The 72089-nt window shown below is 46.1% G+C and overlaps 1 protein-coding gene across 4 annotated transcripts; it reads right to left on the reverse strand.

The window, feature by feature from the left end:
* Positions 1 to 19075: 19075 nt before the first annotated feature.
* Positions 19076 to 57513, reverse strand: fgfr2 (fibroblast growth factor receptor 2). Of its 4 annotated transcripts, none has more exons than XM_068568695.1 (18): positions 56864 to 57513; positions 54415 to 54671; positions 46814 to 47071; positions 46456 to 46530; positions 42069 to 42238; positions 40293 to 40416; positions 36100 to 36290; positions 34772 to 34916; positions 32941 to 33134; positions 32063 to 32202; positions 29763 to 29884; positions 28802 to 28912; positions 27916 to 28106; positions 27061 to 27183; positions 25926 to 25996; positions 23169 to 23306; positions 22435 to 22540; positions 19076 to 21009 (listed from the first exon to the last, which is right to left on the reverse strand). In XM_068568695.1, exons 2-18 carry the CDS (start codon positions 54593 to 54595, stop codon positions 20845 to 20847), a joined length of 2505 nt encoding a protein of 834 aa, XP_068424796.1. In that variant the 5' UTR covers positions 54596 to 54671; positions 56864 to 57513; the 3' UTR covers positions 19076 to 20844. The 4 variants fall into 4 exon arrangements, with proteins under 4 accessions (XP_068424796.1, XP_068424794.1, XP_068424795.1 ...); XM_068568693.1 differs by having other exon boundaries at positions 27916 to 28127; XM_068568694.1 differs by having other exon boundaries at positions 32063 to 32201; positions 32934 to 33134.
* Between the last annotated feature and the right edge of the window lie 14576 nt (positions 57514 to 72089).

Here is a 72089-nt window from a genome sequence, read left to right on the forward strand (position 1 = left end):
TGCAACAGCCTAGTTTCTAGGATTTTTATCCTCAACACTAGGGCACAACTGTTCACACTCCCTTGAAAACCCAAGTTGGGACACTCTGGGACGTGTTATTGTGCGTTTGTTTTTTACTGAGCGCAAAGTCAACATGTTTGCCTCAGGCCTGAAAGGACATAATACAAAGGAATTTAAAGTGAGGCCACACCATGACACACACTACTGTTTTCTGGCCAGCCCAGGGCGGTGTGCACACAGACAGCCTGCCAACACCTTGCAGAGAAACTTGTGACGGAACGCTTGGCTGATCCAAGCATGAGAGGAAATAGGAAATAGAAAGGAGCACAATTTAGTTTTCATGTTTAATCCTGAATTGATCCTGACGCCAGGAGAGAGTTTACTTCATACAGTAGATGGGTGGCAGTGGCTTCAGTGCAGGTGCGAGCATTTTAATGGCAGACTTTAAATTCAGTGTTTCGTGTGTGTGTGTGTGTGTGTGACCTCACAGCATGAGGTAACGGGTACAGAGAGGTCAAAGTCCAATTGAAACAAAAAACAGTGGAGTTAGCGAATAACTATAAAAATATACACACGTCACTTTACTTCAGGCTCATATGAAAGACAGGAATACAAATGCAAACACTGCAAAACCGTCAAGTAGGCACTGGACAGATGTCTCTGCACATATGCACTCATAGAGATAAATATATAAAGAGCATATAGTTAGAGAAATACTCTTTCCAGAGATATTTCTTTACAACATAGCTGATTTTTCTCATAGCATTCATGGCATCTCTGTCGTGACGTTTTAAAGATTTACTGGCAAAGCAGTGATTTAGACATATTAAGCATAAGAGTTGATCAAAAGAACTGGATTATGCTGTAGGAGTATTTCAAGAGGTTGCTGTAGTTGTTTTCGATTTTGGTCCCAGGAGGATACATCACACAAACGTGTGATTCCCTGACCTTTCCTCTAGCGCTACCACGAGGTTGACATTTGAGTTTTTAGTGAACAGTTTCAACAACTATCGTATGAATTGCTGTGACATTTATTCAATTTGGTCAGACACCCTCTCAGGATCAACTGCTGTTACTTTTAATCAAACGCTACCATCAGATAAAAATTGGACTTACAAAAAATTGCTTGTGAGCATCTCTGGGTTTAAGAAGCGAGAGGAAGTATTAAATTACAGTAGATTATAAACAGCTGTTAGTTAGAGACCCAGGGAATTTATACAATATGGTTGTACTAAACCCTGTTATTGAAAAATAGTTTACAGTACATCACGTTTGCAAGATTTCCTTGTTACCCTGAGTAACGTTAGTATATGTGCATTTTTTACGGGCAAAATACATTTATTTACTGTCAAGAACATTTGTATTGTGCTTTTCTCATATTGTATTGCAATAGGGCTGCACGGCGGTGTGGTGGCGAGCACTGTCGCCTCACGGCAAGGGGAACCCGGTTCTATCAAGCCGGCCCTTCTATGTTCTCCCCGGGTTCTCTGACTTCCTCCCACGGTCCAAAGACATGCAGCTTAGCTTAATTGATGACTCTAAATTGTCCGTACGTGTGATTGTGAGCATGAATAGTCGATAGTCTGGCGGCATGTCCTCCCCCTGCATGACCCTGAAAAGGATAAGTGATTACGAATAATGGATGGATGGCCGGATGGATTGCAATGGCTTGTTTAAAGTGATCATAAACCAAACAACTAATCAAGGCTGATAGATTGAGGAGTGATGATAATAGAGTAGCATACATGCCTTGAGTTCATTAGCTAATAGCTATACGTGTCCTACGCAGACTAGGTGGCTAAGAGCAGATGAAAGAACGCTCAATTCAGCCATAAGACACTTGATGATGAAACGTGTCTTGGACGGCTCAAAGACATAAGACTTGTCTTGGACTTGCAAATAATGACTCGTGTCTGTGAGCATCTCTAGCGCATAGGAAAGACCACCATTCAAGCCTTCAATTGGTGAGCATTCGACACTCAAAAGACACATTTTCAATGGTCTATTCCTTACCAGATGATCTCTTTCTCTTTTTCACTTTACAATATGAACCCAATATGTTGCATTTATTTTACTGCACGCTCTCAACTTGCGGCGTTATCATCGCTGAGGGTCGTCACTCAACAGATGTTTGGTACCACGACTCTAGCTCGTCTCGCTCCGCAGCTACATATCAATATGCCAGCGAGGCTGCCAGCTCTGAACAGGTGTTCTTGCTCACGCCTGTGAGATCATGCCTGGAGAGGAGAGACATTATAGCAAAGATGGTGTCTTTCTTCTATGCTTCTCCTCCTTCCTGCATCCTTCATCCCTCGCGTTCTCCATCTGGAGTGCTATCTGTAACCCATCTTCTATCCATTACCACATCATCCATCAGCAATAGTGCCAAACTGTGTCTGTATTTTTTTCCTTGCAGTCGAAACCTAGAAATACTACTGCTCAGACTTCCTTGCTACACACACACACACACACACACACACACAGAAACACACACATTGACTTAATCACTGTCAAATCCAAATCCATCAACCAAGTTATTTTCATGTTAATCACAGAGCCTTTATTGCCTCTGCCGCCCTGCTCGCCCTGCTCGCCCTGCCCACTCACCTCGCTGCCCGCTCTGAAAAGCTCTGATTGTCTCTTCTTTCTCGGGTGCCCGTGGGTGACTCTCGGACTGCATTGTTTACCCTCGGCTTGCGAGACGGGATCCCTCGAGCCACCCAGTCAGGTGCTTATCTGATGCAATGGACCATTGATCACCTTCTACCCCTTTCAATGAATCAACTCTCTGTTAGTTGCACGGACAATCATCCACTTGGTAACCTGAAACTAACCTCATATATTGCCGCTTCGGGGTTCACTGGACCTCCGCTTGTTTGTGGATCAGGTTCAGCTGAGAATAAAATGGAATGTTGCATTTCCATTTGGTTTGCGTTGATGCATGTCTATGCGAAATGTAACAGCATACACTGTATGGCAGCACTTTGGATGATCATCCCACTAAAGCCATGAAGACACGATGATGTCACCATATACAGAGAAGATAAAACAATGACAGCTTCGTCTAGATGGACTCTGTAAACCACTCTGTTTAAAAAAATCCCACCAACTGTCCCGATGAATGACTTTCTATCTGAGCTGTAAATATTTATCTATTGCGCAAATCCAAATTCCATTAGTGGAGTAAACATAAACATATTTCCCTCTTTCTTAAGCAGGCATATATGAAATTAAACAATGTACTGCTGACAAAGAGTTCAACTAAGTGCCACCATATGGTCAGTGGTGCTTCTCAGAGCAGCATTGTTAGTTGTGAGCGCAGTCTGTTTCTGACAACAGCTTGGCTCTCATCAGCCCTTCATCTCCAAACACACGGCATGTGGCGCTCCGACCGACGCGGCCCGACGAAACCCCAAACACGGGAACGGTTTGTAATTTGTCACGACTGTGTCAGAAATGAACTGATGTGTTTGGGGTTGTGGAAAGAACCCATTGAAGAGGGGGAGATGATGAGGGAACTGGTTTGTTGTGGGTGTCAATGATACAACAAATGGCACACACGCTTGTATGACGTCCACATCCCTTTGTAATGGGGTTTATGTTAGCTCTGACAACCGCAGGCCCGAGCAGTGCCAAGAAGTGGTAGAGCGGATGATAGGGACTTTTTTTATTGGCATTTGGCACGCAAATTATTTTCATATAAATAGATGTCAATTTTGCAATTCAATGACCAATTTATGTTGCACAGCTGCGACTCAAGCTTTACTCTTTCCGTGGAAGTTTGACGGTGTCCGTTTTGCTTCTCAGAGCTTCGTCCGGTGAGTAGGAAGGGATTTGTTATGTTTACGCAGCAATAACAAGAAAAGAGGATAAAACCTCCCAAAGAAGAAGATGCCACAGCACTACCCACGCAGTTTGAGACTCGTCATGTCACGCAACGCAAAATACTCCATGAATTACAGTGTTAGAACAATTATAATACTTCAATAAGAAAGAGATTGTGCATCTTGAGTGCCGATTGCTGCATCATGTAAAAATAATCCCAGAGTGATCTTCCGTGAGCTCTGCAGAAGAGGCACGGGGACGTGGCCCCACACCACGGGCTCCCATTTGTGTGTAATCCCGCTCATTAACCACCACTAGGCCCATTACTGGTTCCGGGCCCCGTGGCACCAAGCTGTCTGCACCCATAGCTTCTACATGTTCTGTGCTCCCCTGAGCCATGAGCAGATAGCATCACGCCAAGTGCAGCAGCAGTTAGACCCTGAAACCTAACCGCCAGCTCCCCCTCCCCTCTCCCCCGGCCTTAATTAGGCCATAATTTTACTGTATGCCACAGTGTGGAGATATCTGCCGTGTGGGAAGAGGGAGGTGGGGTGAACAGGGGTTTACCAGTGGTTCCAGAAGTCCCATTAAAGGATTTCAGCAGCTTTCCTGGGCTCAAATTGTCATTCCCTCGCCCACAAATGTTTTGTTTCAGTGCAGGTCAGCGTTCCTCAATGCGATCGGCCGGTTTTAGATCGATACCTGCCAGAAAGCAGCGCCCCAACGACAGCGGCTCGTAAATTGCAAGTATGGTTTTGCTATCAGCTTTGAGAAAGTGCTTCATGGCTTCTCCCCACTTAGGTGAGCCCAAGCGCTTCAAGAATGGGGAAAATGGGGTAAATAGATTACCATCTCGTCCTTCATGCTATTTTCACTGGAGCCCGTCCAGTTGGCTTCTTGCTGAAAGCAACGATGTGTTCGGTGTGCAAGCATTACCTCGTCAAAGTTTGGGCAACAGGGTGATAAATGTTTGCACACACGTATACGCCTCACACTTTCACCCGTCAGACAACATTAGAGCCATCTATTCACACTCACAAATGAGAATTCGCACGCACCTTGACAACGCTGACGTTTGGTTGCATCTCGTCGGTGTTGCGCAGCAGTTTATTTCTCCAACTGGTCCTCGAACTGGCAACCAGTGGAAGAACCAACAACCTGACGCCTTAAAGAGGAATGCCTATCTGACCAATGGAAAACAAGCCATTTTGCACAATAACTCTTTCAGACATTGCTAAAACCGCACTCAAGCACACATGAGTCCCAATTTTGGTCTAAATGGTGTATAGTAATGCAGCCAGATAATTAACAAGGTAGTAAATTATAGCACAGTAAATTGGCCAGCCTGTTAGACAACCTCTACATTTAATTGCCTTTATGCTCTTTGCATTCTTTCATGGAAGGAATGTAACAGGGTGTGAATACAGCGCCAAGAAATACATAGACTCCTCATACCTCTCTCTGCCTCACCTCTGTCCGTACTGTGCAGTATTCTCTCTCCTCCTCCCTCATCGCACGTCTGAGTCAATCAGCCTTTGTCCTCGACTTTGTGGTTCACTGCATGCACGTGTGTGGGTCTGTGTGTGCATACAGTCGTTGCATTACTAGTTGCGCTGTTGAAACACAACATGCTGGTGTCTTTTATTGCTTTTACTTTTCCTGCCCTGGAGCTAGAGGAAGACCAAACATCCTCCATCGTAAATTTTCTCCTTGAGCACAACCTGGAGAGTCTGCCACACAGGAAACCATAGACACACACACACACACACACACACACACACACACACACACACACACACACACACACACACACACACACACACACACACACACACACACACACACACACACACAGAGGGTGGGATGGAAAAGGAGAGACAGAGCATCATATATCACACGCACATATAAAGATTTCCATTTCAATGAAGAATTGTGTTTTTGACAACCTACTTTTTGAATATTTCTTTTAGCAAACTATTTATTCCAAGTGTTGTACTTTGTTACATTTCCAGTTGCATCATTACCCTAGTTAAATCTAAATCCATCCGGTACCACAAGTACAATTTTTCGACAATAACAAGATCGCATATGGGTTATAATCAGCATTATTGTACCTCTGCTTGGTTAAAACAATTTTCTATCTTTGTCTTATTTCATTACAGACTTACATGCACCACCTGCTGAGCACACCCACGATGTTTGTCAAGCGTATGCTAATTGCTAATGTGCTAAATACTGCTCGATAAGCCAATTGTGAATTCTGCGTTCACTGAGGAACCATGAGGGAGGCGAGGAGGACCCTCTGCCAGATGGATTGGTCCTACTGGGACAGAGAGGCCCGGTGGACTGGTTTACGCTTCAAGAATAAACAGTAGACGTCACGGTGTCGCTCAGACCAGTGCAACAACACTGCTGAACTCAGTTAAATCATCTACTGAAGCCACTCTGGAGTTTGTATTGCTTTATAGACCTCCACGGTGTGTGCTTTGGTGAGGTTTTTATTCTACTGTTGAAGGTTCAGGTCCTCGTCTTCATTATATACGTTTTGTTCAATTCAGTTTTTTTTCTCTTTTCTTGTTATTTCTTCTGCACTGAGGAAGGCAGTTGTATATCAATATCATAATACATTTGATCAGAATGGTCTTGCCTCTTCCAGTCATTCCACTTGTGTATACATTTACATTTACAACAATCTACTTTAAATGTGTTCTTTATTTCAACACTATCATCATATGTCATGATGCATTTTAACTAACCTACTTTGTATTTTTAATGAGGGACATTTTTTACACAAGTACTTTTACATGAAGTACACTATTCTAGTACTTTCTGTGGGTTTTTGTGACTGCCCCTATTCACTTCAACAAGCTAATGGGAAATCAAATCTGGGGAACGTCTTTAGCTCGTCGCTCATCTTCAGGACGCCTGCCCAATTATAAATGGATTCAATTCATCAGACGTGATTCATCCCCAACACAAACTCATATTTACCTCAACTGTGATAGATGAGGATCATTATGATGATTAAATTGGGTTGAAACGTGTTCGTGTGACAGGCCTCACAAAGGGTCTCTGTCTCTCCCTCTGTGGGTCTGCACTGTGAATTAGTTCACATGTCTATGTGTGGATGAGGACAACAAGTGGGAGTTATTAATTGTGTGTGCGCGCGTGCGTGTGCGTGTGTGTGTGTGTGTGTGTTTGCCATTCAGGAAATGGATTCTCTTGCGGCATTTTCCGTGGGATGCATGTTTCCTGGTTTGGGTTTTGGACTGGAGGTACGGCCGACAACTGGACACTGTCAGCAATTTGTGGTCAGCTCTTTTGCTGTACACATTCAAATCTTCGGAGCATTCTCACACCAGGACCTCTGTGATGAGCCGGGAGAGCGTGTGTTTGTGTTGTCCATTGTTTATCTGGTTTTTGAATGTGTATATAGATGTCCATGATGTGCAATGGATTTCCACACTTAACTTTTCTGACCACATTCATGTCGGGAAAGGCAGTGTAAGTAATGGAGTCATGGTTCACTGTTCAGTAAATTAATTTAGCTTGTTTATTTGTGCTGAGAATCGGCGTAATGCGTGTGATGCGACATGAAATCAGATTTTCAGAGTGTTTTTATGGTTGCATTCCTGTTAAAGGGTCGTCTCCCCACGGCCATGTATAAGCTAAAGACGTGCTGTTTCCAGAAAAGTATAAATCCCCCGACTGAGCACTAATTGCATGATTTAGAGCATAGCTGTTGAACACCTCGGAGAGGCCCCACGTTGCCTGTGTGGACATTATACAGGCAGACCTGCGTAGGGACCGGAAGATAGGAAGTGTGTGTGTGGGGAGGAGAGGAGAGGAGATGGATGTATAAAGAAGTTCCCGTTGCTGATATGAGACCTCAGGGCTAATGGGTAACACCTGATTAGGTTAACATACGACTAAGGCCCCTCCTTTCTTTTTTTCCTCCTTTCTGTCATGTGGATTTCCCATTACATTTTCCTTCTAATAGTTATGTTATATAGCACGTCATATAAATGGCTGCGGTAGCACATGGTGTCCTGTGTTGTGTGACCTGCAGAGCGAGTGTAAACCACTTCAGAGCCACAGGGGAAGTCACTCTCATCCATAAGACTGCTGCCTTCCCCACTGTGCTAATAACCTAAAGTAGTCCTTTCTTTTTTTGGAGGTCATTGGTCAGTTTTAATGGGATGTTGATGATGGAGAAAGTGTATCATGTATCTTTTTGGACTCTATGATCCGATAGCTCTACTTTGCATTCTTTTACTTTGATTCTGTAAGTGTATGCTGAGAAAGAGTAAAAAAAAAAAAAAAAGAAGAAGAAGAAAAAGACAAATCAGTCATTGGAGAGGAAGTCAGATTAAAGAGTTTCCCGGTTTGCAAGCTAAAGCTCTCTGGAGATACTCTCCTGTCACTCGCACTAAGTGCTGTTCCTGGAGGAGTTCTAAAGCTTCGACAATCCACCTCACCACACTCGAAGCCATGAGGCCTGGGAAGACCATAAAGCCTTTTTACAAGGTGAGATGACATAAAAGCGAAGGGAAGGGGGTAATATCATGGGGGCACGGGGACGAAAACCTTTCTCATTTTCTCTCTTTCGTTCTCTATTATTTGGGCTTGTGCTCTCTCATCGTGTGTGTGCGCGTGTGTGTGTGTGTGTGTGTTTGAAAGAGAATGAATGCGTGCGTTCACGTGTGTGCTTTTCCGTGTGTTTGAAGCTGCGGCCCTGGCTCGAATGGGTGGGCTGGTGAGCCGTTCGTTGTCTGCCATCACCCATGTCCACTTACACACACTCTGGGCCTCAGTGGGAATGAAGAGGGGATTATGGCTCCGACTGATCCTGGAGGGGCACGCACTTAACACTACTGTAAACAACAGGGCCATTTGAGTGGTTCACACCAGGCTGAACTTTAGAGGTGAAAGCTGGGGGGCACTCGGCTGCATATGGGGAGAATAAATAGAAAAGCCGCGGCGTTGAGGAGGACGAGTGTCTCTTTTTTCTCCTTAATTTTGCTTTAAAGGATAAAAGTGGTTTAACGTTGAGATAATTGGTCTGATTCCTCACCTTGTAAGTTCCCGCGAGAATCTCCCAAACTCTGATGGATACTTACAATGTACAGTTACATTTTCCTGTCCAACTTAGTATTCTCTTCCAAATACACTTGGCTATCCACTATCTGATCTTCTCACTGCTGGTGTTTTTTGCTCTGTAATTGACTTGTCGTGCACAACAAAATTCATTTTTATAGTAGTGATGGTTATAACTACAAAAAACAACGACCTGGTTAAAAAAGAAACTGTCATTTTCCTTTAATTAATTGCTTGTATGAGCGACCAAAGGATGAGAGGATACATTTCTTGAACCCCATGATGGTTCCAGCTGTGATTGGTGGGAGGTTTGTGACTCGACTCCAAAGCCTCAGAGGGGAGATGATGAGTTTTTGGATATGTTGATCAATCATTGGACTATTATTGTCCCCGCCAATCGCTGTGACTTGCTTGTTTTGTTGCCCTGCATCAAACTCTCTGAAGTGGTCTCTGCAGGGTCTGGGCTTCTGCTCTTTTGTTTGTGTTCTCTCCCTTTCGATTAGGGAGAGGCCTCCAGGATTCAATATAATGGCTTTGCTCTGAGGAATTGGAGAAAACAGGGCCCGTTCCAGCCAAAGGAGAGCTAGAGATGGGGCTTAGTGGTGTTTTTTTGCGTGACAGAGGTCCATATGAAAAGATTTCGGATCATAATTTGCTTGGCTTGGGCCAGCCCCAGAAAGGCAGAGGAATTTTACTCTGCTGCAGGAGTTGGGGGATGGGGGAGAACAGAAACCTGCCCTGCTGAAACGCCCGACACAATATGGTTCACATTTTTCTACCTCATACTAAATGTACCATGAACTATCTCGCTTTCCAGTTGAGAGGGAAAACTTTGATTTCAACTCATGTGTGGCAGTGTGGCTGAAACGCAGCACTGAGCTCGACAGTATATGCACTCCACAGACCAGATCTGAGTCTATATGAGTCCGACTGCCTGGCAGCTCCCTCTGCTATTCACTTCTCACCCTGTCTCCAGACGTGCATACACACTCCACTTCTATAGGTCTAGAGCCGAATCGTAAACAAACCCCCTTAAAGAACTGGGTGAGTCAGGAGTCTGCCTGTCTCTGCCGCTCTACTTAATTGTGTTTGCAGCACCATGTAGTGCGCTGATCATTCCCACTTGCCTCTGCTGATGACAGCCAGGGCACAGACTCTCTCTAAACATAATAAATCACTTTTGATGATAGTGACTCATCTAACACCAAATGCTCTTCTTTTTCTTCCCACTCTTTCTTTTCATCAATTGTCAAGGCCTTCTATACCGTGGCCAGCCAAATGCAACCTGAGCGGATTCCTTGGTGCAATTCAAGCATCATTATCATTATCCATTAGAATCAGCAACAAGCAGGTCACATTCAGAGGTCCGTGCAGTAAGGTTACGACGGCAGAGTAGCGTTGTCCTGTCCTCTGCTGCTCAGTGTGAGACCACTCTGCTGCTCTCCCATGGGAATGATCCTTAGCAGTTAAGGTTTCAGAGCCAAGGAATTTCAATGGTTTATTTTTGCAGCCCTCTGTAGCGCGCCTCAGCCTGGACGGAGCATGCTCAGCCCAGCCTGGCTCTGTGCAGCTCACGGAGCCGTTCAGGAAGGCCCCGTCACTCCAGATGGTAGTTCAGTCTCTGCCAGCGAGAGGGTCTGAAGGCCTGGCTGCAGGCCTAGAACCACAACCTCTGACAGGCTAAAGCCTCAGGCTCTTCTAAACCAGCACAAAGCACCTTTTCAGGGGCCCGCTCTCCTTTGCTCCCCCCATCCCTCTCACTGCTCAGCCAGGGGGGCAGCCGCCTCATGGAGCCCAGGAGGGAGTGTATTCACAGCAGAAATGGGCTGAGGTTCAACCGACCAAACGGGACAGATGGAGAATACCTGACTTCAATCAGTTTACAGACCATGTATACATGCAGAATATGGACATGTTTAGTGTGCAGAGGAGGTAAAAGCGCAGCAGCAATGTGCTATTGATCAGCACGCTATTAAGTCAGGACTTAAACCCAGTTGAGAACCCAAACTCTTTCCTGGAAAATGTGAGAAATGGACAAATGTGTCAAGGCTAGAGGATGGATGCTAACCTGCGAGTGAACCCAACACGCACAGTGTGTGTGTGTGTGTGTGTGTGTGTGTGTGTGTGAGCTTAAGCCTGCAGCACACCTTGAACCGCTTGCCCCTCGCTGTGCATGCACAAACTACCTCAACCGCAACACTCAGCCAACACCCATCATTGTACACGAATGAAAAGAAAGTAACAACCCCTGATGTTGCAATGCTTTACTATAGGCAGGTGGTGGGCAAATCTAAAAAGGGATAGAGAGGCACAGAGGCAAGACGCTGGAGAAGCAAAAGGCTTTGAGGTAGGTGATTAAGTCGGGAGCTATAATTATCCCATCTTGCCTGGGCAGGACAGAGCGGGCTCTTGTTGTTTCTCTGAAGGCAGGCCGGTATAGAGGCACGTCACTCACTGCACACTTTTATTTAACGACCTCCTTCACTGTACAGAATGAGAACGAGAGAGAGACGTTTCCCTTCACCTGCCCCCAAACTTTCAGCAGCACACAATCACAGACATTCAAGTCAGAGACGGGTGAGAGGGAGGGGTTGATTGACCAGGGGAAGAAAAAAAAAAAGAGTGGGAGGGTGGGAGACGCAAACACAGGCAGAGAAAGAACCAACAAAACGTTGAAAGCATATTTGAAATTGACAAATTGAGTAGAGGGAGGGGAGAAGGGAAATGAGCTGTGTTGGCATTCAGAGAAACAGTGAGCTTCTTGTTAGCTGGAAAGAGTGATGCAGGTGAAAACGGGGGGAGGAGGGTCCCGCTGGTGATTTATTTCTCGTGTGATTTATATCCCGCCTGTCACCATGGCATTGTCAAGGCGATTGTTCGTCATTCAGGTTGTGAAAACATACCACCTGACCGATGATAGGCGCCAACCTTTGCGGCAGAGTATGCATAAACTTTCACTCCCGGTTGGGAACATTTGATCCAGTTCTTGAAGCTTCGCTTCAGCCTCAAAATGTTGGCAGAACATCGCGTTGTTGAACATGACCGGGTAAATTATTCAACATATTTAGAATGACCAGGACTTAAATATTTAAGTGTGAATAACACCTAACTAAAGAAGCATTTGTCAATTCTCTCTTCCGCGTTCCCTTTTGGTGACCAAGATAATATTAACCTCCCTTTTTCCACGTCCTGATCTTCCTCCTCCTGCTCTTCTTCCCCAGTGTGTATGTGTGTGGACTCCTGGGTGCCATAGCGCTGACTAACTGCCCTCCTGCACAGTTTCAATTATACATCATTTATGGGCACTTTTTTTTTTTTTTTTTTTTACAAGCATTTTCTTTTTTTATTGGCCTGGGCCTGTGTTTACTCATGACAGTAACAGTGCTGGAGTGGTTAACTGTCCGTGTGTACAATGCCATATATCTCCATCCAGTCTGTCTCCTGACACGGAGGCCAGAAGAGGCAACAGACTCCTTACTGTCACCTCTCTGTCCTCCTGCCAGGAATATACTGCTTTCAGTTCACCCAAACCTGGGAGAGGGAAAACAAGCATATTGTCTCCTAACTTGCCCTCTGATTCAGTTGTTTGCTAATACCCCCGGCCCCCCACCAACTGCCCAACACGTTTATAATTGAGTCCAAAGTACCATAATTCGAAGAAATATGATCATGTAAATAAGCTGACTCTCCGCTGTGCCTCTGACTTTGTCAGGTGTCCCTTCAAACAAAGTTGTCACCAAAATAAAAAATATAAATAAATGAAACACAATAAATAAAACTCTTCTAACATGAGATGAAATCATCTTTTTGTCTTTAAGGTATACAGAAATGACCTCATTATAAAACCACGAACATATGAATAGAAATCCTGACTTTAACAAACATGTTTTTTTAATTATCCTGTGAAAACAGCTATATAATCATCTCTGTGGCTCTGAGTGAGCTTTCTAAAGTCTGATAAATTAACTCAAGTGACTTCATGTGTGTGTCTTGGTCGTTGATTGTGGCGAGTACAGATTTGTAATGGAAAGCTGTGTGTTACAAAATGTGGAAGGCAAGGGCGTGGGTTTGGTCTTAGAGTTGGTAGAGACCCCCGCCATGTAAACGTAGTTCATATTACGTCGAACAGGCCAACTTTATTAAAAAATATATTAGCATTTGTGTAACCTGGAACTGATTTAAACATAATAACAGTAATGCAACCTTAGTTTAAATACAAAACAGTATTCTGCACCAAATAAATGCTAATAATAAATAGTTAAATACATTATATATATATATATATATATATATATATATATATATATATATATATATATATATATATATATATATATATATATATATATATAACTTTTCCCAGTTGTGGAGTGAAAAAAGACTAACTAAATTAAAAGATGTCAAATAAATCTATTCTGCAGCACTTAATATGTTAATATGCTATACATAAAGTGCTTTCCTTCTTTATGCAATTATTAGCGAATTGTATTTACTTTTCTTTTGATGTCTTATTTAAATACACCAAAAAGATACCTTCGTCTATCATTCACAGAAATTAACTCTTGGCCTAGATCTTTCAGATCAATCTTGTCCAGAGCAAACGTAACGTCTTGAGCTGCACTTGGATGAATTTGGGATCAGGCTGGTATTGTTCTCTCCCCGTGCCAGGACTCTGCTGCACTTCCTTGTCGCTCAAACTGACTGTTGCTGCTGCTTCCTCAACCCGCACGACATCTGCACTGGAGTTTCCTGAACGCATTTCAAAATAATGCCTTAATTAATAAACGTAGACCTTATGAGTAGGGTTAGGTATATGCATTCATTTTGTGAGCCATTTAGAACATTTAGGTGATAGTGTTAGATTTTACGGCACAGCTTTGTTTTCTATTTAACATTACATAATTCACAATCCAAACGTGCTGGTATAGCGTTCATAAACATGTTATTTCATTTTTTTTTACTGATTTAATACAACTGTGTCCATTTCTAATATTTTACTGTAAATGTGTGTTTAAGTTCATTCACAAGTTGTTATTCCAATGTTTGAGAACATTGATGACCTGCACACATCCTGACTGAAGGGAAGACAGTATTGTCCTCACCCTGGAGAAGAGAGCGCTCTCTCTCTCTCTCTCTCTCTCTCTCTCTCTCTCTCTCTCTCTCTCTCTCTCTCTCTCTCTCTCTCTCTCTCTCTCGTCACTAATTAGAGCAGGAAGACGTGCATTATGCAGGCTGGAGACCAAAACCTGTGCAAAACCAGTTTGTTTTCTAAAGTTCAACCTGTGACTTGTTTTAATGAAAGTTGCAAACCGAAGAAGGACGTGTTTGTGGACAGTTCGTTTTAAGGGTGCAACACTGACATAAGGTCAGATTCCCCAAATGTCCTTCAATTCAGCGCTAATGCAAGATAATTCTTAGCAAAATGCCATGAGTAGGATCTCACCTGACGCCCTGCTGGTCCAGCTGGTCCAACCTGCACTGCATAGTCACTGGATTTCTGAGTTTCCTGAATGCATTTCAAAATAATGTGTGGGTAGTTAGCCTACTACTAGCTAGCTAACAAACAACCTGGCTTCTTGATAGCTACGTGCGTGGTGAAAAAATGTCAGATATGTCTTTTCTTTTTTGGTGGCATTGTCTTATCTGCAAAGCACAAAAGGGTCAACAATATCAATGCTGAGACCAAACAAAATACTAATATGAGACTGCGTTTTGGGTGTTTACCCATATTTCTCTTTTCATAAGCTCTTTTGAGCTTGGTTTCCATATAAAACACATCTTTGCTTCAGTCACACACTCGGTTGTGAGCCTAAATAAATCTATACGAAATGAGGCATTTTGTTTGTGCGGCGCATAAAAAACACTTCTTGCCATTGGAAAACCTTGTTTGCCACCTTGGCAGGACACCATTAACATGCGTCAGGGTTTATGGCCTTCGATGTCACCAGTGACATCATCGCTGCGAGACAAGACGCGGGGGGATTAGGGCTGACCGACGGGGTGAGTGTTGTGATTGGCATAACTGGGCAGGGAACATTATGACTAAGCTGGTTTATAGAACACACCCAGAGCTGTAAAACATGCCACGTTAGCCCAATGTTAAAAAACCTCACCAGTTATAGAGTGTAACTTGAAATAATGTGTGCATAGATCCACACCAGCTCTATTTCCTAGTGTGTGCAATATTTAACCTCCTTAAATCTGACTAAAGACTACTAAGTGGGGCACTTTACTCCCTGTCTCCTGCCTGGTCGACAAACAAAAACCAGTCTAAACCTCTTTTTAAAGATGTTAGTTCTTGATTTCTGGCACTTCTACCCTGCTATCTCCCTCTGAACAATTTAGCGTCAGCTCGTTGTTTTCCACTGATTACACTCCAAGAGCTGTAACCTCAGACGCTCAGACATAGCAAAGTCAGCATATAAACTAACTGGGAGTGAATTACAATTGCTCAGACACAATTGCGCCATTAGCAAATGTTTAGAGGATCCCAGGGGGCAGCAAACCACACACATCGTTGCAACAGTCCCACGCACAAACACACACTCAACTTGTTTATGCGTCCATGCAGAACCAGACACGGTGCCTTGCAAGCCCTTAATCAAACACAAGTAGACCCCTCCCTCTCATGAGCACTGACCTGGCGATGAACCATTCATTATCTGCTAGTCAATGCAAATGGTAGGTTGAGGAGCGCTGCCTTGACGGATACATGCTCTCACCCCATTGGTCAATGGTAAAGAGTTGAGACAAATATCTGCTTCAAAAGCGGGAAATCAAATAATACGATTAACATGGGGAGGTAGATGTCTTCACACAGCAATGAGGTCTTCTGTTCCCTGTTAGGCAGAGCTGGAGTTTGGGGAGGGGAAAGCAGTCCATGCAGGATTAAGCCGCGGGTATATCGGTCACTTGGCAGCTTTGTTAAACTTTAAGTCACCCTCTAACTACCCCTCCGCCAGCCTCCCACCCCCTGACCCCTCCTCCTCTCCCTGGGTTGGTGGGGTCTTATCTCCAGTGGATGTGGTCTCCTCTGGCTTCACACAAAGCTTTGTGTTGACATTCCAGAGGACCAAGCCTTGTGCAAACACACCAGGCCCCACCAGATGGCTAGGCGAGGGAGGACAGGGCTAGGACCAAGGACGCAGTGGAGGACTAGGAAGGACAGAAAGAAACAGCAGGATCAGAATGAAAATTGCCTTTCCCAGCCAAAAATGTCAGGCTACCCTAGCAGGCCATAAGTCTGTCCAGATGTCCCTCGAGCCTCTGACGAACATTTCTGAAGCAAAAAGGCAGATATCTGTCCCGTCACATTCGATTCAATACAAACGGTACTGAACAAATAGTGTTGGTCTGGTGTCCTCCAGCTACTAACCCGTCTCCTTCAATTCAGGGAAAGCTAATATTTGAGGGTCACCGGGTTAATCTTGAGGGCATTAGGGAAACCGTGGAGTAAAAACCCCTCCAAATGAAAAAGTCATTGAGAGCTTTGACTGAGCGTGGTGGGTCGTGTTTGTAAGACGGGTCACCGCTCCATCTGTCCTCGGGAGGGCATTTGTGTGGCGGGCAAAACAACATCAAACTGCATTCACATTGCCGCAAATGTATGAAAGCAAACCTGCGCTGCAACATTCGTTTTTTATTTTGGCAGTTAAAAGTTAGGCGGAACTACGCAAGGACGTGTGTAATCACACATTTAATGATGCGTGTTTAATCGATGAGAGAGCTGTGCGGCATATAAAGAAGTCGACTTTATCGGGCAATTTCAATGTTCATGATCTAAATTCATACGAAATGAAAAAAAAACATGTAACATGAACACCAAAAATGAAGGCTGTTAGTTGGCTTCAAATGGTGACTGACTCATGACTGAGGTCAGAGGTAACCGGTCTATTTATTTACCTTTACATCATTATCAATAACAGAACTGATGATGTGCCTCTTGAAGGAGCCAGCATTACGATCCGTTGCATCACACTACTAATGTCAGATAAAGTGTATTTGTCTCACATAAAAGCAATGGCAGCTCAGAGGGCATTTAGTCAAGATGGAACAAACTAATCCTCTATTTGGTCTCCCAGGAGTTTCCCCCTCCAAGCTCCCTGCTTCCCTCTGCGTGTGTACGTGCGTGTGTGTGTGTGTGTGTGTGTGTGTGCCAGCCACCGGACGACAGCACAATAGACAAGTGTTCTGATAAAAGTGTGCAATAGCCAGTGTGGATATCCGGCTGCCTTTCTCTCCGCGCTCCCCTTTAATGACGGTGTTTGGTGCTGTGGTTTATCCTGCCACTCTTTTTTTCCAATCCTCCAGGGCTGTAGATGCTTTATGCCCCCATCCCTCCCTCCCTCCCACACACACACACACACACACACACACAAGCACACACACACACACCCACGCCTCATCTCACCCCCCAAACACTATGGAATTTTCTGACTGACTTTTCCCTCCAATCCCTTCTTTTGGTTCCGGAGACATGAGGGGACACGTCTATTGGAGGAAGACTTAAGTGTGTGTGTGTGTGTGTGTGTGTGTGTGTGTGTGTGTGTGTGTGTGTGTGTGTGTGTGTGTGTGTGTGTGTGTGTGAGGGGGGGGCTTCTTTATGGGCAATGCGTGTTGAAAAATGGGCTAAATGAATTATGCCATATGTAATCTCCGCTGCCAAAAGGCAAAAGGGGGGCGTGGGGTTCAGAACAAGTTCAAACATGGTAATAGAAGGAATCAAGTTTTATGTTAAAGGCATTTTCTATTTATATTCTTATTTCACTTACTCTTTGACAAGAACTGTTGTGGCTCTCTTTCCTACTGGGTTGGGTGTATATTCGACAAGCATAAATGTTTGCCTTCCAAAGTATTATCCTTTCAGCTAATATTTCACAGCAATCTGTCATCTTCAGTTTATTTATTGTTGGCTTGTCTGTTGGTTTGTCCACCACTATGGTCCAAATTTAAATATCCCAAAACTATATTGGATTTATTGTACAAACATTCTTGGTGCCCAGAGCATGAACCCTGTTTACTCTGTGGATCCCCTGATGTTTTAATCTAGCGTCACCAGCATGTGAAATGTCTCACTTAGCTCTATCTCCTCATCAACCTCATACACTGCCACAACATTTTGACTTTCCTGGTTCCCGGATGTCATGACATCTGTTGGACGGATTGCCAAGAAATTTCATGTGGACATCCACGTTTCCCACAGAATGAGTTGCAATAACTTTGGTGATACCTCAAAATGTTATGCAGATCATTTGTTTCTGACCAAATACCTTCAAGATCAATGCGACCATGGAGTAGCTTGTTTATTGCCTAACATTAACCTTTTTTTGCTGATTGTATTCATGCACCTAAAACCATAAAAGCTGTGTTTACTTGTCAAGATTATCTGGCTGGAGAAAACCTTAAAGTATTAAAAACATCTGTTTGCCACGGAGCACACTTACTGCAATTTTCGCCGTGTGATGCTAGCTACAAAATGCGTCGTAGCCGCAGCACTCTTTTGGGCGACTCTCCGTCGTGTTCGGGGAACATTCTTGCTACATAGTTGATAAGCAATCCCCCTTTACTGCATACGTCCACGTCCACGGCTGCCACGATCAATTGTCTTTGCCCATCGATCAACTTTGATTAACTTACATCAAATCGGATAAATCAACTGCCCTATATGTTGAATTGATTCTGTTCGGTTAAGAGAAAGAAGGGAAATCAATCAACTAATCAGAGCACCTATTAGTCTAACAAAGACTCTTTGTCTGATCAAAGTCTGACAGATCTGGACACAGAGACACACTATCATGACAATGACGCGTTCTCCGTTCATTAACAAAATGGCTTTGGCCAGGAGCATGCATTCAGGATCTAAACTGATCCCATTTATTCTGCGTTTCTGCTTTGCTTGGCAGTTTTTCATAAAGCCTTGGCCTGTATGAAAAACTTGAGTGTGAGTGTTTTTAGGTAAAAAGGTATCAGTCATATAAGAGTAAACTAGTCTGAGATACGGAATAAAAGGCGTTGTGAGCCCCAACAATCCTCCAGTTTTTCTCCCAAAGTAAAGAATCAGAGCATACCAAAAAATACTTTCTCAGAAAAAGTATGTACTTAGTAATGTCAGCAAAATCATCTCTGCCCAGACACAAAGAAAAATAAATGTAGCTCAGAGGAATGTGTACTTTAATGATAACACATTCTTCCAGCTTAGACAAACAAAGTGAGCTTTATCTTTTGATTATCTCTGCCATTCACTGCCACTCGCTAACTCACTCCAAAAACTGAACACACCGAAAAAAATCAGAGATTACGACAATAATCTAATTTTTTCATCTTTTATTTCGCAAATGTGGCGTGAACACTTGCAAAACAACATCTTAAAGTTGGTCCAGTAGAAAAAGACAAAAAACACTTGAATGATTTAATACTTTGTTTTTCAGCTTTCAATTCTGTCAAGTCAATTTGGAGTCTATGTTTTGTCTAAGCGAGGGAGCGGATTGCTAATCGGCATTTCCAAAAACCTTTTCTGTCAATCATATATAAATATCCAGGAATCAATCTTGTTTCCTAAAGCCAAGTTTAGAAAGAGTAAAATGACTGGATAAAAATGTCATCAACAGCTACATAAGAAAGGTATTAGCTGACTATAAAATGTACAGTTGTTTTAAATTTAACTTAATATTCACATTCATATATATAAAACTTACAAAACCTGGATCTTTCAACCCCACTAAAAATAGCTTTTTTTTCTGTTACTGCTGAAAGATCATTTTAAATTACCATAAATTTAATGAATTATTTGTGTATTATCAGCATCATTAATGCCATCATTTCTGCCATGTTGTTTTTGTTCTTTTTTTTTTCCTCCAGACTTTTTTGATTCATTTAAAAAAAAAAAAAAAACATAAGTCAATAAATTAACATGCTACCTCAGTCCCTGAAAGCCAATACTCAACTGTGTTACTGAGTGAGAGTAAAACAGGTGTTTGTGTACATTAAAGTGTGTATCCATGTCTGTGTGTGTGAGTTTGTGTGTGAAGAGAAATAAAGGACACATAACCTGTTAGAATACCTGCCTCAGACTCAAAATATGGTGGAGAGGGTTGGGGTTATTTCGGAGTCCATACAAAAAATAATTCATTGTAAATATATAATATATATTTATACATTTTTGAATATATTTACAAATATACCCAGCACTATACAATATACTGTGTATTTTCTTTCTCTCCAGAATAATTGGGAAGGTTTTATCAAGAGAACTGAAAAAGAAATGCATCAATATTACAAAATAAACAGAAGAGCAATTTCTATATGTGCTCTTCTTCTATTCCTCGGGTTTGTTAGTTGAAGCTCAGTCCTTTTCCTATTTGTCTTCCTCTTCTAGTTCCTTGTGTGTGTGTGTGTGTGTTTTTTTGAGTCCACATCGGTCCATACATTCCTCCAGGAGCAAATAACAGTCTTGGAATGCCAGCCGCTGGAATGGGATCACCCAATGAGTAACGTTGTCGATTGTAACAACAACAAAAAGGAAACCTATAACATGAGAACCAAAACTCAAAAGTCTGTGTTTTTATGAAGGCAGAGTTGGAAGAGGAGGAGGAGGAGGAGGAGGAGGAGGGTCCCGTGGGAACGTCAATTCATTCAGTCAGTACAACAACAAAAAAACAGTTTCTGAAGGGTCCCTGTCCTCTCCTGTAAGACCTCGCGTGAGCACAGAGTAGTAGTGTGTAGTGTGTGTGTGTGTGTGCATGGCAGTATGAGTGTGTGACAGTAGCGCTGCTACCAACCCTGTCCCATCTGGGTCCATTAGTCCACCGGGAGCCAGAGGAGTGATGGGGGTGGCTGGGAGGACCTGTGCTACGTGTGTTTCGGGACGTGGCGGGGTAAGACCGGGGCGAGTCCAGCTGGGGCAGAGAGGGGTTGGCTGGGGGCTCATGTTTTCACGTTGCCGTTGATGTGCTGGTACTTGGGGAGGCAGGGCTCGTCCGGTAAGGGGTCGTGGGAAAACACAGAGTCGTCACCGGAGGAGCAGGAGCTGCGAGTGTCGGGGAAGCTGGGAGAATACTGTTCTGCCGGGGCGCACAGGTCCAAGTACTCCTGGAGACACAGACACAGGAAAGGAGAGGCTTGGGTGAGATCATTTACACTCGGACACAAGCGCCTATCTTTCAAAAAGGAAAAGACGCTTTGGAGGCAAGAGGAGAGGCAAAAGACCGAGAGCAAAAGCAGTGAACATAAAAATAGTGCTGAAACCCAGTCAGCAAGGCCAGGGACTTTCCAGAGGAGTGTGAGAGAGTATCACCTTCATCATGATATTTATTTAAACCATGCCAAATCACCCTGGAAGGGTTTATGAAACGGATCAGAAGAAATAATCCTAAACTGGATACTGTATGAAAATATTTGCATGAATAATAGGGAGTAAATTAAATGTGGGAGCATGAAGACAGCAGGGTCGGCCGAGTCTGGGTTTTGGTCCACTACCAGGTGGTTTAATGTGGCGGGGTGGTTGGGGGAAAAGGATGCGAGGAGACCAGGAAACTTTACGGCATCCCTCCACATCAGTTCAGTCCAAACAAATCTGACATGTGAAACATCCAACATAAACACTGAAAGATGGCTAGAAAAAAAATCAAGAAGCTGACAGAACACAATGCCCCCCCCCCACACACACACACACACATATCCTGAAATTAATTTTTGATTCGGCCCAGTGTTGTGAGGTTGTTTCATGTCTTTTCATTTCCCTCCTGCTTGTGTTTCATGGATGTTATTGGTACTAGTTGTGAGGAGGAAGAGTTCTTAGGGTTTTCTAGAAAATGAGCGCTGGCTTCCATTTTCCCAGCTCAACACGAGAAGTCTCACATTACTAAAGACCTCCACATCTGCCAGCGGTTTGGGGCAGAGGGAAAGGAGGAGGGAGGAAACCAAAAAAAAAAAGGCAAGAAAAGGGCGCTTTATTACATTTCAAAAGTTCAAACTCAAACTTGGGCTTTTTTTTTGGCATGAATTCATGAAGCTCCAGCTCCAAGAGCAGACGAGTCTTGACAGCTTTCCATCGACGAGCTCTTTTCAGGTCTGCACTCGGATATCACACGAGACAGGAAGGGGGATGGAAAGAACCGCCGGCCGGTCTAAGGAGTGAGGCATGAATGTGATGATTGGGCAACTCTACTGGGCCGTAGCAGCCATGTTGGGCCTGGATCAAATCATCCGGCCATTTTTTCGGTCACCATGAAGGCTTTTTGTCAGCGAGGTGACTGCTAATGCTCCAAAAAGGCTTCCAGCAACACTCTGCTGAACCCTGCATGCACTGGCACGAGCAGGATTTAGTTTGGACTGAGGAACATGTTATTGTGTGCTGGAATGTATCATATTTTTCAGCTTCATTGTTATAAAATACCGGACTCCTACTTGCCAGGAAAAATGAAGGTTTGTGTAGCATGATTCCCGACCACCCTGAATCCAGGAACTTTATGGAATAAGAACGCCCGCGAGGATCAATGAGAGAGCTGCACTCACTTCGTTGGTGTTAAGGGAAAGGATGCGATCCAGATCCTCCACTAGCTGCTTGAAGGTAGGTCTGTGGGATGAGATGGCATGCCAGCAGTCTTTCATCATCATGTACCTGAAAGAGAAGAAAACAAATTGTCCCAGTTTACTCAAAGAGACGAACGGATTAACGGTACAAGAACCGAGTCATTCAGGGAGGTGTTGCAGACATTATTTCGCCCGTCCAAATTCAAGCTGTGCCACTCCTTATCTACCTCGTATTCAAGTTTCAACACTTGCTGGCTGAATGATTTATGCCTCTGGGCAAAACCGCCTGTGTTCCCTCAAAGCCAACTTATTTTTAAATGTATTTTGGTCTGCCATAATAACACGGACATATTGATGTCCCGCTGCTGATCACAAACATGCCTCGCAGGGTTTCGGGATTTGTCTGAATACTATAATGTGTGTGTCTCTTTCACTGCCATTGTGTCTGTACTTTGTTCTCATCCACTCTCGCAGTGTGGCACCATGGCAGAGCGGTGCCATTGTCCGCTGACCGCCGAGGACTAATTGTGAATGAGGACACTGATGGCAGCCAGTCACAGCTGTGCAGAGGCCCGACAGAGTGGACACAGAGGCCCGGAGTCATGGATCTGATGGAGACCGGGGGTGGCATTAGAGTCTGGGTGGGAGGGCAAGTGTGTGTTTGGGTGACGGTGTGGTCAGTGGGGATGTAAATTTCAGGAGGGAACGACTCTTACAGCTCGTTGGTGCAGTTGCCAGGCATGTCCATGCGATGTCCCTCTTTGAGCAACTTGAAGAGCTCTTCAACAGGAATGCCAGGGTAAGGGGAGCCCCCGAGGGTGAAGATCTCCCACATCAGCACCCCAAATGACCAGCTGAGGAGACAGTGAAAACACACAACATACCTTAAGAACATAATACAACAATAAGCTCCCTGTCACTTTAAATAACATTAGGCTACATGAGTCACTTTCATTTAACCTCCAGATGATTTACATAGAGTCACTTGGCCAAAGATTGGAAACAAACTTGGACAGTGTGAAAGCGGTGGTGTCAATGCCTTCTTTCTGCCATCCGGTGGCTTTTGGCGCGAACCCGCTCCCAGTGCCACTCTGGCACTGATCTCAATGATGGCTTTTGTGCCCGGCTGGCCGGTCACACAGGCTGGCATTGTCCAGTCACACCACACCAAAACAAACAGCGGACCACCCACGGCCGACAAAACAGGAGATGGCCAGTAACTCTTATTAACTACTTCCTCATCCTCGGTGTCCTGGTTGTTAAATATCAGCGAGTGCTCCATGTATAATAGACAGTGTGGATCCATAGCTTTTTTTTTTTTTTAGATGAATCATTCCTGCACTGACAGCATGCTGGACTCATGTCCACACAAAGGCCGTATTATCACACAGTCACAAGCGCTAATCTGCACATTCTACGCATCCAGCCAGCCACAGGACACGTCAGTGGTCCAACCAGGCCAAGTGGGCATGGACAGCAGATCGGGGCGTTTATCAGCTCCTTCATCTGTTTACACAACCAGCCCTGGGTCTGTTCGCTCCTTTATCACGGTGTTGTATCTCTTCACTTGTTGACACACTCATCTCTCCTTTCTGTGCTACTTTGTAACCGTCTGTCGGTGCTTGTCAAGCTGTTGCTCTGTGCAGGTGGTCCGCAACCAACCTTGACTAGGCAAAGAGACACGCAGAGCCGACGTGCTCCGGGTCACTTTAACTGACCTGGCATCTGGCTTTACGAGAGAGAACTTGTGTATTTCAGCCGACGAGATGCATAAACTACCGATCGGTATGAAAGTGACTCTGTAATCCAGAGGCGTATTCAAATCTCATTACATTCACATCTCAAGCACTTCGGTTGTACGTTCGCGATATCGAAAGAAAGCAACATGAATACAAATGCCAGAAAACCCATCAATACATGATGTACATGCATCAGAGGATCTGAGCCTGATATGAAGATTCAAGGCTCGTAATCACGGCGTAGGAGCAAGAGTTATAAACAAATGCATTTGCACGGCTCTGCTTTCTTTGAAGAGCGGCTGTCTCCACCAGGCCTGGCCATGAGTCTTTCTTTCTGGGCTCGAGCCACGGCTCTTTCCCTCTACCTCAGCCAGCAGAGCCGAGTCCCCTGGGCCCATTTGTCAAAACTGTAAGCGGCAACTTTCATTGGGATTCATGTATTCATTTAATCTGATGTCATGTATGGATCGCCCACGCTTCTGGTGACGTTTGAGGGCGAGCCCACCGCCCTCCACCTCCCTGACGTCTCTCCTCCTCCTCCTCCCTCCTGCCTTTATGCGCTACGTGAAAAAGCCAATTACTAAAAGTGAGTGATGAAACGTAATTAGCAGCGAGCTGATAGAAAGGACCACAGTCGGCAGTTCATGTCTGCCCAAACCCCACTCGGCTCCCTGTACTCCCCCAGGTTATTGATTGATGCCGCGCCGTCGAACATGAAGGGCATGATGTGCACGTGCGCACACAAACATGGAGCGAGATCCTCTATCCCGAGTGCTTAACTGGATGAGCGCTAAGTTTAGTGTGCTACTGCTGTATGACTCATAGACACACACACACACACACATAATCGTCTTCAACAGGGGTCAGCATGCAAGGCATTTATCTAATTGCCACATACGCTTTCTGCCGCCTGTGTCTGAAGCAGAAACTTCAAACAACGCTGTCAGGACGCATGAGACTCAAACACCAAAAAGAGAGGGACGCTCTCCCTTTGTTCTGTTTTTAGAATGAGTGCTCTTGACTTGAAAAAAGAGAGAGAGACAGAGACGGGTCAACAATTCACATACCAGATGAATGAAAATAAGAACGGCAGGGAGAAAGTAGGAGCGGGGAGGGGGAGGAGGGGGGGATTATTTTGATCATGGAAGGGCTCCAAAACGATGAGCCACATGTTCAAAGTGTTGAACAGAATGAGTGCAGGAGCGTGAGGAGGGGACGGCAGGGGGTTAAAGGAGGAGGACGTCGGGAGGATGAGGCCCGCAATGGAGGGCTGCGGCATTGTTGCGCTTAGACATGTGCGGAGGCCCAACGGGGAGGGGAGACTTCCGAGCCCAGCCGGAGGAGCGAGGGGTGAGTTGGCGGGGGAGGAGGCTCTGGTGGGCTCGGGGCTCCTTGCAGGGCCCTTTGAAGCCGGTCAGATTAGTAACACGGCATTGGCTACAAGTCTAGCGTGAAATCCTCACTTTTGCCACAGACCAGCCAGTGCTGGCCCCCTATAGGCAACCCCCACCCCCAAACTAATATCCACCGGTGCTGCGGCAAAACACCTCACCCACCCCCAGAGACCCCGAGTCTGACTGCAGGCCTCAGCCAAACTCGATGAAATCTTGAAAACAGCAGTGTGCTTTACCGTATGAGAAAGTTTTTTTTTGCATCAGCGGTGTGTGTAAATGGATTTTCTATCATGTAATTGTGGTTGCGGGCCACACAAACACACTATACTTAAAGACTTACACGTCACTCTGGTGTGTGTAGACCCGGTCGAACAGCGCTTCTGGAGCCATCCATTTCACTGGGAGGCGACCCTGAGGACGCAAACAGATGGAAGGTCAAACAAAAGTCGACACACAACCCAGCCCCCGGATTTCTGCATTTCTTGCCCGATACTTGAATTAATTTGCTGATGGCATTACTCCTGGAAAGGCCGGTACGTGAAAGCAGCCGGGGGAATAAGGCACTAGATGGCTGTCTGGGGGGAGGATTTCCCAGAGGAACGTTTACATTGTTACAGCAATAGAGCTGATAAACAGGGTCACAGATAAAGGAGAGTTTATCTCTGTGTGCCATTAAAACACTGGCTGGGAAGCTAAGCGTTGCTATCAGGGCGACCTTGGTCAATATCTATGTGATAGGCTAACGGCAAGAATAATCTCATCAGACACTAAATTATACCTAAATAAATCCTCCTAGCTCCAAAATACTAAGCTTACTACAACAGAAATATGCCGGAAAAATTGTCAGAAACTAAAATATATAATAAAAAATATGTATAATCTAGGTCCTTCATTCTTTACATGAAGACAGGACTAAAGAAACAGAAATAAAACTAACGTGTCACGACAATGGCGGCTCTGTCTAGATTAGTTGAACGCAAGTAATCGTCATTGCCGCTGCTGTCATTGTCCTAATCATCATTACCATCGGCATCATCGCATATTGTTGTTGTTGTTGTTGCTGTCAGCTAGTTCTCTGCATGCGATGAAAAGCCACCCATGCATACTAAATGAGGATGTGCAGGCAATGCTGCTCCGCGGTGGGAAAGAAAGACACCACTGGGCCACTATGGAAATGTCAATTATGTTTAAGCCGCTCCCCTCTCCCTCTCGCTCGGTCTCTCTTTTTCTGGCTAATTGTATAAGTGTCTATGGAACTAAAGGAACAAGAGACTGAGGGATAAACAAGGCAGAGTCTCCAAAAGCACTACATTCACAGGCTGCCTGGGAACCTGCAGCTTCTGCCAAGACACTAGCTGAGGGTAAGAGTGGAATAGAAAGATGAGGGAATCAGAGAAAACACAACGAGCAGTGGAGTGATCTCACACTGCGGCTCTATTCCCTCAACGGGTGTATCGCGCAGGTCGAGGACTCACGTTGGTCGTCTTTTTGTAGTAGTCGATGTTGTGGACGTCCCTGGCCAGGCCGAAGTCAGCGATCTTCATGAAGTTGCTCTCCGTGACCAGGACGTTCCTGGCCGCCAGGTCTCTGTGTATACACTGGAATGGAGAGAGTGAGACATGAGAGGGGGAGGTCACGGAGTGGAACAAGTGAGAGAAGAGAGGAATAGGACAGTTGCCTCCATCCATTGATAAATCAACTGTGTGAAACAGGTGTAGACTTCATTTGGAACGCTGTTCAGATGTTTGCGGTGCATGTAATCGCCCAGAGATCTCGTGCACAGAGGTAGCACTTGACTGCATAACGTGACGCCACAATGACTGCACCGGCATGAGCGTGTCTGGATAAGTACGGATTCCTCGCATACTTAAGCACATATATGGTCGAAGTCGTTGCTGTGCGTCAACACGCATGTGCAAGCCTGCACGTGTGTGTGTGTGTGGCTTGTTAGTGAGTGTGTGTGTGTGTGTGTGTGAGACAGTACGCTCTGTCACATTCCAACAGTGAGAGGGAGCGTGAGGCTGCGTTTGGCCAACATGGCCGTACCCCCATTGTGAGAAACCTCGCAGTTCTTCTACACAGAGGGGCTTTTGTGGTTGAATGAGAGACAATGCAGGGATTTGGGCAGGGGGTCAGAAACGTGTTTTTAGGAGACAACATTCCCACAGTGACAGACATGCAGGCTCCCTACGTAAAAACCTGCAGGATACAGCGCATCAAATGCTCCGTGTGCTGGCACTGAAGTCTGTCAGGCAGCCCGCAGTGGATCGATGTGAGAACAGGATATTTTGTGTGTTTGTTTGTGTGTGTGTGTGTCCGTCCGGCCTTACCTTCTGTGATGCTAGGTACTCCATGCCCCGTGCCACCTGATAAGTGCAGGAGACCAGATCCTTGAACGTAAGCTGTTCATCTGAGACGCGGGTGATGTCATAGGAGTACTCCATGCCGGGGGGCCGGCGGGCTCTAAGGTACTCCCTCAGGTTGCCTTTGGAGGCGTACTCCACTATCACATAGAGGGGGCCTGCAGCGGAGAAACGACCAACTGAGCATACAGGTTTCCTATCAATGAGGGAAAGTGACACTTAACCAAATTCAAAGATCATTTCTTGATGATTAGTCAGTAAATGAAGAAGAGGCACTTGAATGTTAAGACTTTACATTTTATGCTATAAGGACATTTCTGTGAAAAAACATAAAGAATAAAAAACACCTTCCAAATGGCCAAACTGTCCAACGTTGCAATCCAGCATTTACGCAATTTTTGTTTTCTAAAACAAAATCAAACCAACTAAATAATTAAACTGATTTCCTTTTTCCTTCTACAAAGTGCATCATTTATGTAATTTGAGGTAACATTAATTTTTACTAAAGTACAATATTCTAGTCGTCTTTCCAGGGGCATAAGTTGCAAGTGGGAAGCATATTTTTTATTTTCATTTTTCACGCCATCGTGGCTCCACTGATTCTTAGATCACTCCTCATCATCTACTCTTTACAGCCAGTCTCTCTTACCAGATGACATACACTACGGCTTCTAGCTGCAGTCACCTTCATCCTTCTCTGGTGTGGTCTGATGAAATGTTTTTTAAGTGTGCGGCAACCTGAAGTGCAGCATTGTAACAAAGTGAACAAGGCTAGACTAGCATTCCAACAACATTTACAATACTCCAAGTGCACCCCCTTCTTGAGGCATATGTTACGTCGAGTCCTACTCACCGTCTTGTGTACAGGCCCCCAAAAGATTAATGATGTTCTTATGTTTGCCGATCATCTTCATCATTTCCATCTCTGACACCAGGTCAGACAGGTCTTTCTCAGTGGCGTCATCTAAGACCAGAAGAAGTAGGATGGAAGGTTGTCAGGGAAAAGTTCAACAAAACAAACACAGCGTGCTCCCGTCTTCCCTCTAACCCGTTAACCCTGTGACCCGGTATCTGCCCCGTGAGACAACACCTTGTTTTGTATAGGTGCGTCTGATTAAGTGCAGCTGACAGACAATGTGGGCTTAAGTTACTGCAGCGAGGGAAGCTCCTCACACAGACCACAGAGGCATCCTTTCAGTGCCAGCGGCAAGGAGGAGAAAGAGGAATTAAAGACGCTCAATCACGATTCATTATCTGCTGCTCGGGCTCCTTTTTCATGGGGCCGACTGAGCCAGTACAGGCATCCAGACGGTCAGAATGGCATGGCCTGCATTCCTGGTCATAAAGAGCAAATTATCATTGGCGAGGTTGGTCCAATAGCCTTCTGCTGTACCTGATCTAAACCCACCCCCAACTAGAAAAAAAAAACAACCCAGTGCCCCCTCCTGCTGTTTTCATTAATCATAGCAGTGTTGCTCATGTGACTTGCCTCTTTGTGTGGGTGCTGACTGAGCTCCAGCCAGCTGCAGCTCTGGGGTCAGGTATGTGACCGCCCCTAACCCTCACCTACACAACCCGCCTCCCCCTGGCCGTCACTCAGCAACCACCAATAATGAATAATAATAACAGCCCCGGGCTCCGCCTCGCACCTTTGCTGAACCCTCACTGGAGTATAAATCGCCCATAAAATGTACTCGGGTTGCCCATAAGACATAATGAAGCAGTGTGCGTCTTATCCCTGTGCTCGGATGTGAAGCAGGACGTTTACCATAACAAGCTCACTGTGATTGTGCAGCGGCAAGAGACTCGCTTACCTTTCAGCATCTTGACTGCAACTGTTACAGCATCCTTGGTTTTGTCCTTGTCGATGCCCAGGGCCTCTGCCATTACAACTTGGCCGAAGCAACCTTCACCTAGGGGCTTGCCCAGGGTCAACCTGCGGCCAGCAGAAAGCCAACATTGGAGAGAGAGAGAGAGAGAGAGAGAGAGAGAGAGAGAGAGAGAGAGAGAGAGAGGTTGGACAGGAAACTGTTTAGCTGCTGAAACTAAAACTCATCAACTTGACCTGACTGGCATCTATTCACTCCCTGTGCAGAAATAAACAGGTTAGATAAAGCCAGAGAGGTAATTCAACCAGGCAACAAGCCAGTTTCTCAACCTCACCCTGTGTTTTTTTTTGTTTTTTTTTACTAGACAGCTCTCTCTGTTTCAATCAGATTGTGTCTGTGGGAGTGCTTTATTGGCGTGGTGACTGCAGCCCATGCCAGGGCAGTAGGTAGGAACCTGAAGGCAGACATGGCAACGATAATCACCCGATAAAGCCAGGGAGAGGCACTCATTTCTAAACTGTTTACCCTGCCTTGGCATGTTCCAATATACACTCTTTACAAGTCATTAGACAGGGTTTAGCCTAGCCCTGACACATTAGCCTGTGACGGATGGGATGCTGGCTTTGTGTTGCCATACTGGTGGGCCTGACTACAATACCAGATGGAAATCTAAGCACGTTTTTTATTGTAAGCCATGACACAATCGCTGGTGTGTTAAACTTTATGTCCAACTATGTGACTCGGATTCATATGGTTAGGAAATTACACTCACTCACACGCTCTTCCACAACTATCCATGAGAGGCTCAGCAGCCATCTGAACCCTGAACTAGCAGTGTACCGAGGTGCTTTTTCGTTTGATTGGCAGGTGTAGCCCCACCCCTAAAGCCTGTCCTGGTTATGTAAACACTCGCACCGCATGCCGCAAAGCCTAGAGCCTGAGGCCCGGCGCCCGGCCGTAGTAACACAATCCCCTATCTGTCCACACACTCGCCACGCTCAATGGCATCCATTCTGTCCATCCAGTCACACATAATCAATGTTATTTTTTCCTCCACGCAAACCGCAAACGTTAGCATTCCTCCGCGTTCTGCGATCCCAACATGATCCCTCAGGCACTGGCATGACAGGCGAGGAATAAAGAGCCAAACAGAGAGGCACACAGAGATCTATTCAGCCGAGATAACACATCCCGTTTGCTGCGCTCATCAATTAAAATCTTTTCGCCCAGAATGCCGTTCAGCATGCACAAGAGCGTTTATTAGAATGTTGTTTTTTTTTCACTTATGAGTGATGGTAGAGTTTAAAATTCAAGCAGTCCGTTTAACAACCATTTCAACAGAAAACAGGCCTTTGTGTTTATGGTTTGGGATTTTCCCTGTTTCATTCAAAACCAGAGGCTTCAAGTGGGTATTAAAGAACTCTAACCTTTACTGTCCTGTTAAATCTACCCTGAAGCTTATCACCGGCCGCTGCCACTGTGACAAATCGAAACCTCGGCGGTGCTAATTCCTCTGGTATGAAACCGAGCAAACACTCCTCGCCCCGAACATGCTGATGAAAGCTGCGAGTGCTAACCGGTAATTAGCACCGTTCCTTTCCTTACCATCAGAAGCATGTGTGCGACTGTGTGTGAGTGAGAGTGTGACGCGGCAGCACTTGTAAAGATGAGGCAAGATGCACGGTGCCAAGTTCAGGTCATTTTTACTACAGCGCTAACAGACGAATCAGCAGCAGACTTTATCTGAACCACCACAACCGCTATTCAGCAGTTATTCGTTATTGCCTGCTGTCTATCGGTGTTAATGGCACTCTTCACTGAGAACAGTGGTTATCTGATCATTCAGTAGCCCAGATACGATCAGACAGATGTGCTGTATGTAGTAATCTTGGAGTTATCAGCTACTGTTAGCCAAAGATAGTTGAGCTGGCATTGCGGACAACGGCTCAGGATGTAGAGCTGAAAGTTGTTTTGCAGCCTATTGCTAGTACGAAAAGCCATTTTAGATAAAAGCGGTGTTACCTAGTAGATCCACATTTCAAAGTGTTTTTAATGATTTATGCAGGTGTCAGGTTTGCATAATTTTGTGATTAGCATTTTTGTAAAATGGTAAAAACCTGTAACAGAGCTAGGTCATAATTACAATTTTCAACACATCAATCTGCAGCAGCACTGAAAACCAGCAGAATCACAATGGTCTGCCACATAGTTCCACTTGTTTCTGATGCAAAACCAGTAGACGAGGCAGCAAGCAATGTTGTGCATGCGGAACGGTCGGCCCTCACCTGTCTCGGGAAAACTCCCAGCGCGGATCCTCGGGAAGGTCATACTCAGGGATCGGGTCGTCGTGCGCAGAGCTCCGCCGCGTCGTGATGCGTACCAACGGCGTGCTGGAGTTCATGGAGGAGCTCGAGTCTGCCGACACCTAGAGGAGGGGAGAGATTGGCTGATCACCGGAGTCTGGGTTCATAGGTTCAAATAAAGCTCCAAGGCATCACTAGAGGAGTTTGAGTTGATGTGCAAATTCATGATAGACTGTGGTACTTATATTGAAATTACAAGATACATTCGGCTAATATAAATACATCTTAAATTTCCTAGGTTAACGCTTTAACATTACATTGGAATCTATCTCTAGGCCAGAGACTACATTTCAAGGATCATTAAGAAGAGAACAGTAATTTTGATGAATGCGTGTGGATCCTTCAGGCTCGCCGTTGTCCTCGGGCTTCATCTCTCCGTTCGCCTATACGCTAACCTTACCTTGGCACAGGAGTCCGGCTCTCCGCAGAATGTGATCCAATACTTTTTGCACCTTTTGGTACATACCTTTTGTTTTCCCTTGAGGGGAAAAGCATGGCTCAAACAGACAAAAAGAATCTACGGTTGCAGTGTCGGGCAGCAGTGCTAACTTGCTAAAAAAAAATGCATGCCCTCTAAGTGAGGTGGATTGTTTAAAATGCCACCACAGCAGATATTAATTGTTTACAAAATCCAAGTATTTTTACTTTTTTATCGACTATGCAACCATTATTATCTATCCATCCATGTATTTATGGAAATTATCAAGAGCTTGTAGTCTGACATAGTATTTCTGCAATGTGTGTTTTTCTCCTCTAGGGGTGTTAAATGCCTTTAGAACTCTTTATCTACTTTCTGTTACCTGGCGCCGCAGAGGGATCTGCTTGGTCAGTTTGTGGACCGCCGGTTGGCCCCCGAAGTCGGGTTTCTTTGCAGTGTTCCTCATTCGGCAAATCACCACAATGCCCACCATGCAGGCGATGAGGAAGACGCCTGCGCAGTATATTGCGATCTCCACATAGTCTGGAGAAAGGGGCCCTGGAGATTTCTCGATCGCTGAGGGTAAAATAAAGGGTGAGGAGTGAGACAGAGGTCAGGGTAAAAAGGTGAATGGAAGAGACAGACAGGTACGAACCCCATTTGAACAGACACACATGGGTATCAGACAGGCAAACACAGACACAAATGCTTTGGATATGACTCATGCATGAATGTAAACACCTCGGCAGGCATCCGAAACAGAAATGATTGTGTAACATTTTTCTCTCGCTCTTCTTCTCACGCCTAAAAGACCTGTACAGGGCTTAACAGATTATAAATCTTGACTCAGCCAGTACGACCAGGCCTGCGTATGCCTGCATTCTGTCCTAATGCTGGAGACACGCAAGTGCAAGCGCAAACACACACCCACGGACGCCGGAACTATCCACGCTTCACTTCGGACTGCAAACAAGGGAGAGCGGTGTCCTTCGTGGCTGCATGTGGCCTGAACTTCCTGTCGAGGAAATGGGCTGAGTGTGTGTGTGTGTGTGTGTGTGTGTTATCGACATGTACTGTTCCATAAGGCAAAAACCCTCCCGACCACAAATAAGACTATTGTGCGGCACAGCGACCCAAGCAGCCGGTGAAGCTACATATTCTTTACCCCGACCGAAAAAGCCCACAGCGCACAGACAGAAGCCACAGTCTCGAAGGCGCCATCAGTGCAGATAGAGCACATCAAGGGCAATAAAAAATTACATATTGCTCCCAGAGGAAACGGCTCGCCTGTGATCATTACACTGTATTGTTTACAGACGAAACTAAACTATCGTCTGCTTACGACATTAAGGGAGGGCTGATTCCGGTTGTCTGTTGCGGGCTGCAGACAGAAAACTCCTCTCATCGATCTTATTTGATGCCCACCCTACTTTCGACTACAACTTGAGCGGAGACATTTTGTCTGTTGAGCCTGGAGTGAACTTGTGCGGATGCTGACACAAACTTCTATCTATTTTAATCCTTTGGTATGCATAATTACAGGCCCGACATAAAGCAACGCACAAAAATAGGATACAATGAGTTGATAAATGAGACCACACAAATGGACAGACATTGACATGCGTGTAGAAGCCGAGAGAGGTTTGGCACTGATAATTGAGAAAGGCAAGCCAACTTGAAATGAGTGTTAAGCTTTACCTTTCGATCCTTATTCCAAAGAGAAATAAGGATCTTAAAAGAAGCCAATTATCAGAGTCGAGGCAAGTGCTGTATTTGACATGCACACTCAAAACCAAAATGTGGCACTGAAAGACTTTTCCCAAGGTGCAGGAGAGAGATGTGATGGAAAGAAAAAAAGAAGTCGGGCGGCAAACCCTCCCCTCCTTTTGGAGTCCGGAGACACTCGAGCTGCTCTGGGAGCTCCACTTCCGTCTCAGAGTTATAATAAGTTGTCTGCAAACTACGCCGTTATCTGCTCTGAGCTTTCAACAGCTCGCCAATCTCGATTATATTGTAGAAAGTATGCCCCCTGCTCTTACGTTACGTCGTCTTGGAATGTTGACTGTGAACTGTAAACTAATATTTGATCCGTGTGCCTCGAGACTCCAGGGGGAGGCCTTGCCTTCCGCAGAGGTCATTGAAATGACATATTTCAAATGTTTTAGACAAGCCTGAGAGAAAGAAAAGAGTGGACAGTAGGCGAGTGTATATACCTGGAAGCACCGTCAACCAAGCAGTGTGAAAGGAGATCCCAATAGAATTACCCGCCAAGCACGTAAACTCCCCAGCATCTTCAAATGTTACATTGGGCAAGTTGAGAACTTCTATCTCCTTATCTGTGGTGTTAACACCTGCGGTCTGGTGGGAAGGAGAAGAGGAGGAAGAGGAAAGGGGAGGGGGTGGGGGTGGAAAGCAGAAAAGAGGAGGACAGGTCACAGAGAAAGACGGGGTGGGGGGGGGACAGAGAGAGAAAAAAATGAGACCCAAAACACCAAGAGAGAAATAAGAGGAGCTGGATGGCATCTTTCGTTGAGGTCCAATCTAGAGCAAAGGATGTTGGAAGTTACCGAGGGGTGATGAGGAGGAGGAAGAGGGAGAGGGCGTTACATAAACACAGATAGAGCCCATGCCACCAACAAAACATGAGAACCAATACACCAAAAATAAAGAATAAAAACCAAAAGGTTCCCGTCACCAACAGAACCTGCTAACAGAAGCCAGTCTAATCCACTCACTGGACCGGACACATGCACCAACAAACACAGAGAGCATGGAGAGCACTGGACTGCAACACATACACCATCTCGACACAGCTTGCATGAGAGAGAAGGAGACCGAATGTCAGGGAAGGAAAAGTGAGATGCCAGCTGTGTCTCGGTATGCAGGTCCGACCAGTGCTTCCATGGCTGCGCTAGTCTCAGCAGCTGAAACACAAGGGTCAAACATTAGGGGGAGAGAAGGTCCGCGAGACCCAGGACCACCAAGAGACCACCAGCAGGACCAGCACAGCACAGCAGGTCAGGAACGAAGCCCAGGAAAGCACACCGGGGGGAGAGAGGGAGGGTAGGTCGGGGTCAGGTCTCGAGGGTTACCTGGGATGACAGTCAGCCAGCCCGACTGGCTGGCCTCGCCTATATAATTGGAGACTTTACAGATATACTCCCCAGCATCTTTTTCCGTCACGTTGGTGAGGGTGAGCATCTCCACGTCGGAGCTGTTAATGCCTGAACGCTGCAATCCACACACACACACACACACACACACACACACACTTAGAACTTTGGAAAACAAATATGTAGAATTAATCAGACAGACGAGCAAACATTGTGACTATCTGACTACGCAGGACAGAGGAGAGAGCAGGAATCACCACCAAGAGCCAGCATGGAATAGACCTATTAGATCAATAAGGGAGGGAATGTAATGATCAGTTCCTTAATGTCACACCTCGCTATCAGAAAACCAGGAGAAAGAAGAACAAAAAGAAAGAAGGACTCTAACCAAAACAATCAGCTCTAAAAGAGGAACCGCAGCAATGTACCTTCAACACTTTGACGTAAGGGTTTCCGTCGGGGCCGTAGCGACTGCCGTTGGCGCTCATGTGTTTCAGCCACTGGATATGAGGTTGGGCGTCGCTGTAGACCTTGCAGACGAAGCGGGCGTCTTCCCCAACATGGACTGTAATGTTGGCCGGTAGTCCGGCCTGGAGAATGGGCCGGTGAGGGGACCGTTCTGTTGAGAGGGAGGGAAGTATTACCGACAGGAGGCCGGTTCATTACGTTAACAAATATGTCGACCGGGTAGGGGCCTTAAAAATGAGAAACACCTTCATAGCCCCCCCCTCCCTCCCCATCTCTCGCTATCTGCATTCTTTTACAAGCAAACATTTGGCCCGTGGATCTAAACAGAGCGAGACCTGTTGAACAATGCCCCCTTTCAAAGCCTCCCCCGGCCCTCACAACCAAACTGAGGAGCCCAACAACCCCCACACTGACAGCAACCACCGCTACAACCACACACACACACACACACACACACACACACATAAAATGACATCACTAAGCCTGGGGAGCTGCATTGCCGTTCTAACACAAAGCCTCAAGGTAGGTGCAGTTTATTTGTCTTTGTCTGTGTGTGTGTGCGTGCGTGCGTGCGTGTGTGTGTGTGTGTGTGTGTGTGTGTGTGTGTATGAGGCCGGGAGTGGGTCAGCGGGGGATGGTCAGTGCTAAAAAAAGGGAGAGTGAATTAGCAGGATGAGTGAGAGAAAGGCAAGGGATCATCGGATGGAGAGTGCAGAATCCATGAGGCAGAGACTTCTTCCATGTGTCTGCCCGGCCGCCTGCTCCATCCTTCTGAAAGCTGTCAGATCAGACGATTCCCACCTCTCCCTCCTCCCGTCCCCATCTCCCTCCTCAATCCTGTACATTCCTAGGGTTCGTCTTGTTTATTGTCCCCCCCCCCCCCCCCACTCTCCATGATATGTCTATATCATGCCTGGAAGTATTCTGATTGGTCAAAAAAAACAGGCACAAAAGTAATGCAGAAAGAGTAAAAACAGCCCAAAAAAGAGTAATGCAGAAAGATGTATGTGGACATGAGCCATTCAATCTAACCGTCAGCATAGCTTTAGAGCTACATGGCCGACACCTCAGACCAGATGGATGTGTAGTGCGATAAAGCGGGCCACATCATGAATATGGAGAAACCACAAAACAATAAAAGTTTGTGGAGCAATTCTCGCTTAAATTAGAAAAGGGAATATTGTATGTGTGCATGTGTGTGGTCAGAGAAGCTCCTCTATGGCCCATCGACCTCACCCAAAAATAATAATAATATTGAAGGCTGATGAGAAAATAAATAGCAGAAGAAGGAAAGAAAGCGTAGCCGCGATGTCCTCTGTGTCTGCAGCATGGAACGAGGAACAGCTAACAGGTGGTTTCCATGTACACACAGCGGTGGAATGTATTTACATAAATACTAGTACAGCTTTTAGTGTGCTTCATACTTTACCACCACCAGATTTTAGAGAATATCTATGTACTTTGCAGTTTTTTAAATACTCAAAGTACTAAAACTAGTTCCCATCTTTTTGGTGTGTGGTGCCCCTTGACACATCGCAGATGGTTTCAATAACGTCAGTGCTCAAAGAGGTCAAGTCATCCAATTTTTCACCAAAAAGAAAATATAGAGAAAACTAAAAAAAATTCCAAAAAAAAGATGAATGTGTCAGAACTTTGTTTTTTCTTGTGTCGCCCATTAATCATCTCACGACCCCTGAGATGTATCTTGTGAACATTTGGGAGAGCCAACCACTTGGTTGGGAACCATTACACTAAAATAACTAACTGAATATGATAATATTAAGACTAGCTCCACCTCAAGCAGCTACACAAATGCCTACCTACTGATGTCATCAGCATTAACGATCACATTATGTCAGGCAGAACAAGACTCAGGACATTTTACTGCAGATTGGGTACTTTTTTCTGTCATACTTTAAGAAAGTTTGTTGATTTTGAATAAAGACTCGTAATGAAATCAATGACAGCGACGAGCCTGCTGCTGCGGTGCTTTCTCGTGTTTTGCTGTGACCCAGATGTAGTGACCCGTTTCAAAACTGAATCCATTTATCAATTAAGTCATTAGTGGAGAAATTTGATGGCAGCGGCGGTGGGATAGAGGCCGAAAGAAGCGTGAGGAGACCAACCAGGGGCATTCCATGGTGTCCCATGCGAGTCCGCTGAACTCTGGGTAACCTGGCGGCTTGGCACACAGAGCCCGAAGGGTCAGGGGGGGGGGGGGGGGGGGTAGCGGCGCAGGAAGAGAGCGCGGCGTGGCACAGGATGGCATGGGGCGACCAAACAAAGTGCCACATGGCCACTGGGGTGCCACAGTTCTGATTGAAAGAGCCGCTGTATTTTGACTGCCCGTTTGTGTCCACTCGTCGTGTGTGTCTGCTCGAGGACGTCCCACTGCGGCCCTTTGTCCAGAGGCCAGTTTGAACTGGTTCCTCGTTGTTTTAATAGCTGATCCTGCAGGTCATTTGGGGTGAAAAAAGAGGGTGATAAGAAGAGCCTTTTCTGTCTGTTTCCCCTCCTTTTCTCTGTCTCCCCCTCCGCCCCATCGCCTATATAATGCACTATAATGGAGAAAAATGAAGCAAGAGGTTGTAGGGGGGCAGCGGCTGCGGAGCCAGACGAGGAGGGGGTTTACTGCTCGGCAGTAAAACTGAACAAAAAACTGAAATGTGCAGTCTGAAGGAGAGCTTTCGCTAGCTCCAGAGGGGAGCAGAGCGGGGGGCCGCAGTTGGGGAGGACATGTGTGTGTACGTGTGCAGGCCTTCACGTATGCCTAAAGACCCTTGTAAACGTGACATGCAGCGCTGCCATGTTTGTTACTGCAGGAGGTGACAGGGAGTAAACTTGCTTGCCTTAGCAACAGAAGGGCAATGAAAACATATATGTGCACAATGTGCAAAAACCCTCAGGTAATCTGCATCTGATATCATGAAAATAATACGACTTATCATCATGGAGACGCTTATTGAAACAGAAGTGCGCCATTACCGCAGGTCTGCTCAAAAGAATGGCGGCAGTGGGGGAATAGTTCTACATGCAGACACAGACGCGTGGCACCTGAACGCTCTTTTGGGAATCAAACCGCCGCAGCTCCATGTCTGTCGGAGCTATCTGGGCTTTACTGAGCCGCTTTTAGAAGAATAACTGGTTCAGATACATTTCTGATTGTTTGTATTGTGATTTGAGTGAGATCAAAAGAAGGGTTGCCGAGCGCTCTTCCACATTGATCTATCTTTATCCCACTCCCCTCGTTGTCCCCGCTGCCTATCGATTCTGCAAACTGAGCAGAACAAAAAAAAATCTTTGCTTTCCGTGCTCCAAAGGTCGGAGCGAGGGGTTGACTGAGTTGGGTCTGAATTCGCTCTGATACAGAAGTGCGGAGTCAGCGCTCCCGTATGGTTTAATCATCACAAAGAGACACTAAACCATCACCCGCAACCGGTTGAAGACCCCATTATACCTCAGCCGGGTCAGTTCATCCAAATCACACAAGAAGTATCTCTCTTTCCACACAACTCTTGTGGTATTCAGCCATGCATAGACTTTGTTTTGTGGCGCTCCAATTATTGGAAATTGCAGAAAAAAAGCTGGACGACAACCTGTTTTTCTTCAAAGACAGTTTCCCTCTGACTCAAGACATTCCTTAAACATCACTGTCAGCAGTTTTGAAGGGAACTGTTCTTTACTAAAAAATTAGTTATAGATAGTATGTGTGTCATGTGTATGATTGAGGTGAACTGTACCTTTAAATCAACTTGAAGAAATAATGATTTAGCCTGTCCGGAGTTAAGACAAAACAACCACCACGTTGGTGTTTCAAACGGAGAAGGCCTCGTACGTCCGGATGATATAATTGGAAAATTATAGCACATAATTCCAGAATCATTGTAGAATTTGCCCAAATTCATAAATTAATATATAATATAATAACCCAAATTAAATGAACGGAAATTTGCAGCTCCCGCACACTCGACCTGCACCTGCGTTCAGTGTGCACCTGGGCCATCAAACAGCACACACACTATTCTCACCGTGAGAACTCTTTCCGCTCGCCTCCCCACACACACACACGCACACACACACACACACACACACACACACACACACTCTGCCTTCATTGGCCTCGCAGGTGCAGTCTGAGCCTGAGGGTACTGACCCACTACATCCAGGGTGTAGGTGTGGTTGATGCCTCCGAACTCATTCTCCACCAGACAGGTGTAGTTGCCCTTGTCCGACGGCACCACGCTCTCCATGATCAGGGTCCAGTGCTGGCTCCGCACCTGGAAATGAGAGGCAGGGGTTTCCAGTTACACAGACAGTCATTGATAAGCCCGCTAATAAACACGCATACGGAGGCAGTAACAGACTGAGAGAGCTGCCGCTTGGTGAGAAGGATGAAATTAGAAAATGGCCGAGGGGATTCGGTCGGAAGAGTGAAAGACGGGAGCCGGAAAACAATTTAGAGGCGAATGATTCCACCAGGTAAACTGCACCTGAAGCAGTTTCGAGCACAGAGTTGTAAAAAAAAAAAAAAAAGAACCCCGTGGAATCCACAGGTGTGAACTAACAATAGCGTTTCCGTCTAAATGCTGAGGAGAGACTGTGGCTAGTGCTTGTACAGGCCCACATTTCACACAATGGAGAGATTACGCCACAGGGCTGGGCTCAGGTACAGCTTTTGTCCAACATTTGTTGACAAAAAGAGAGCAACGAGCTGCCCGCAGTGCGTCCGACAGCCCATCCGACAGACTGTATCATTTCCGTCAAGACAAGGCTGTTATTTTGTCACTCTGTAATGAGTGTGCCGAAAGGGACGCGACATTAGCAGCTACATCAACACAATCTGCGGCTAAACTTTCCTGGCAGGGACACGCGCTTCCTCATGAGGTGTCAGTCATTAACCAGAAACCTCAGACTGGTTCAGCTTCGCTGGCTCTTCCAGTGGGTTCATTTCACAACTGTCTGATTTAGGAACAACATAACTAAACTGCAATCCAAATAGACTCCGTCATCAGGGAGGAATTCTTCACATTAAGACGAGTTGTAGCTGATTTCAGGCTACAAAGGAAATAAAACACAACCACACAAGCTTTACTTTCCTCATGACCTACAGGATCAGGTATTTTTAGCACATATAAATCTATTCAGACTGTTTATTTTCCCAAAACGAGACAAGAGCGAGAGGACATTTTACAAGGAACCACAGTAAAGAAAGTATGTTTACTGCTGACGTTATGCATGTATTATTATTATTGTGGTTCACCTTCAAAGAATCGGAAAATGCATTGAAGTTAATGCGTAGTCTTAATTTGAAGTGAGCTTGGTTCTCTTTATGTGGACTGTTTTAAACAGAGCAACACATCAAGCCCCTTCAGCGTGAACGTGAACCAGTGATAGTGTTTGTAACTCACATTTCACAACAAAAGAATCCCAATGCTCGAATCACATTCTGGTTTCCGACCAAAGCCAGTGGGACCTGTTCTCCCTGATTGAGTTACCTCAGCATTCTCAACTCAGTTCAACCCTGACGCTACCTACCATCTCTATACGTTACTGTCTGGGGGCATTTAACCCTTAAGTTCCCGGCTTAAGTTTCTAATTGTTGAGGGTAAAGAACCATTTCAAGTTACAGTGAGAGGCTCTGCAAAGTATCCTGGTGAGAGGAGGCGCACGGATGAGCAATTCCAATTTCACACCAGAAACCCTGCCCTCATTTTCCTCTGTCTCCTCTCCTCCCGTCTCTCCAGTGAAGGGTGGAAAAGGGGTGAAAGGACAGCCAGAGAACGATTGGGAGAAGGAAGAGTTGACATCCTTGTAAATACATTCGCAAAAACAGCCGGAGGTACTGGAGCACGGAAAGCAGTAAAAAGCCAGAGACGGCAGCGAGTTGACGTAGGTAATAAAAAGTATGATGTATCACTGTTTATCCTACCTTATAGCCTCCCATGCGGTCCTCTTGGCGGAAAGGCCTGCTGTTTTTAAGCCAGCGCAGCTTCGGCCGGGGGTTGCCTCCCGCAGCACAGCGGAACTTGACTGTGTTGGCAGCTGGCACCGCGTGCAGCTTCTTCTCCATCTTTGCTGACGAGGTCCAATACGGAGCGCCTACAACCAGAGAACAGTTGGCGTTCAGTCCGGGTGAGATGTCCTAATTGTCCTCAGCATTTACCGTTTGGCTTAGGGCCTTGGATTGGCTCAGGCAGATAGATATACATGGAAGCGTGACTGCAGTGGAGCCAAACCTGAGCCATTCCTAACCCCCCCCCCACCCCGCCTCCCAACCCCCCACCACCACTCTTTGGCAACGCAGACTGATCCGCTGTCTGCATAACACAACCCAGAGCTCCACACATACACAGTTACACACATTCCCTGTAGGCTCCGCAGGGTGTTGCAGAGAGGGGAAAAAAACAACCTCAGCTCTGAAGGGAGGATGCCTGGGCGTGGCCACGAGGGTAACTAGACCATCACATTCAATTTCACTCTCATTCCACTTACCAGCTCTTTTTTTTTCCTCTCCCCCCCCCCCACTTCCTCCAATTACCATAGCTCCCCTGTTTATCCGCCCGTCACTTGGCTAGATATGGACGGCAGGGCCGGAGGATGCTTATCACCCTCGGAAAACCATTTCTGCGCCATCGGGGGAGAAAGTGCATTAACGAAGTTCAACGAAGGATTCCAGACGTCTCCACTTTTCATCAGCAAACCGTTACCATTCCTCCTACTGAAATCTGTCACCCTCCTTGTGTTTTGTCCATTCTTTGGTTCCGTCTCTCAGTCAGCTGGATTTTCCTCTGAGCCCCCCCGACCCACCCTCCCCTTTCCCTCTGCACCTGGGAGTGTGATTGCCTAAGCAGATGGGGCTCAGAGGGGAAGAAAAACTCAAAGTCAAACAACAACCAAAACAGTCTTCCACAGCATCACTTCCTCTCTGTGTAGCAGGAGTACACGCAACGTAGGGAATACCCACAGATAAGACCACTAGTGACTTCAGGATGACCCTCAAATGTGAGTTAACATCCCAGGGAAAAATATTCCCTCCACTTTCAGTCCCGCCTGTCCAATCAGACACCTCCCGTCGGTTTCTCTGGCACGTGCGACCGGACAAGTCAAACATACTTGGACAGTAATGTCATAAACAGTGCTCTTCCTTTCTGAGTGAATGCATACGACGAGTCCTTAAACTATAATTAGTCCCCCCCTCCCCCTCCTTCCCCCTCTTTCTTCTTCTTCCCTCTCACTCTCACTATTTGTGCTTCTCTTCCTGCATCTTCACCTCCCAGTCCCACTTCCATTTCTCTTCACTCACTCTTCCTTTCATCACTCCGTCCGTTCAGACGGAGATACATTAGCTGGGGAGGGGGGGGGGGGGGACTGGCGCATTGCAAGGCTGACTCTCCGAAAACAACCTCTGACCCCAAACTGGCAGCCGGGGTCGGAGGATGAGGTTGGGACATGAAAGGTGAGCGGTGCGGTTTCCCATGCTCTCCGTCCGGAGGGGCAGCACTTCAAACAAGATGACCCCAGACCTCTCTCCAGATGATGCCAAACTCTCGCTGGCCCAACTGCTGTGGACTCGAGGAACCCCCGCCTGTCCCAAAGCCCCGTGCATCCGGATCCCCACTCACGGCTGTTTATCCAAAGCTGGCCTGGGGTGAGCTGAGGTTATCGAAATTCTCGATGAGTCAAGATTTTGTTTCTCTGTCAGTTCCCCCGGAGAGAAAATCCATCAGCCGGCCAAAGTAGTATTTCAATGGTGATGTGTTCTCTCAGCACACATCAACATTGAAATGTTTCTGTGACATCCTCCTCTTGAATATGTGTCTACGCCAGCTGAACAAATCAATTCAGGGCCACTGTTGGGGGAGTAACGCAGAACATTTGAGAATATGGTTTCAAAAGTATTGGTCCTGGGAAAACCATGTATCTTCACAATGGTCGCGGTTTAGGAGGAAAGAGAAAGGCCCAGTTTTCAAGATTGCTGTCAACGCATTTTTAGCGAACTAAAGCAGCTTTTAAGGAGTTTAAGAAAGTAGGAGAATTTTCGAGTATTGCAAAAGTAACTTTTTTTGTCCAATTGAGGCCCGCCCACTTCAGTGGGATTGAGCGCAGACAAAATAAGAATCACTCCCGTGAAATAGACAACACTTTGCTGCTGTTGCTCGTAGTAAAAAGCTGATTTGAGTGGGTTTAGAATGTTTTTGTCAAAACTTGGATTTGATTTTTTTTTTCAGTTTATGACTTCATCGTCATATTATTATTAAAACCGTTTTCGGGTAATAAACCTTTCTTTTCAAAAAAGCATGACTCTAGTTTGTTTTCCAAGTTTCATTCGGAGCACTGAGGCGTCATACACTGTGTGTTTATTACTTTGAACAGATGGACTTTTTCTCTTCAGTGCCCATAACAGCATATAACAGGACATCAGTGAGGATTTCATATTTATTCATTAACAGTAGAAAAAAAAAAACCTCCTCTCTCTGGGCTGCGTTTGAGAGCCTCAGCTTCGCGAAAATTATGCTGGAAGGCCGATCTGTTCTTGCATGAAAGCTCTGCCGTGGGGCTTTCGCTAAAGGGGATCCACAGTGGCAAATGAGCGACGATGTAAACAACGACGATCAAAGTCGTCAGCGAACTGAGGCTCTGAAACAACAACGTGACGCGTAAAACAAGGCTCCACGTGTGCTTTTCACCCCCCTAAACACAGCTTCCCCCGCAGATCCCTGCGGGGGCTCCTCCAGCAACACCACCCACTGCTGATTGGGGACGAGCACTTTTTGTGCTTCAATCTCCGACACGGAGTCAAATTAAAAATGCTCTGTTCGACAGTGGCTCGATGCCCAGCCCATTCTGAGTGCTCCGGGGAAGAAGGGAAAAAAAAAAAAAACAGCCAAGAAAATAAAGCTACACCCGCGCTCATTCCCTCCCACGCCTGCGTGCACCCTCCTCCCTCGCTCGAGTCCGCGGCGCCTCGGCCGAGGCTCCACGCCGCGCTCAGAGAAGCGCTGGTGCCGATTCAACGGCACGCTCCACCTCCTTCCCCCCCCCTGCCTCTTTTCCCGCTCCTCTCCTTCCCCTCTTGCTTCGAATAACAATCTTGGTTTTGAGTTTTCAGAAGCGCACACGGCGAGAAAATACGACCGTACTGCCAGAACAGCTTTCCCTTTGTTTTCAAACCGCTTATAAGCAGCGAAATGGCTGGATCTTTTCCCACTCCCCCATTTTGTTTCCCCTTCTCGCTGAGTTCCTCTCTCTCTCTCTCTCTCTCTCTCCCCCATGTTTAATGGCTTGCAGGCAATTACAGTCAGCCCGAAAGTGGAGGAGGAGGACACACGGTGAGACGCAATGCGTGTGGAGAATTTTAACAAGATGTGGAAGCCCCTGTCTTTACTTCAGAGCGTGTATGTATGTGTGTGTGAATGCATACATGTGTGCACGTGACTACATAACCACCCCCGATATTCACCAACGCGTAGGCCAACTTGAGTAAACACTCTCTCTTTCTCTCACACACACACACACACACACACACACGCCCATCAGGTGGGTAACTGGGTCCAGATGGGTTGTCTTTTATAATGGATGAGCCCAGCTGACTGGCTGACTGGCCCCATGAGGCCTGACTACCTGAGGGACACTCGCTAAAGGAATGTTAGGAATCTCTGTATTCCATGGACACACACACACACACACACACACACACACACACACACACACACACACACACACACACGCTGAATACAATGCTCAATCCAAAATCTCACACTTTGTTCTCCAGGAATGTTAAGGTATATGAAAGCAAAGCTGTGGTCTCCTGATCACAACAATATAGAAAGAGCCATCAGCTTTTCCTTCTGCCTTATTATAATCACAAAGTCCAAACTGTGCTAATCAACACAAACAAATAAGAAGATTAATTCAGTTTGGGATTTAGTCGTAAGTGTTTGGCTATCACGATCAGCATTCCAGACTTGAGTTTTGACATGCTGGATGACTAGGGATGACTCGTTGTTTTACACAGAACATGGCTTCAAACAAAGGTGTGGAAGATTCAAGCTTTAGATTAGGGAAGAAATGCTTATTGTGTGTGTGTATTTTACCTTTTTGCCATGTACCAAACGTTCATTTTTAGTGTGCCCTCCCTTTGTTTGCCTATAAGGTCCTATAAGAAAGACAGCAGGAGCTGTGAGGAGAATGAGCCCTGAGCTCATCAACGGAGAACAGGATTGTGGTCAACAGAGGGATCTGATCAGTGCAGCCACTGGCATCTCCACCGGCATCATTAACTCATTCAGCCCTCTTTTCGTTCCCCCCATACTCACTTATCTGCTCTCCGTCCGCCCCAGTGTCCTCCGATCGCTCAGTATCGTCCTCATCATCCCCCGACGAGATGGCATCTGCAGAAAGTAACCACGGTTACTTCCATCTGTTTCACATCCCCCCACGCACACGCACTATGTGTGTGTGTTGCATGCTGAAATGTTCATGCAGTCCCTCTCGCGCCAATCTTTTGAATGCTACACAGACACACGCTGAAAACCTAGAGTCGTTCAGGAAGAACTAAATCCAGGCTATTCACCCCTGATCACATCTGCTCAGTGGCCACTTCCTGGACTCGACCAAGCTCTGCAGTCCAACCCTAACCTTGTCCCATCCTGACCTGGCTCATCCCTGACTCACCTGTCACATTCACTATGAAGCAGACCGTGTCTTTGCCCACGCTGGTGCAGGTGTACAGGCCTGAATCCTTGGCCGTGGCATCACGGATCTGCAGCACCTCCTGCTCTATCAGCGTGCGATTGTTGGAGCCCAGAGAGCTGCCGTCTTTGGTCCAGGTGATGGTCCCCGACGGCGGCAGAGGGCAGCTCAGCTTCAGCAACTCCCCCGGGTGCACTGAGCACACCGTGGGCTTAGAAATTTGGTATTTGTTCGAGGCCTCTGCAGAGCGAATGGGAAGAGGGGAGGGAGAGGGGGGGGGAGAAGGCAAAGGACAGAGTGGAGAAAGAGAAGGGTGCACAAGAAGGAGGAAACAGAGGTGGGAGAGGAAGAAACAAGCCAAAGTGTAAGAAACAAAAACACCACATAACCCCCAATGGATGCACTGAAATCAACTTATGCAGAAGGAGCAATACAGAAAAGAGGAGGCCTTTTGTCTTCTTTTTTTTTCTCTATACCTTCACACCAACAATGTAACAAGCACAAATCCCATATCAGTCATTTGAAATTGGAGGCCTGAGAAAACACCACTGTTCTGTTCCCAGGTTTACAGTGTGATTGATAGATAGATGCAGAGCATGCATTTACAGCCACAGCAGCATGTGTAGCGGTAAAAAATATATATATACAATCAATGCTTTGAGAGCAGGTGAGAATTGGACATCACTGTGTTGAGAGACTGTCCCCCAACACCACCACCACCACCACCACCATTACCCCCTCCTTTTAGCATTGATGCCAAGCAGCCAGTGTGTGAGAAGACAGATCTCTGCAGCCGGAGGAAAAGGTAACTCAAGCGAGTCTGCCCATCAGAAAGAAAAGCAGCCAGAAAAGACCTGAGACGGAAGTAGTTGTCAGGCAGAGGAAGGTAGAAGGAGTGAGGCAGGGGCTGCTCTCTTATATTTTTGGGGGGTTGAGGGGGTCTTCCGTTGGTTTTGACTTTGTGCCGAAGCTTAGAAAGCCTTGACCTCGCTGCATGTAGCCCGACTCTTCTGTCTGACTCTTGTTTTCCATTTAGCTCTTTTTGGTTCTCTTTCACGTCACGGGCCAGGGAGGATCCACAACCACGGCACGGGACCTGCCCGCCAAGGCAGAGAGCAAGAAACTCCCGATGACTCCAAAGTGCATAAAACCGTCACTTCTGGGACAAAATCCAAGTCCGCCTGTGTGTGCATGTGTGTACACACCGTGTCCCCTTTCCTCGCACAACTCGGCGGAGGGAACGGGGTGAATGTCCAATACATCAAAGGGAATTTGTAGCGTCCGCAGCTGAGACTGCACTTTCACATCGGGACAGATTTCATACGTTAACTCTAAACTGTGAGTGGATGTTGAGCCGAAAGAGGGGAGGCGGGGTCGGACATGCCTGAAATCCAAGATGACTTCTGCCAAACTGTGTATACCGAAGCCTATTCCAGTCAGCTTGAGGCCCTCGCCGACTCGAACACACACGCACTATCACGCACAAACGTGTCCGTTCACTCCACTCGGGCGCAGATATCTTTGCAAGCGTTCACAGTGAGGAAAAAAAAACTGGAAGGAAATCACAACAATGGAAAACAAAAAGCCAGGGATGAGCTTATGTATGTAGTGTTTGACTGAAGGCTGATAGGTGTAATTAAAGAGGCGTGCCACTGCCTCTCCCAGCCTTTCCTGTACCTTTAATGCACCTTTTCAAGAACATTCCAGCCCCTTTATGTGCCCAACGTGTGTGTTAAATGTAGAGTGCACACACACACACACACACACACACACACACACACACACACACTCCAGCCTCGACAGGAAGGGAAAGTCATTGCGCCACAAGTCAGCGGTCGGGGCATGTGTGTAGTGTCTAAACGTTCCCTCTGGGCAAGTAGACACACACAGGTGCAGTTCCTGTATTGTCTTATTTCTCACCTCCTTCATCTCCTTCTCCACCCAGGACTGAGAGTGTGTGGTCTGATAAAGGGTGGAGCTCCAGCAGTGATGGATGGGAGCTGTCTCCGCCACCTTTTTACGACCCGGCTTTCCACACCGGGGGCCACTGCCTCCGCTTTGATATTATTACCGGCCTCAGCTTCTTACTTTGCTGTTTAATTTAGGATTTTTAGAGATGTCGTAACTGCCAGGAAACAATTGAGTGTTGGTAATCTGCCGGGAAGCGAGCAGGTATGGACAATTTCGGTGGGGCAACGCAACACTTGGAACATACACAGACGCGAACACACACACATATACACACACACACACACACACACACACACAGGCTGCACTGTCTGTCAGCACACAGAAGAGAGGGCACAGAGGTGTTTCTTCATAGAAAGATGATACTCGTACAGACGTGTGTGTGTGTGTGTGTGTGTGTGTGTGTGTGTGTGTGTGTGTGTGTGTGTGTGTGTGTGTGTGTGAGAAAGAAAGAGAGGGGAGAGGGAAAATAAGTAAAGAGGGTCCGAGAGGAATCTCTCCAAATGGTGCGTCTGGTTAAAGAAAGCATGCACGTGTTAGTTCTGCCTTCATCATTTTCTTATCTCCGCTGTGCCCATCTGTCTCCCTCCATCAACTCCTCCTCCTCCTCCTCCTCCTCCTCCTGCTGCTGCTCCCTCACTGCTCTCTTTCACCTTCCCTTCCGCTTTGCCCTCTCCTTCCCCTTTCCCACACGTCTCCCCCACCGCCACCCCGGGCTCCTGCCTCGCTGACCCCGGTGACCCGACCCCGACCCAATCCCAGATCTGTTGACACCTCCAGCATGCCCGATTGTTCATGGGAACCTATGTCACGTAAACACACACACACACACACACACGCACGCACACTGTGAATGCAGCAAAAACCTAAAGAAACCTTTTCGCATACTGAGAAAATATTCATTTGAGTTTGTGCCTTCAAAAATGCATGTTTCAGTCACGCGCAGGCCAGGAGATACCGACCCAGATACACATGCCCCCCTCACAAACACACACACACACACACACACACACACACACCTTGCTCCACTTGAAGAAAGTTTACAAGAGTCCAGGGATGCATGCTGAGCTGAAGAGTTGAAACACTTCACTGCAGATTTTTCATCTCTGCAAAGTTTCATCCCCCTCTGCACCACAGGAGGGGGCGGGTATGTGTGTGTGTGTGTGTGTGTGAGAGAGAGAGAGAGACACACACACACACACACACTTTTGCTCGACTCCTATCAAGCATCTTCCTCCCCTCCCCCTCCATCATCACGATCATTTTGCCTCCCGTCTACTCGAGCCCACCTTCATTTCAAAACCCATCTCTCTCGTCCTTCGACAGCCATTACAAGTGTGGATCGGGCGATACGTTCAGGGCGTCCACTCCTCGCCATCTCTTCGCCACAATTTGAACTGTCTCGGCTGAGAATTATTCGTGTCTGCGGCAAAAACAAAAAAAAAGCAGGCAATTCCCACCGACGGCTCCTTGACGTCTGTCGTTTTGCAGCGACGTGGCACGTGACTAGGAAAGGCTTTACGTTGACTTGTTTCTTCACATATATCATCTCATGAATCTATTCCTGCAGAGAGGCTGCAGATCTGTTCTGCCATCTCCTCCCTGTCGCGTTCTGCACATTGGGAAAGGTGGGTTTCATATAATGGCACGCACTCAGCATGCATGCAGACCAACAGGCACTCCCAAAGCACATTATCCATTCGTTTTTCCGCTCTCCTCTTTCCTCTGTATCCTCCTCACACAGTCGAATCCCAGGACTTTTCTCCCCTTTTTTTTTTTTGTCTCTCCCTCTTTTCTGATGTCAGTGTCTTTTCACATTTAAATCCCTTCCTGGCATTTTATTCTGACAAAGGAGCACCACCTCCGTGAACTGGCTCCTGCCGGCACCCATGGCAACCACCCCTCCACTTTCCCCAAGCCCCTTAACCCCCCCATCAAGGCGTTCTCTGAACCCCACCCGACCCCTTGAACCCGCTGGCTATCCACTTATCCCCAAAGATCTTCTTCGGTTGAATCTCTCGAGACCCTGAGATTTAGAGCTTCCCTCTATTTTGCGCCGGCTTCTCGAGATTAATCCACTTTCTATTTTCATCATTGATGAATCTGCCAATGACTTCTCTTCCCATGGCTCATGCTGAGAGCTGTGAATGTCTTGTTTAAATGAGTAGTGAACAGTCCAAACCCAAAAATAACATTAAAAGTATTTTTAAAAAAAGCAAAGGAAGAAAGAGAGAAGCAGCAAGTCCTCACATTGGAGAAGCCTGAACCGGACCACCAGAAATACAATTGGCATGTTTCACTACTTTGTTGGACTAATAGATGAATGGACTAATTGTTTCAGCTCTCATAAAAAACATCTACAATATAAGAGGGGCTTTTTTTTGGAAAGGTGAGCATGCAGGAGGCTCAGTGCTTTGCACAAAAACAGATCGAATGATGACGATTGCTTTTGTTTTGTTATCATTTCTGCCGAGGAGGTTATGTTGTTGGTTTGTTGGTCTGTTTGTCAGCAGGATAACAGAAAGGAAACGACTGGCCCGACGTCCATGAAGCTTGGTGAGGGAGTAGCGTGGGTCAAGGAGGAAGAGTCCATTACATTTTGGAGAGGATTGGCCTTGGCGGAGGTCTGCACTCTCCTGAGTTCCCTTCCAGTAATGATTGGTTGGAGTCAGTGTGTTTTCTTTTCCATCATCAGGCCGTCTTATCCATGCTGGCTCAGATTCCCCTCTGCCCCCCCGCTGCACACCGGACAGTCCACTGGGACCTGAGGCCCGAGCTGGCACAGGTAGCCGCTCTTCCCAGCCTCTTTATCAGCCAGGTGTGAGATCGGGGTGGAGCGACGAGGTACTTTCTGGCCCATTAGCCAAGTCAAACAACACACTCTCCCCACCACCAGCACACTCGGACCTTCAAGATTAACAGCGGCCAACGGCCGGCTATTAAAAGTCATTGTGTGAAGGCCGTATATTCAGCCTGACTGGTCACACCAGGGGCCGACACAGTGTTTCTGATTAGAGTTCAGTTCCATTGCCATCGCCACAGTCAGTCTCACACACACACACACACACACACACACACACACGGACACAAAACAGTGTGTCATTAACCTGCCAGCTGACTCTTTTATACTTTTACCACCCCTATTCTCCTGTGTGGATAGCACAGTGCGACAGACAAGTGCTAGGATCTTAATCAGCAGTCTATTATCATCGTGATCATCATCATCATCATCATCATGGCTGTTAATGAAAGGCAATTGTGACTCTGTTTAACACAAGCTGACTGCATATTGCATTAAATAAGGTACAGCATAGCAGTGGAAACTTGATTACGAGTAGAAACCATGAAGCGGATAAATACAGAAATGTGCCAAGAAAGCAATTATGTTCCTGCGGAGCCCAGAAACTCTTCTGGAAATAAAACTTGCCGTTTGTTGACAAGCATCTATCCTTTTCTTGCCGTCTGTCTGAGCATGAAAGACTTGTCCTTGTGGCCTTTACTTATTTAACCACGCAACTCTTTTGAAGAGCTCGCCTCCGTGCCGATCCGAGCCCTTTCTGACGGACAGAGTTTGGCAGGTGAGCGAGCGAAAGTACATCCAGACCGTGAGCCGACTTCTGTCAGCTGCACTCATGTTCAGCCTTCACTCTGACACATTTACTCAGCAGTTATGAAGCAAATCGGAGCCAGAACAAACCAAAGAGCCCCCACCACCACCACCACCGCCACACACACACCTGTAGTGTTTGCGTCCATTGTTGTTCAGCTCAGTCAGAGTATTATCATCACTGAGAGTGCCTGGACAAGGTAAACACTCGAGATACTGTCGTGGCTAAAGGGACAACAATAGGTCTGTTGTGGAGGCCTTAACCTCGCTCGCTCTCCTTCTAGAGTTACAGTAGCCACAGGTAAACAAACTAGCCGGGCCACCAGGGGTGCAGGCGTGTGCTCCGTAGAGACAACATTGATGTGCAACCTGATGAATCAGACCAGCCGATAGCATAAATGCTCTACAGCTGACACCGGTGCAGCCCATCACGAGCCGTGGCCGAAAGGAAAGCGCGACAAACAAGCATCCACTCAGACACACACAGCTGAGGTTAAATCTACGTCGGATATGTGCAGCGAGGAAACTGACTTGGTATCAGATAAGCAGGCCAGGTTCTCTGTGCCCCGTTGATCCCTCATCATGTGACCCCCCCCCCCCCCCCCCCAGGTCTAGCCACTTAATCTCCAGTCACATGACTTCACCGCGGCTCAGTAATCTCTCCATCTAAAGGAGAAGTCAAATATGCACAAATCCTCTTAGACTTTTCCTGGAGGATTGTATAACTCTCTGGAAAGCTCTCCCTGTGGCCGCGTAGGGTAGCGTCCGGGCCGTGCGGGGCTCTGCACCCAGCGCATCGGAGCCAACGAGTCTGCGACAGAACAACAAAAGCATCAACAGCTGAGCGGAGCTCCGCCGGCCTCTCATCAAGGTGGGTAAGGACGATACCTGACCTCGAGAGCAAAGGGCGAGGCGCGGTACAAAGTGTATAGATGTGTGTGTCGAGAGAGAGAGAGAGAGAGACACAGGGGTGAGGGAGGTGGCTTAAAAAAAAGTGATGTGTGTAGTGTCGGCCCAACTTACAATTAGCTTGCTGATTAAAGCCCGGGAACAAAAGGCTTGGGAATGTGAGTTACCATCAATCACAACAACTCTAATTAGCTCGTCTGACCAGACTGGAGACAGAAAATGGAGCCTCAAAGGAAAACATTTTTTATTTATTTTTTTATTTTAAAAGACCACAAAAGAAGTTCTCCCAAAGGAATCTCAACGAGTTTTTGCTCCGCCAAAATAAAAATTTGACTTTCAAATAGGAAAATTGACAAAGTTTGCAGAGAATGGAGAGTATTGTGAGTCGAGATAACAAAGCAAAGCCCTGAACTCTGCGTCCTTTTTTCTCCCTTTCCATCCCTCTTTGTGTTTTTTTTTCCAGGCAAGCGGGGCATGAGCGAGATGCCAGCATAAACACTGTCCCACCCTCGTCCACAGCTCTCCCTTGTCCTCCCACGCGGGGTCACAAACCTGCCTGCAACACTGAAGTATAACCCGAACTACCACAGACACCAAGAAGTAAAAGCAAACGAAAAGAGTGTGAATCACACGCCGCACGCTGAGCAGACACTGAAGTTAGTTGTTTCACTTGATAGTTTGTTCGTTTGAATCCTCCCCTCAAACCTCACATGATCTTCATTATTTCTACTTGTTGCTTTTAGTGAAACTTAAACAGGTAAGGGGCTCAGAAAAGTTAAATCCTAACTTGTGAATGTATAAGCATTGAGAACAGTGAAACCATTACTGTTCTTTCTGCAAAGGCGGAAACATAGAAAGCTAAATATCCCTCATTTGGCTGGCGGCCCATTAGGGATGGCCATCCACTGACATTAAAGTGAGATAAGGAAAGGAATACTAAGGAAAGGGAAAATTGAAACTCTGAAGTCAAGTTTAAAAGAGGAAAACCAACTGGACGGCCCTGCGCCAGCTCTCAAAAAGCAAACCGGACAAATGGCTTGTCGCCCTGCTCCACCTCTCACACCTTCCTTTCTGTCCCCTCTCGTCCCCTGCGGCTTACCTTCAGGTTCCAGAGTGGCCTCCTCCTCCTTGGTGGCGGTGAGGGGCGGCCGGGCCACGCTGACGGTCAGCAGGGACAGCAGGACAGCGGCCAGCAGCCAGGCCCACGAGGCCATCCCGTTAGTGGGGGCAAGTGCTCCCCATGCCCTCCTTCTCCACCTCCCCCTGGACACTGATCCCATCTGAGGGGGTCCGCCCAACCATCAACTGCTGCCGTGGTCGGCCTGTCACTCAGTGGAATTCACCCAATCACCTGGGCTGAGAGGCGAAGGAGAGAGAGAGAGAGAGAGAGAGGGAAGGGAAGGTGGTGGCGGAGTGATGATAAAAGAGGTAGACAGAGAAATGAACAAAAAGGCGTCAAGAAGAGGTGGGGAGAGAGATACAATTTGTTAGCGGGGAATAAGTCATTTTCAAAGAACTTCCTGCACCATTTTCCTCCCTGCTTCATTTTTGACAAAGTGAGACGGACAAATGAAGCGAGAGAAGTCAAACGGAGAGACAGAGTGTTTCAAAATGCTGTCAAACAAGCCGCTCATCATACATACCGAAGCTGTGAGGCACGAGCAGTCAACACCGCCAGCATCTACCTTTGCTTCGCCTCTCTAATTATATGCACTGAAATGTGTATTAGGGAACGCAATTAAGAGCTCTGTATGCCTTAAGTGTTCACCAGCTAACCAGTTTGACGTCTCCCTGACACACACCAGACATCTCCACTGTTTTTTTCCCCTCCTGTTACATTATCATATTCATTTTTTTTCTCTCTCTATCAAATTTATAATTAAAAAAAATCCCTAATTGACATTGAATTAAATGTTTTGAATGATATGTTGTATACCCCTGGACCAGGCTGGTCAGCATATATCAGCCAATGTGGCAGCACTTTCGCGGAGCTGGACATTGTTTATTCCCGTGCGCAACAGATGCGCCAGACCTGTTGCCCGCGCTGCTGCCCCCGCGTTCACTCGATGCGTAAGAGGCTCTTATTGCATTTGCGTGAGTTGATGATGGAAACAGCAAGGCTTTAATGACAATACAATCTTGTGTAATATTGGACACACGCACACAAACGCAGCGACGTGTTTAGCCAGACATCTGCGGTATAACCGTGCGCCAGTGTCTCTGGGGGTTTGTCACGCTTCCCCGCGCTCCTTCTGCTCCAGCTGGACGTATCGATTGGTTTGGACCCGCAAAGACACATGTAGTTCGGCCTTTAGGGCGCCAACCTGAAGATGTGCAACCTGATTGCTCTTGATGTGTCCCCTTCAGGGACCACACGCGACACGGACGGTGGACGCGCACAATGACCATGAATGCATCCCGACACCCTGACTTTATTAGAGATGGGCGCCGGTTTGAGTTTGCAATTACGGAGAATAATTCTGCATAGTTACAGCTCGGATGTATGAATTATTGATGTGTCGTAAAACAATCAGTGCAGCAAGCTTGCCGCTGTCTGAAAACTTCAGCAGGACGAAAAGAAACCAGAATGAGCTAGAAACCTCCATTTATTAGTTTTACATCATTTAAAAGTGTATGTATATATATATATATATATATATATATATATATATATATATATATATATATATATATATATATATTGTTGCAGCTTTAAAAAATAATCATACGTATAGATCTGAATGGTTAAAGAGAAAAATAACAGGAGCATAGAAACAAAAACATTAAACCAAAGAGAAGGCTTTATAGAGTTAATAATGTGTGTGTTTTTTTATTATTATTTGTACTTCTTTTAGCATGATGCTGACGACGTGACATGTGGACACATGGGGGACTTTGCTCCATACACGGACACAGCTTTTTCATTTAACCCGGCGATTGAATGACATTTCTTGGCACTGATTGAATTCCTATTGACATTCAAATCACTTGGCTTTCCCCACAATGGGGGCTCGTTTTGGAGCTGCTCGGTGATTTAGGGCTCCGAGCAGTGGAAAAACAACCGCGGTCACGGGATAATTGGCACCATAAATGCAATGTAGAAAATTAAGCAAAGTAATAAATAACCAGAAGACGTGTTAATGGGCCCCAGCGCGATGATGCAAGGTGCCGCGCATAGCTTTCCTTCTCAAGTAAACAAGGGTAGATTTTGCTGCATTCACTTTCGTGAAGAATGGCAGAAAAACACGTGAAGAACGCACATTGGGTTGTTTTGCTGAACGTGAACGGACGGAAACTAACTTTGCGGAGAGCGTTGTAGATTTTACAGAAAAGTTCAACCTAAATATTGGAGGGAAAACCTCTTTAAATTCAACTAGAAGAAGTAAACTAGTTCCTATTGTGTCACGCAGCCGGGGGTGGGGGGGGGGGGGATCTCAGGAAAGCGCAGCGCGTTTCTACAAACACGTAGCGCGTTTGTCATGACAGCCGAAACCCTGACAGATGAGGAGACTGAGAGGAAGCTTCACGCGTAAACACGGAATACTTACCAGGGAGGAATAAAATCGTGGAGATCTCTGTTTTGGCATGCACAGATGAGGGTGGAGGGAGCATGAGCTGAATCCGGAGGGAGGAATGTCTCCAACTCCACAATGCACCAAAAGAAAGAAGAAGAAAGAAAAAAAAGAATCTGCGAGGCGCTGCCTTTGTTTTCTTCTTCTTCTTCTTCTTCTTCAGTTTACTATTCCACAATCAACCGGCTTCCACTCCGACCAGAGGATATATATTCCACACCCGACTGGCAGCGTAGTCCAATGCCATGCAAACAAATCCGAGTTTACACGCGCGTTATCCTTCACAAACAGCTCGCAGGAGCTGCCCCCCACCCGCCCCCCGAAACTTTCCTCGCCGTCACCAAGTTGCTTCCAGGGAGCAAAAGCATGCCCAGTGTTCCCGAGCAGCGCACTTGTCAACTCGGCTGAAAAGTTTGCAGCCCCCGCGGAGCTGGGAGACCGGGTTCAAACGCGACGGGAGGGTAGTTGTCCGGTGCGAAATGTCATAAAATCCATCAGTGTGCGTTCCCCTGGTGCGAAGAGACGCTTTCTCTCCTTCCGCCGACAGTCCTCGCACTGCTCCTCAGACGCTTTGTCAGGTTTACTCGGGTTTTTTTCTCCTCCTTACGTCTCCACACACTGCCCTCCTCCTCCTTCACTCCAGTGGATGTCATCCCCCCCCACTCCTCCCTCGCCTCTCCCCCGCCATAAGCACCCCCGAGTGTAATTGGAGCCGCTTCCTGGCCGCAGTGCCTTTGGGCCCTGCCTTCCTTCCTCCGCCCATCGAGCTGCAGCGTTGCCCGCCCGCCTGCATGCGCTCAACTCGCTCAAACCGGGTCCAGAGCGAAGCAGGGGCCCCTGCTCTGCTCCGGAGCCACCAAGCAGCCCGCCGCAACGACGCCCCCCAGTGGCCGAGGCGGGACCGGGACGCGAGGAGGCGCCAACGCTGACGCGCAGACCAGACGCCGATGTGGTTCAGTAGATTTAGACGAAGAAGTATCCAGGAAAAGTATTTCAAAAAGTATTAGCAACTAAATTAACTTTAAGATTTAGCATGGAGAGCATATCATCAGATTCTAAATATGATTAGTTATGGAGCAAACACCCCCCAAAAAAAAGCAAGAAAGGAAGGAAATTGGTATCGGTTGTTTCACTGTATATATACACTTCATATACACTGCATATACTTTGCATTTTTGCACTTTCTCTATTGTTTTTTTAAATATGCTCTGCTGTTTTGTTGTATATCGTATTTTTGGGGGGATAAATAACGTCTGTCATCAGTAGTAATGCAACAATATTAAGATAAGCATGCAATATAACAGTTTTAATGTCATCATAACAAGTAGTGTTATTGTTGTACTTTATGTAAAGTAACATGACATTAGTAACTGTATCTGTCAGATAAATGTATAATAGTGGTTAATAGTACAATGTGTACTACTGAAAGGGAGTTTGATATGAAATGAAAAAACTCAAGAGAAGTACAAATCCAGCTAAATTGAATTATAGTACTTGAATATACATGTTGTTAAGATGTGGCATGAGGGTCGAGACATGCCTGCCTGCCTTAATTCAATCGTGTGTCTTGCTCAAGGACACTTCAACAAGCCCAGCGATTACTTTGCTCTAATGCACCGACCACTCACTTCCATAAGAAGAGTATGAGTCAAGTGTGTCCTCCTTGTAGCAACATGTGCACATTAAAATGCATCCGCAGCATATCTTGGCATATATAAAGTGGAGGAATGCCTTTGCATTACGAGAATATTCATGTTTCAATAAAGAGCAACTTACGAACAGTGGTGAAATGCAGTAGTATACTGAGCTGAGTGAACACAAAGAGAAGTACCTTTACTTCTACAGGCTACAGGGCGACTGCCTTTTCATTTCACAAAATACAGCATGGGATCACAGGAAAGATGAGAGAGAAAAGAAGCAAAGTTGAAGAGAGAAGTGGTGTTTTTGCTGCTACTGTTGCAGGATTGGGAATAACCGAAGTTGGTAACTTCTCAGATGTCCACAGCTCGCAGAGAGAGACTGAAGGCCGGCCGCCTGGAGCTCGTCCCTCTCTGCGTCAAGCTGTCTCCTGCATTGGTTCAGGCGCTCAAGTGCTCTGAAAGAGACGCAGTGGAGGATGGAAGACTCTAATCTCCACAGACTTTTATTTTTTTTTATTTTTGTCTCACTTCCACCGCTGAAGCTCTCTTTTTTTTTTTTTTTAAACAAGGGAGGGACAACTCTTCCATTCATTTTGAAAAGGGGCAGGGCTTCTTTTTTTTTTCCTGAGGTAAAGGTTTAGCCTGTGAAAGGAGAGTTTTTCATCTGCTTTTCTCTCCTCTCCCATCTCTGCCTCCACCAGTAAAGCCATCACATAACAGTGGGGCTGACAGGTTGGCCAGAAAGAAAGAGGGGGGGGGGGCGAGAGGTGAGGAAACAGAGTTTGACTCATTTTTCAAGAGTGGCACAAAATACCCCCCAGTGTTTCTCCCTCTCTGGGTGTCTCTTTCCCCGGACGACATGAGCCTATTAACAATCGCCCCAATTTATTTTTCACTGCTTGGGCATCCCACGTTTGAAAGAAACCTCATCAAGCAGAGTCTCATGGGCCTTTGACTGAGAACTGGATGGACTCAATACCCCTCGCGCTGTGGTATCCGTCAACCTGTCATTGTCCCTCTTCATCGCCAATCTTTTCTTCAGTCCTCTTTCTTCCTTAATCCCGCCTGCGCCAACGGCCTCGCGGTTTGGAATTTGGAGGCAGATTGAGAGGAAGAGAAAGTGGCAAGCTCATAGCTCGCCGTCAGCATCCGAGACGAACATGTTGATTCCCTGTCGTTGCTGATAGAAATCATCAGGAGGGTATTGGAGAGTTTTCTCCAACAACCGTGTGTCAAGGGGTGGGAGAACCGCTCATTGGAGCTGCGAGTGTTTCTGAGCGACTGACCCGTCATTAAGCGTGCCTCCCGCTGCTATGCAAATCCAAGATGCAGTTAAAGGGAGCCCATGGACAACTGGCCGTTACCTCCTTTGTCCACGGTCCGGCTAATTGCTTCACATTGAAGTCCCCGTGCATTTCAAAAATGAGCTTTTTTGCCCAGTGTTACTTCACTTGGATGCGTTTCCGTTCCCCGAGCAGAGTGACGCATGAGCGGGACACTCCACGGACATGTTCCCATTCGTCTGCAGAGGAGAGGAGGTTTCTCTCTTAGTCCGTCGCTGAGACGCGTGCGTGCAAAAGTCTTTTTGTGACGTCAAGACTATTTTGGAATTCATTCTGCTCCTCGACTCATACCAGTGTGGGACAACTTTATAAAACACTTGTCTGTGAAGTAGGATACATCTCGTTTCCAGCAGCAAACCTGCAAACTCAAAACAGTTTGGAATTATTTAATTGAATGTTTTTGGTGAACAAAAGAAATACACAAAAGTAGAGTTTTTTGATGTGTCTGGAGATGTTTAAACAGTCCTTACTTGTTAATCCTCATCTCTTTATAGTGATGATATTCCACTCGGGGCCAGGAGCTAATACCGTTGCAGCTATGCCAGCGGTGTGAATGTGGATGGACACTTTGGTCCAGACTGAAATATATTTGACCAAATGTTGGATAACATTTTTTACAGACATTGGTGGTCCCCAGAGGATGCATTTTAGCGACTTTGGTGATGGCTGCAGACTCTTAGTCCTGTTTCCTACTCTGGTGTTATTGAAGGTGTTTCCAATGTTTCGATCGACGCTTCTTTTCTAACGAGGTCCATGTCTCCGCCAAGTCTATTTTAAGCAGCTTTAGTCATCGCACAGAACACACCTTGTGCTATACCAGTGACAACATGTGCAATGGCTGGGGTGTACGCCTCTATTGGAAGCAATCAACCATTATTCAGTGCGTTATTACTGCAGTGGCACATAGACAACCCAGCCCCGCTTACAGTGAGCTGAGCCAGAATGGAGAAGCCCCTCCCCGTGTCTTTTACAATGCTATCGAAGGGCTAACAGAGTTATTCACTGTTGAGAATCACCGAGCACAATACAGACTTGTTTGCCTCTCGGAGATCGTTCTTTCTTCTTGCTTGAGGGTTCTGCTGTGAATAATGAATGGCACAGTGATATGTTATTGTAACCTCCTTATGCCAAATCCGAGTGAGACCCCTCCCTTTTTTTTCACTGACACAATTTAATTAAAACAACCGTCGTGGTTGAGTCATGTCCTGTGCAAAATATGAAACAAATGCGAAGCGCTGGGGGATGGGGAGGTTGAAGAGAGAAGTTATAAGTAGACGCACGCCTCGGGGCTCTAATTTGAACCATATAGTGGAGTTTCTTTGCAGCTATGTGGCATTGCAAGAGCACCCTGACAGAAAGTGTCAGAGGAAAGTTTAGGTGTCCGGTTGGAGAGAGGGGGGGGCAGGACTCAGGCGCAGTAGCATGAAAAGCATGAAATGTGTTTGTAAATGAAAAGTATTCTCAGGAAAACCTCTTGTCCTTCTCTCACGTGGGCACTCTAGACGTGCACTCCTACTGGAAGACCAGCTCTTACTGCTCTGCCCCGACACGAGCCACCTCACACCGCGGAGTCCCCTCAGGAGCCATCACCCCGTGAGTCAGCGGGTCGTCCTCCTCATCGTCATTGATATGCCGTAATAACCTGATCCAGAAAGCCAGGCCTCCGCTGTCCTCTCCTCCGCCTCAGCAGGTATCAGAGAGCCGGGATGGAGGGGGAGTGAAGGGTCAATCATCCAGATTCCTCACATGTTTCCACCTCCGTACTTCAGAGTGTTTGAAATAGCTGGGATGCCTGCAGATTGGGCCCACAGCGGAGCTCAGTTGAAAGGGGAGCACAAAGCGAAGTGTAAAAGTTGATGTTTCCAGCTCTAAAGTGTGAGTTTCAACTTCCTCAAGCTGCCGTGGAAAACGGCGAGGAGCAGTGCGAGAAGCAAAAAACGTGCGTTGTGCTGCAGTGCTGCTCTCCCTCCCACCTGACTGGCACCATCACTCCCAATAAAAACGCCACACTTTTTCCAGGGAGAAACACAGAGAAATACTGCGTAGGACTGACAGCGTAAAACCTCCGTATGAAATGAAGAATGAATTGAGCTTTTCCTGGAATTCTAACGGTTGCAAGGGCTTCTCACTTCTTTACTCTCCGTCTATTTTGGTCCCTCTCTTTATCCTTTCTCCATTTTTCCCACAGTTCATACGCATTATGCTCACACACACACACACAAACACCATGCACAGCTCATTTGGTTCAGGGAACAGGTCACTTCAGTCTTTCTCGGCATGAGTCATGGTGTGCAAGTCAGGACTTCAGGCTGCTGACGCTGTTGAAGTTGGGTTTGTTTTTCTCCCCGAGCTAACACTCCTTTCAGGAGTTCTCTGCAACGGCTTAATATTCCTGTTCAGTGAATGCACACATCGTGACTATGAGCTGTGACGTAGGCATCGCAGAGCCAGAGATTCATTAGCTCAGTGACTCAGAGCGGAATGTTTCTGCCAGTAGTAAACGCCCGAGAGAAGATATTAAGTTAATCTGGTCTTCTTATCTAAAGTCTTACGACTGAAAAATACTGGATGTTTTTGTATTGTTATCAAACAGAAAACGAACACATTGCTACCTATTTGTCTCTCCTGTTACTTGATGGTATCGTGTAAGAATTATGTAATGATGAAGAGAAAATGATCAAGTCAGTAAACTACTTCAGTATAAGAACATCTTCTCTGCTAACATTTGTTATATTATTTGTTTGTATGATGTAAAGTGCCTTGAATACCTTTTAATGCGCTAGACAAATAAGATGGATTAGTAGTAGTAGTAGTAGTAGTAGTAGTAGTAGTAGTATTAGGTTATACTCTCTGCTAGGAGAGTGGCCAGAAGGTTCTTTTCTCCTTCCTGAAAACTGCCAATCTTAAAGCACTTAATTTTCTCCGACTATTGTTGTAAGATGTTGGATGTGTATGTACAGGCGAAAACCTGCCACAGAGAACGCCACAAAGGGCGGTGCCCGATGGTGTGACACATCACTTTAGCACCTTAGCTTAGCATGAAGACTGTAAACAGCAGTAAAACAGCTCCCCAGTCTGAAGGTAACAAAATAAGTCTACCTGCACATGAAGACAACTTCCTGGAGGTTTCACTGGTCAGGACTGAACTGCTCAGAAACAAGAAATAGTCTGGTGCACAAAGTACATTTGCAAACTGTCATTTTCGCACCTAAATTTTAGCTCAGGAGCTTTCGAGGTGCCGGGAGGCTTATTTTGTTACCAATGACAGGGGAGATGTTTCCTTGCAGTCTTTGTTCTAAGCTAACCAGCTGTCGGCTGTATCTTCAGGTACAAATAGGAGAATGGTATTGAGCTTCTCATCTATCTCTCTGCTAAAAAACCTTATTCCTAACAATTAAAGAGTTATAAATGTGAGACTCATCATCACCATTCAAATACATCTCTTCACACGTTTTTTCAGTTGGAAAATAAGACGGAAAATGCTTTGTTCTTGCATAAATGTATATCTCCTGCTTCCCTGTTGTCCCAGGGAGTTAGATATTAGCGCAGCCTGCAGTGATCCCTGCAGTTCCTCTACCTGGAGTTGCAGGAAGTCAGGTTAAACATTACATGCTGTCCGGAGCCCAACGGTTTCCCAGAACAAGCAGCAGCTCTGAGTGACACTCACAGGACTTTGGTGTGCTTTGTGGGTCCTGTATTCTCCTGCTCTTACCAGCAGCACTGTCAGCTGCTTTCACGCTATCTTTGAGGATGTCCTGATGGTCCCTCTAAGCAGTGGGGTTTCTCAAGGACTTCCACTGCATTTTGGAAGCAAGTCTTTTCTATTGAGAGTCTTTACACCATTTGAAGATGACAGCCTGTCATCTGGCTAATATTTAGAGAGCGCTTGTCGTAGGATTGAATGGAGGGCTGAAGGAACACATCGAAAGTATTTAGGGTCGGTGTGTACTGCCCTACTCGGAGAGAGTCATGCATTCCTAGCATACACATAGCTTTCATTGTGATTATAGATCGAGGGAGGCCCATGGAATAAATCACAAGGTCCGTGAATGGGCTGTCTGACCTTTAACCCTTGGTCAGAGAAAAGACTCGGCTCTATGTCCTGATGTCATCAGCAAGTCATTACTGCCAAGGCTCTCAACACCTCTACCATCCCGCCCTAAGTCACGATGCTCAGCTGCTATTGGATGAGCTCCCCTGGCCACAGCACCTAAATCACTCCGCAGGGCGGCAGTTATAGACTTGACCTTGGCCTGGTGCTGTTTTCCGTTCCCCGCTCCCACATTCGACTGTTTATTGTTTTTCTGCTTGCCGCTCTGACCAGTGGCAGGGCCACGAGAAGTAAGTCATCGGTGCATTAAACAATATTGCTCCAACATGTATTATTTGGTTTTAAGTCCCTAAATATTTTTGTTCTGTGCTAATAAGGGTTTTTGAAAGACGCTGTTCATCCAGGAGATGTTTGGATACGTGTCGGTGGGCATGTTTGCCCCATGTGTGGTTGACGGAATTTGTTGGGACGCGACTTTGGCATTGAGGCAAAGCATATGTTTTCTTAAGAGACGATGAGGTGAGCTGAGGTTAACTATTTTAACCGTGAACGCCAATCTGAGGCCTAATTTAAGATGAGCGGTCTCCTGAGGAGCCACCTCCTCGCCAAGGCCCTGACCTTTGACCCCTCAAGCTGCTTCTGCACTACATCCAGAGAGATGGATAGAGGGAGAAAAGGGAAAATGATGGAGACATATGCCTCATTAAACATCCCTACACCTCACATCCTGACAAATAACCCCTGTGCACACGTAACACCACCACAACTCTCAAAATACAGGTTTAGAAAGTACAAACTTAGATTTCCACTCTTTTTTCTCTCTCTCTCTTTGTGTTGATTTGGTTTTCCCCAGTTGTTTACACAGTTTCCCGTACTCAGTAACAGAGGAGCGACTGTAAGCGAGCGCCTTCAGGTTGGAGCATGCCCACCTCCGGAGCACAGACTGACAGATTTACATTGTTGTCTACCATATTGTTCTGCACATGCAATTTCCAATCACGGTGTTGAATTATGGCATCCTCTAAAAAACACATCTCTCAGCATCTACCATTTATATTCTTCCCCCTCCTGCCCACGGCAATGGCAGAAATCCTGAGCTGTGTAAAGCAGGGGAGATTAAAAACTCCTAGGCCTATAAAATAACCAAGCTCTTATGAAGGCACCTGGATAGACTCCTCTGCAGAACTGAATTACCCTCAAGACAAAAGGCCTATTGACTAAATTCATTTATATAAAAGATTATACCTACACCAACCTTGGAGGCCTGCCGGGAAAAGTCTTTACAATTACGATCACGTAAACAGACGTGCATGCATGAACATGTGTCGATGAATGTCCACTTCACTCGTTGGAAAACTGCACAGTACAAATAAATTAATCAGGCTGCATGCTACACTTCCTTTCAAAGCACTTAGCAGTTTGGGTGCCCCGTTAGTGCATAATCCATCAATCACGATCGGAGCCCTCTGGAAAGATGGGACGGGGCCAACGTGCAGAACTGTTCCAACGGAGCGGGATTTTTTTCAAAGAATGGTGGACTTGTAAATGTGGTTTGTGTCGAAAAGTACAGAGAGCAGCAAAGAAATACATCTGTGAGTTGAAATGTAATAAAATGTTTCTCAGTAAAGGATTTGATTTAGTTTAGTGTGTGCCACATTCTAATGAGGTATGTCGTATAAGGGGGTCCCAAAGCTGTAACTAGTGGCATTGTCAATGGACAATACACAATGTACTAATGCTATTAGCAATACGCCATTTGAAAGTAAAACCTTTTTGGTACCAGATTATAAAAACCAACAACAATAACAACAACAAAAAACTTGTCTCTTGTCGATCCTCTTTCGTCATAATTTCTTTTGTCGTTTCATCTTTAAATAATCTGGAAGTCCCCTGCGATGGATGATTCTAACCACTTGGTCTCTGGAAAATAATTTTGAATAATTTTAAATTCGAATTTTGAAAATGAAGAAAAAAATGTATTAATCATGTACATTGTAATAAAACACGAGTTTTGCAGTTATATTGGTAATACATTAAATTGCAGATGTTTTCCAGAAAGTTGGTGGATTTGCTTTCTTGCGACCTACACCAGCCAAATAAGTTGTCCACAATGTGGAGCAACAAAAAAAATCCTTAATGGCTTATCAGTTATCTGTTAAATCATTATCACACTATTTATGAATGTCATTACAACTTCTATTGATTTAAAGACAACAATTACCAAAACAATGTCTGTGTACATGATGTACTGGTTGGTTCTACCTGCTATGTGTTTTAAGGTAAACCGTCATCATGAGTAACAGAGTGATGCATACTTGTGACGGGATGGTATGCCTGCCGTGTGGGAAAACCTCAGCTTGTAATTACTGTAACAGTGAAAGGAGACACACCTTGTAAACTGATCCCTGAGAATCCTGATGTTCACACTGAACGCCCTTCCCCTGTCTCCTCCTTCGGCTGCAGAGCTAAGGCCGTGGTAAAGCTGCAGGAGAAAGCTCCTCCCACTCCTCCCACTCCTCCCACTCCAAACACCCATCTCGACTTTGCCTGTGCTACCCAGCACAAGCTGTCGGTCCTTTAGTGTGTCATCGTAATTCACAGTGACAACAAACAACTGGCCATGCTACACACTACCCATGATCCCTCACAGAAAACAAAGGGAGGTGGGAGAAGAGAGAGGGGGCAGACAGGGACATTTAGGAGGCAACAAAGAGACGAGAAAGAAGGCAAAGGGTAGAAAGACGGGAAGAAGGGGGACAAAGGGGCGGGAAAGCTATTGTCTTGTATACAAAACCATAATCCTTATATGTCATATTTGTTGAAAACCAATTTAATATTTCCTTCCACAATATTACATGCTGTCACAGTGCCTCAGCTGGAGAGGAAAAAAAGCACAAATAATATTTTTCTGTGCTGCTGTTGTTATTCCAAAGGGCCCCATGAGGCTGACAATCAATATGGTCCTGTCAGAGGGGTTGATAGGTTGAGACATAGTAGGCTGGTGACCTCGGACCTTTGAGCATAGAAAAAAACCCACAGAGGTGGGGCGGGGGGGGAGGGCAGTTTAAGGTTCACACCCCTTCTCGAATGTAGTGCTCAGTTCAAGGTTCTGTACAAGTGTGAGGAGCATTTTTTTTTTTTCCTTGAGAGATCTTAAGTGCTTATAAGGAGACAAAAAAGCCACTGAGGGAAATGGGAGCAAAGGGAAGAATACCAATAAGTGGGGAAATAGGTATAGGGGGAAGGCTGGGAGCAAAAGGGGAAGGGAAGGAGGAAAAGGAACCTGACCCATGCGGTTCAGCGGTAGCAAGGCGTAAATCAAAGGTGGCGTGAAAACACGACACCTTCGGGCTCTCTGTTTTGCCTTCCAACGGAGGAGCCAGATTGTTCTCGAGCGGAGCGAAGCCGGTTCTGAGGCTCGATGTGCTAATGGCGCTGATCAGTTGTTGTTTCTGTAGCATTACTCCAAAGTGCCAAATCGATCGCCGTGTAAAGATTAGCCGAGGGAAAAGACGAAATCCACTCACAAAAGTCACAACAATTAAATAGGGCAACTTCTCAACCATGAAGGGTTAAAACAGTGGACGGACAAACCTTTAGATAAGAGGACCCCGTTTAAGATCAAATTGAAGGCTCTTTGATTAATTGATTTGTTTTTATCTGATTTCTTGGGACATTTTATGCTCCATCAATCTGTCTGTGCAGAGGAGATGTCTCGTCGTGATAACTCATCGGGTGGTAAACATGTGGCGGTGGCATGTGCGTCATGTGTGTTTCATTGAGTGTCCTCTGTGCTCCACCATCACAGCCCCCAGCCAGTCTAGGCCAGGAACTTCTCTACAGCAACACAGACATCATACGATCAAATCATCCCATCCGTAGCATTTCCCTTGTGGTCAGCCAGTTGCCCACGATGCTATTGAACAGAGGATGTTTAAGTATGTGGTTATTGTTATTGTTCTGTGGACCATCAGATATGCTTTCTGTGTGCATGTGTGACGCCCACCACTGCGTTTACACATGTGTATTATTATAGTTTACAGGGAATCTTGTTCTGTTTACAACTGGCAGTGTAGCGATGCATGCTACCCAATAGAGTTCAAGTTGAAACTGATGAGACGGTACAGAGGTAAAAAAAAGAGTAAAGTAGAATAGAGTAGTTGAGTCGAACAGAATAAGGATTAATATTCAGTAAATGTCAGTGTAACATGTAAGCGTGCAGATAAGTGCAAACCAGTAGCAGACAGCACACTAGAATATAATAGTGTTATGTTAGTGTAGAGTAGAAGAAAGTACAGAACAGTTGTAGAGAATTAAGTGTGAGAGGTTGTTGTGAGTAAGGTGTAAAGTATCGTAGAATGATAGACGGTACAGATAGCACAGTTATAAGGAATAAAGTGTTTGAGTAAATAACAAGTTGAGGGCAGTACAGTAGAGCGGGACATGTCTTTCATTTTTTTCCCAGAGGCCAGCGTATCACTCAGTCTTCAGAGAAAACAAACAGAAAACACACTGTTGACAGATGAATTGAATTCATTTCTCTGGCCTCACGCTGGAAGACGGAGTCACCATCTGGGCGTCAGGCTGCAGGCTGGTGGGTGAACCGCCTGCCTATGGTGTGGGGGTCTGTCGCGGGGCGCCGGGCCATGTGTCCCCACTGAGGGGGGGGACACAGGGGTCCTGGTGGGCCTTGTGGCCTGTGACCGTGATGCCTGTTCCCCCCCTGACCCAGAGCACCACCCCTCACCCCAAACAAGATGCACGCATCCAAACACACACGTGCACAATGTCGGGTCAATGGCCACTTGCTCAATCCATTAACACTCTGTTAGCTTTTATCTGAGCTTACAATGTTATGAAAAGCACATGTCCAAAGGTTGCAATACAATGGGAAAGCTGGCGAGCAGATTCACATCCGGGGTCTGGTAAAAGTTAATCACATCAATATACTGGAAAACAAGTCAAAACTAGAGATTATCCCTACGCTCATTGATTTACAGGCTTAGTTAGAGGGTTTCAGGATTCAGGGTCCTATAAATCGGTGTTAAAACCTAATCTATCCTACCTGCATATGTAGTTCCCAACTTCAAACACAGAAACACACAACTTCTGGTGTCTCAAGCTGGATGCGATGAAGAATTGGCCCCAATTTCCTTTTGCAAGCTACGTGGCTCTACCAAAGAAAGCCCCAAAACACACCACCGAAAAGATGACGCAGCTGCAGTTGTAATAGGACATCACTGTAACATCTCTATGAAATTGATCACAGTAAGCTGTGTTTTTCTGTGTTTGAGTCAGACTGCGCGACGCAAAATCAATCTGTAAAATCGATAAACAAAAAAATGGAGTCTGACACTAGCAAGAGGGTGAAGGAGTATCTTAAGTGAATAAAGAAAGCTCAAAACCTTTCCACTTCAAATTCAGTAATCGCGCTAAGAGCTTGCTGCACCACTCCAAGACATATATGAAGCAAACAACGTTCGCATAACTCCAAGTGAATACACATCAAGTACACACACACTGAGTTGTAATTGGGCTTTGAGAGTATGAGAGCGGGTGCGGGCCCATCTGCCCCCGGTATCCAGGCTCTGTGTTTAAGGGGCCACAGGCAGACTGTGTCTGAATAGGCTGGCGGCTGAGCTAAGAGAGCTGTGTGCACATGGCCTCCATGGCTAATCTGCTAATGTATTCCAGAGGTCAGGAGGGTTTCGCACCAAATCAATGGAGGGATTTACACAGCTTTCCTCTGGAATGTGGCCATCCGTGCTCTGCTTCGGGAAAAACATCCACCTCTGCTTTGCCAGGCCGTCCAATTTTCCACGGCATTTAACCACAAAAAAGGAAGGGCGAATGCGGAAAAAAACTAAAAACGGAGCGGTACAGCGAAGGACTCTCTTATCCGTATCTTCTTTTCTTTTTTTATCTGCACCAAACGTGGAAAGTCAGTGGCAACACCCTCAGTTTTGTTGCTGCGATGTTTTGGTGCCCCTGGCTCTCCGTCCAACATACTGTATGGGCCACTGCTACAGAGATTACTGAGCAGTGATGTAAGGTAGGGCCGAGCTTTACATGGAGGGCAAAGGGTGAAAAAACAGCTGGGAGAAATGAAATAAAGAGCTCGTAAGAGCATCGAGGGCCTTCACCTGGATCCAGTTTTTGAGCTCGTATCCATCTCTAATCCAAATTTAGAGAGGCTCCAGAACCTCAAGAAAATAAGCAGGACTTTGATATACAAGCAGTATATCTGCTCTCTGAAGATAAAGCTTTAAGGTTCCATCTGAACATTTCAAAGGTCACCGGAAATAGAAGCAATGTGGGCCGTCACATAATCGATTATCCCAGCAGCCGAACCTGCTGATATTTTCCTGATCAACGTTGAATCTGCATCACCGTGTTGGCTCCAAACAGAGAATGAAATGCTTTCTCACGTAGTAAATAACAAATGTGTACAATGTGGCATGATAGAAAACACTCTGTAGAAAACTGCAATGTAGAGATGTTGCGCAACACTTGCTCTTTTTCATCTGGAGTGGCTGTAATTAAAAATGTGTTCTGTGTTTTGTTACGCGTCTGCTTAGATAAGTTTAAAAATGCAATTTGAAGGGTTGGGAGAAACGACTCCTCGGATAAATCCTGGGCCATGACCCTAAAATAGATGCAGAAAGTGATTACTGGACAAAGAAAAACAGACAGAGAGAGAGAGAAATGGGTGAGAACAAATATTAGGGAGGAAAAGTGGCCCACTCTACAGCCTAGCACTCAAAGTTTATAATATGAGATCATGGTAGATATTTCCATCTCTTATCTGTAGCGTGTCTGTTTTGTGCAGATGTGTGTCAGTCAGGTCCTGTGTGTGCAGATTGCACTGGGGTTACGCAGTGCTCCATCCCTCCCCTCCTCTCCAAGCCTGGTCCAACAGCCGTGGCTCAGGTCATAAATAAGCCAGCCTGGATCGGAGGAGGACACCTGAACCCAGACACGCAGACGCAGAGTACAGGGGCCCTGGCCTTAAATCCAGACAGCCCAGCATGGAGAGGGAGAGAGAGAGAGAGAGAGAGAGAGAGAGAGAGAGAGAGAGAGAGAGAGAGAGAGAGAGAGAGAGAGGCGGCTCACTTTCGCTGCCCTTAAACTCAGTTATAGCGGTCACAGGTCAGATTCATATAAATGTGTTCAGCGCCACGAGCTTTGAACAGGAAGATTGATGTTCAGCCTCCACTTCTTATGTTATTCTTTCACATATCTGTCTCTAAGTGATATATACGCTCTGTGCAAAACTCTCACATGGAAGGTTGATAAAAAGGTTTATGTAAAAAGTGGGTTTACAGTATACAGATTTGTGGAGGGATTAACTATAAAGTCACACACCCATTAAGATCTTTGCCCGACAAGTAAAGGTCCCACACTGGATGCAACATGTAATGTTTTTATCGCACACTGGAACTCTCATTCTTCCACCTTCTCTTTTCATAAACACCCCCTCCCTCTTGTTAACTTTTGCCATCCTTCTCTATCACCCAGCGCATCTGTCTGCGACTGCTCGCTTCACTGCTGCAATGCTACATGATCTGTTTACCAATAGTGTACTTAACTGCTGGGCTGAGGCAGAGACACAACAAAAGACTGTTTTAAGCAGATCAGCATCGACTCGCACAGTTAGCCTCGAGCTCAGTATCCAGCAGACTGCTGCATGGAGGCTGCGCCATGTTCTCAAGAGAAGGAACATTTTGTTATGACGTTTAATCTCAAAGAGTAGTTTAAAAGAATAATTTGACATGTTGTAAAATATACTTGCTAGATGAGAAGATTGTGTTACCTTTAGGCACAGGCCAGCTCGCCGTCTTCCCCGGTTTCCAATCTTTGTGTTCAACTTCATGCTCATCTCATTATTGGCAAGATTTCTTTTTTTTTAAATTTTATTAGGCTTTTAAATTGGATGCATTTATCCATTTATGATGTTAAATGAGAGGAGCATGAGCTAAATCCTCTAAAATTCACCATCCTACTCTATCAAGCTCACCCACACCTCCCCCAGGCTCATCTCCCCACTCCGCATGACTCATGACTCACACCCAGCCAGCCTCTTGTCCCATGCCCCATCCTCCACATTGACATGATCTCTCCATTCATCTGCCAGAGCATTTCCTGTGTACGGGGCGGTGGGGGGTCAG

Source organism: Clinocottus analis, unplaced genomic scaffold (assembly GCF_023055335.1).
Source record: "Clinocottus analis isolate CAN_PGR_092001 unplaced genomic scaffold, fCliAna1.0.p SCAF_8, whole genome shotgun sequence".
Lineage (NCBI taxonomy): Eukaryota > Metazoa > Chordata > Actinopteri > Perciformes > Cottidae > Clinocottus > Clinocottus analis.

Coding starts and splice junctions, on each gene's coding strand:
- fgfr2 (XM_068568692.1), bottom strand. CDS start 54,595: ATGGGATCAGTGTCCAGGGGGAGGTGGAGAAGGAGGGCATGGGGAGCA. Junction 34,917..36,099: donor CTTACGTCAAAGTGTTGAAG/GTACATTGCTGC, acceptor CCTTCCCACCAG/ACCGCAGGTGTTAACACCAC. Junction 33,135..34,771: donor TTGGTTGACGGTGCTTCCAG/GTATATACACTC, acceptor TTTTACCCTCAG/CGATCGAGAAATCTCCAGGG.